The sequence below is a fragment of the Papaver somniferum genome, chromosome 5, assembly GCF_003573695.1.
Source record: "Papaver somniferum cultivar HN1 chromosome 5, ASM357369v1, whole genome shotgun sequence".
NCBI classification, from domain to species: Eukaryota; Viridiplantae; Streptophyta; class Magnoliopsida; order Ranunculales; family Papaveraceae; genus Papaver; species Papaver somniferum.
Genome location: NC_039362.1, coordinates 168,130,652 through 168,202,740, shown reverse-complemented (window position 1 = coordinate 168,202,740; position 72,089 = coordinate 168,130,652). Strand labels below are relative to the sequence as shown.

Genomic DNA, 72,089 nt, shown 5'->3' with positions numbered 1-72,089 from the left:
TAGATGAATATGGCTAAGGTTTAAGAGTTAATATGGCTAACTGATAGGTGTTGTAAACACCTTAATTATTATCTATTGTTTATGCTTTTTTTGCGAGTTTTTTTGTAAAATATGTATCTTATGTTTGCTTTTGAGCTATTTAGGTGCTTTGGAGTCATTAGGACCGAAAGAAGGAAAAATCATTTATTTGAGCGAAAAGCATAAAAAGGTCAATTCACAGGCGAGTTATATTTGGAGCCAGATAAGGTCGTGCAAGGAAAACGGTGAAGAATGAACTATCAGTTTCCCATAACTGACAGTTGAGCAAGAAAGAGAACATGCAGTCAGTTATCTGGAACTGACAGTAAAGGAAGAGTACTGGATGGCCCATATTGATTTGTTGGGTGCTTACAGTAATTACACTCATTACCTAGCCCTAACATAAAGAGAAATGTTTTTCTCTTTGTATTTTGAGTTCACCTGAAATTGAGAAGAGAGAAATGCGGCTGGCTGGTTGTTGAGACAGGGATATGAAATTCAGAGTGGAATTGAATCAGAAACTGAGCAGTGAAGAAATTGAATACTCTGGTAGTTCTGAGTGCTTTGATACTCATGGAGTTGGTAAGGTTTGAACAAATGTGTTGTTAATTGAATCTTTTAGGGTTCTGAATTCCAATTCCTGAGATGTGCTCGATTGATTCAGAGTTAGGGTTTCATTTGAGAAGAATATTGAAGGGTTTGGAGATGATTTGTGTGTTGGCAGAGTTACAGATGAATTCGAGAACTGGAGGAGTTCAGAAAGGTTTGGTTTGCTTTTTTGATGAGATCTGAGGAGATGAAGAAGAAATCAGAGATGGGTTTCTGTTGGTAAATCGATTGAAGCAATTGGAGATTGAGATGTAGAATTCGGGTTTGAACCGAAATTGAAGTTGGGGTTCTGTTGAGATCGATTTCATTACAGGGAGAAGAAGAACTGTGGAAAGAAGAGAAGATTGTTACTAAGAATGGATGAGAGATTACAGGGCCATGGTTGTTTATGGTAAATTGATGCTGAGATGCAGGTGATGGCTGTGACAGTAAATGGTATGAGGAGATGGAGCTGCTAATGGTTGTGATAATTTCGCATAAGAGGTGATGCTGCAAAGAATAAGCCGTGGATTGTTGTTGTTGTGATGCAGAATTTCAGCTGTAACAGGGAAGAATTGAGATGTTGCAGGATGTGAAGCTGAGATGTTATGCTGGTCAGGGAAAGTTAAGGCTGTAGTCTTGAGATGCAGTTTGAATGAGAAGGAGCTACAACCGTGATGGAATTGGTGTTGGCCTTGAGATATAATGTAGAGATGGTTAGCAAAGAAGATTCAATGTTGTTGCAGGTGATGATGCAATGGCTAGGCAATTGTAGTTAGTGGTGGTATTAAGCTGGTGATTGGTATTGCAGGAGCTGTTATTGTTGATTGCAGAACAAGGGAAGTGAAGTTGTTGTTTTAGATGAAGATGGAATTGCAGTTGGAATTGGTGCCATGTTGGTTACAGTGAAGTACAAGGGAGAGAAGAGGTTACAGCTAGGATTTAAGCAAAGTTGGATGAATTTTGAAGCAACCAAGAAGGGGGGTTTTGCAAGTGGATATGGAACTGGTGGTAACAATGGCTTGTGGGAAGTTGGTGTTTGTGTTGCGGTGCAACTCAGGAAATGTCTTTGGTGGCGCAGTGGTCATTGTTACAGCAGGGAAGGAATTGAGATGTTGCTGCTTGAACTGAAATGGTACTGGTGATGTTGTTGGTCGTGCGAAACAAGGGACTGAAATGAGTTTGATGTTGGCAGTGCTTTCTGCTGAGATATGGGGACTGGAGCTGATTGTGTGTGTCGGTGTCGCAGCGAGAAGGAGAAATTCAAGGACTGGAATTGCAGTTGGAGCTGCAGAGTTACTACAGGTGCAATGACTTGAGCTGGTTGTGCTGATTGATAAAGCTACAGATGGTTGATAGACACATTTTTGTGTCTATGTTGTCCTTAATTTCATGTATTGTTGGTACTCGATTTTTTGTACTTATTATGGTATTTTATGTGTTTTTAGGTATTTTTGGAAATAAACATTCTTGGAAAAATCGGCTTGAAAAGTCGTCTAAAGCACTGGAAGGAACGTGTTATTCAGACTCTCACTTGTGGATAAGGGGCGCCCAAATGATAAGGGGTATCCAAAAGATATTTGCACCCAAGCAGCTGATCAGAGACACCCTCATGGCATCTATTCGCACCCCAGTACCGGATAGGGGGCACCCATCTACTTCTTCACGGGAAAGATATTTGGCGGGAAAAGAAATCTCAACTGTGTGAGATTCTGGTCATGATATTATGGGGATATCTGTGTCTTTAAGACATGATTATCTTCTTACTATGACAGTAAGATTTTGTACGTGTCTTGAATGGAAGGAAATCGTATACTTTTGGATATTTTCGAAAACAGGGAAGGAATTATTCACGGAATTAATTGAAGATATCCTCTTCATTATTTGGCTCAATTAAATGAGGAGATTTGGATATACCATACAACTCAGAAGACGTGTGAAAATGGTGAGGAAATATTCCCGTGAAATACTTTCATTAACTGCAAAGATGTTTTGGAGTAATTGAGATGACTGTCGACCTAAGATTGGCTTCACAGTATAAATAAGAGTGTCTTGGGTATCAGCGAGGAGATGGAGAGTTTGGGGATCGTTTAGAGCAAACCCGGTTTAATCATTATTTTCTCCCATTTCATCACTTGTAAACACTTTTGAGCAATGCAAAATTATTCTGAGTGTGTTTCCAATATGCGGAGCTAAACCCAATCTTGCGGGGCGATGGAGGAAGCCATTCTTCCAAAAGTTATGTGGTAAAATTTATTTGAATTTATTTATGCAATTCTTTTATGATTATTTGCACCGAATGAAAATTGAGTAATGATTTTTATCTATTAGTTGTGTTTTCTCTTGATGAAGTATGCTTAGTTCAGGGATTTTGGTACTTCATGCTTGCGATTAACAATTGATGTTTTGAAAATCTAATTTAGGCAATGATTAGAATCACAATTTCTTTTGATTGGAGTTATATTGTCTAGAATTGCATGATAAAAATTAACATTAAATTACATGAATTTTGGTGAATGGTGAAATCCTGAACCCCGGTCTCTCTAATATAATCAGTTTTAATTTGCTTTATTTTCTTTAGTTTTAAAATTTAAATCTAAAAGCACAACCTTCACAAGTCTTTAACGAACTCTATTTATTACTACAACAACTTTGAAAACCCATCAAATTTTTGGCGCCGCTGCCGAGGACTTGTCTTTAGGCTAGAGTTTTTAGATTTTTCTTTTAGGTTTTTATTTTATTTGTTCTTCTTTACGTTTTTGGGTTTTTGTCTTTTTCTTACAGAATTCGGAATTTGGAGCGAAAGAAAAATTTGCCAAAGCTTTTGGTGAATACTTAAAGACTTCAAGTGAAAGGCAAAGCGAAAGGAGCGAAAGAAGAAGATTCTTTTTTTATAAAAAAAAAGAGAGACATTTTGATATTTGTAGATTTTTATTTTTTTTTAGACTTTCTCTTTCTTTTGCACTTTATATTTTTGGACTTTGGACTTTAAATTTTGGGACATTATTTTTAAATCCTACGGAAGGGTAGTTTAAATATAAACTGTTTGCAGAGAAGGACGGTGATTACGATATCACCTCGGCCCCTCGGTTTCGTACATGACATAGGAGTCGTGGACCGAGTCGACTACAAAGGTTCATCCCCCGTCTGGTACGGGAGGTAAGTTTGTCGAAACACTCGTGAATCCCCTGTCAGCGAGTTACTGTCTTCCTTCGTATGCATATATGTTGAGGACTTGAAAATGGCTGCTTTAATTTCCTAGTAAAGGGCAAGGACTGGCCATACAAGATAAGGGTTCGGATTTCATCACCGTTCTCTTCTTTCCCGCCTTAGGAAAACGACACCAAACGCGAACCTAAGCTTAAAATTTTGACTAGAACGAGACCGATAGGATAACGAGCTTAACAGGAAAGTCATTCGAAAAATATTGGTTACTCTTTTAAGCATACTTCGAAGTTCTTGACGGTTTCTGTAAGTTGAATGCGTGACTGCGCCGCCTTGTAATACCGGTGAGGCCTTGGGTATCAAAGCTCCACCGAGCTTCCCTCGCCTCTATTCAACTTACTTTACTCGGATTGATTCCAGAGGGGTTTGCTTAAATTGTAACGAATTCCCGTTCGAAGGATTAGAAGCTGGTCTAGAAACAATCTAAGTGGAGCCATCATGCTTTTTGTTTGCTAGAAATCAGTAGGTTTGCTGTGGTGGAGTCAGCCTTGTTTGTGTTTGCATAGAACATCCCTTCCGTTTTAGGACTTTTCTTTTTGATTTTGTTTTTCTAGTGTATGCCCGAAGTTTTTAAACGGGCTTGGAAAAGAAACACTCTAGGTCGTTTGATTAGTGAAAAACCTAGTAGTTCTTCTTGTGAAGACGGGGAGCTCGAAGACTCTTCTTTTGAGAGCCCCGTTTTTGGAAACTTCAGTTTTGAGAATCTGTCTCTTTGTGAGGAAAGTACCCCTAGTACTCCTAGTCCTTTGGTAGTGCCAGAAATGGCAACTTTGAAAGCTTTGCTAAACCCAACTAGGACCTCTCGTCCGTCTTGTATCAAGTTAGCTGAAACCGAGGCAAATTATGAACTGAAACCTGGGACTTTACAGATGCTCCCAATGTTTTTAGGGAAGGAGAATGAGAACCCCTATTTTCATGTTAGGGAATTTGAGGAAGTTTGTAGTACTCTGAAAATTAAAAACCTAAGTGATGATGCGTTGAAACTTAGGTTATTCCCCTTTTCCTTAAAAGATAAAGCCAAATCTTGGCTGTATAGTTTGGACTCTGAGTCAATTGAAACCTATGACCAACTTACTTCTGCCTTTATACATAAGTTTTTCCCAAGGCATAAAACATCGTCTATTAGGACACAAATATGTACTTTTCCCAACAAGAGGGAGAATCTTTATATAGGTACTTAGAAAGGTTCAATGACTTGATATCTCAATGTCCTCATCATGGTTTGGAGAAGGTTAGGTTAGTTCAGATCCTCTACGAGGGTTTAGATTATTCAACAACAACCATGGTTGAGTCCTTATGCACAGGTGGGTTTGAGAATAAAACTGTTGATGAAGCGATGACATTTTTGAATGAAATCGCCGATAAGACCCAACAATGGGAAAATAGTAGGGAACCCCAGAAAAAATTCTTCTAAGTAGAGGAAATGTTAATAGGGTAGAAGGATCTTATGAGTCAGATGCCAAAATAGCAGCTATAGCCAAAAGGTTAGAAGCCTTAGAATTAGGTCATTCTAGTGGTAGTAGTGGAAGAAATGAGCCTTTTTGGGAAGGCCATGTTGTTGAAGAGAAAGCCAATGCTCTTTATAACAACACTAGGTTTGATAACCAACAGAAGTTTGACCCATATTCAGAAACCTATAACCCTGGCTGGAGAAACCATCCAAACCTTTCTTGGTCCAAGGGCCAGAATCAAGGTCAGTCTAGTAATGCTCAGGTTCCCCCAGGTTTTGGCTATACTAAGAATCCTTCAGCTCCGACACAGTTTCAGAACCCTTCGGATAAGAAGATTATGAGTTTAGAAGAGTCTCTTGCTTTGTTAACTCGTAACACTGTGCAGTTTCAGCAATCTGTTGCTCAAGGTTTAGAAGAAAATAAGAAATAGGTCAGGCTAACTCTCAGGCTATTTCCGAGTTGAAAACCCAGGTTAGTCAGATAAATGAGACATTGAGAGAAAAAGGAAAGTTTCCTAGTCAACCACAACCCAACCCTAGGGGAGTCCATCAAATATCTTTAGCTGGTGAGAAATCATCAAACCATGTGAACTCGATAACAACCCTTAGGAGTGGTAAAACGGTAGACAATAAGGTAGCCATGCCTAGTGGACATACTGTAGTTCCACCTTCTACTTCCCAAGAGGAGCCCGTAGACGAGGAAACTGAAACAGTCTCTAAGGATTCCCAAGAAATTCCTGATAGGTCTACCTTTGTGCCTAGAGCCCCATATCCACATTTGTTAGCCCCAACAAAGAAGGAGTCGACTTTCAACGAGATAATGGAAACATTTAAGCAGGTGAACATCAACATTCCGCTATTAGAAGCAATTAGGCAGATGCCTGCTTATGCCAAGTTCCTTAAAGATCTTTGTACACGAAAGCGTAAGCTTAATGTCCATAAGAAAGCTTTTTTAGCTGGTCAGGTAAGTTCCATTCTTCTGAACCAAACACCCCCTAAGTATAAGGATCCTGGATGCCCCACCATATGTGCGATTGGTAATCACATGGTCGATAAAGCTTTACTTGACTTAGGAGCTAGTGTTAACTTACTCCCGTATCATGTATACACCCAGCTAGGTCTTGGTAAGTTGAAACCGACTAAAATGACACTACAATTAGCTGATAGGTCTGTCAAAGTCCCTCGTGGTGTCATAGAGGATGTTCTGATTGAGGTTGATAAGTTTATTTATCCTGTGGATTTCGTTGTTCTAGACACCCAGCCTGTTCAGGACCCAAGTCGTCAAATCCCAGTGATTTTAGGTCGCCCATTTTTAGCCACAGCTAACGCTGTCATCAACTGTAGGACTGGGCTTATGAACATATCCTTTGGTAATATGACCACTGAACTAAATGTCTTTAATGTTACTAGACAACCTTCTGAGATGATTTAGAAGAAGTGAATATGATTAGCACTTTAGTTCAGGATTTGGTTCAGGATAATTGGCTTGACACTTTACTGGTAGATTCTTTAGATGATTTTGAGGAAACCATTCTCTTAGATCAGATATGTGATCAATCTTTAGAAGAAGCTCTTGAGTATTTTAAAGATTCTATGGACCCAGAAATTCAGGCAATAGTTTTAGGTTTTTTGAGAATAATGATGACCCTAAGTTTGGGGGTAGAGAACTAGAAGAATCTCTTGAGTATTTTAAGGACTCTGAAGATCCGGAAATTCAAGAAATAGTTAGAGGTTTGTCTGTGAACCCTAAGTTCGGGGGTAGTGATGGTTCTTGTGATTGTATCGTATCCCTAATTAGAGTCCCTAACTTGGGACTCGAGCCTTGTACATCTGAGATATTACTTGAGTCTTTTCAGACTCCGCAACCCGATCCTCCTGATACTGTCCAGGAGGTAACCCAGGTATTAGAGACCCGTTTTTCGGATGAATCTATTTATCGAGACACACATATGAAGTTCAATTACGCGCCGCAGATAAACCCAATTGTCTTGACAGAAACCTTAGATGAGGACGTGCTCCTTCTTTTTATTTTTCTGAATCAGTGCAGTTGTCTCATACTGGTGTCAGCTCTATTTGGTCTTATGGACCCACAATTGTTTCGACTATTGATATATGACTTTGGAAGGTGACAATCCTTTTTGAGGTATTTGATGTCTAGCTAAAGACTTTAAATTTAGCATTTCCTGGGAGGTACTCATGCTTACGGTAATATCCTTCCTTATTTCTTTTTCCATCCATCAAGTGGTAACAGTTTCTTATTGTTCATGCTTTTAATTTCATCTTTAGAACATTGAGGACAATGTTAGATTTAAGTTTGGGGGTGGGGAAGAAACTTTTTGTTAGCTCTTAGCTGCAACAAATAAACTCCAGAGCCTAGAAATTTATGCTTATTAAGGTTGGCACTAACCAATCTAAGTGGATGGGAACATCTTGGTTGTAGGAGTTGAGGAACCAATCTGATTAGATGGAAACATCTAAAGAGTCTATTCATAAAAGCACAGAGCTCAGGTGTTAGAATTAAAAAAAACATGGTAGTTTCGCCATATCTCGTTGAATCCTAATCCTTCTGTTTTTATTTTTTAAGTGATTTGGTGGGGCACACGATTCAAGTTGTTACCTTTGCTGGCTAGGAATAGAGTGATTGAGATACCAAAAAAAAAAAAAAAAGAGACCAGACCATTAGACCAACCGGAATAAATTCAATAAAGTCGACCACTGGTGCCCTTGTATATGCCAGTTGTGTTGACCTAGAGTTAGGTTTATCGACCACTGGTCCCCTTGTATATGCCAGATATGTTGATATTAGTCAGACCGGTATCTCAGTCCATTAGGATAAGTTCACCTTGGCAGAGGCCTTCAGACAGATATGGGAAACACCGTTCACTTTTAACCATCTCTTTATCCATCTTCTTAATCTTTCCATGTGATTGGTTGACTCCGGTTATGATGTACAGAAACTATCTGAGTAGAGCTCTGTCACTTATATATGAATTTTAGTATGCTGAGTGCAAACTCGTGTACAACAATTAGAATTTCGCATCAGGGTACTTCCTCCTATAGTCAATGATTGTATGCCAACCAAGGAGATTCTTTAGTGCCTTCCAAGGTTTTGCGTAGATAGCAGGGTCTGGAGTAAAGGTTTTGTGGGTACACCTCTGGTAAACCCTCCGGAGACAACACTCCGCCACTAGGGCCACCTAGCGGTTTAACGGCTTGCTGCACGTGCTAAGTGTAGTCATTTTTATTTTCTAGATTTGCTCGAGGACTAACAAATAATAAGTTTGGGGATATTTGATAGACACATTTTTGTGTCTACGTTGTCCTTAATTTCATGTATTGTTGGTACTCGATTTTTTGTACTTATTATGGTATTTTATGTGTTTTTAGGTATTTTTGGAAATAAACATTCTTGGAAAAATCGGCTCGAAAAGTCGTCTAAAGCACCGGAAGGAACGTGTTATTCAGACTCTTACTTGTGGATAAGGGGCGCCCAAATGATAAGGGGTACCCAAAGGATATTTGCACCCAAGCAGCTGATCAGAGACACCCCTCATGGCATCTGCTATTCGCACCCCAGGACCGGATAGGGGGCACCCATCTTCTTCTTCACGGGAAAGATATTTGGCGGGAAAAGAAATCTCAACTGTGTGAGATTCTGGTCATGATATTATGGGGATATTTGTGTCTTTAAGACATGATTATCTTCTTACTATGACAGTAAGATTTTGTACGTGTCTTGAATGGAAGGAAATCGTATACTTTTGGATATTTTCGAAAACAGGGAAGGAATTATTCACGGAATTAATTGAAGATATTCTCTTCATTATTTGGCTCAATTAAATGAGAAGATATGGATATACCATACAACTCAGAAGACGTGTGAAAATGGAGAGGAAATCTTCTCGTGAAATACTTTCATTAACTGCAAGGATCTTTTGGAGTAATTGAGATGATTGTCGACCTAAGATTGGCTTCACAGTATAAATAAGAGTGTCTTGGGTATCAGTGAGGAGATGGAGAGTTTGGGGATCGTTTAGAGCAAATCCGGTTTAATCATTATTTTCTCCCATTTCATCACTTGTAAATACTTTTGAGCAATGAAAAATTATTCTGAGTGTGTTTCCAATATGCGGAGCTAAACCCAATCTCCCGGGGCAATGGAGGAAGCCATTCTTCCAAAAGTTATGTGGTAAAATTTATTTGAATTTATTTATGCAATTCTTTTATGATTATTTGCACCGAATGAAAATTGAGTAATGATTTTTATTAATTAGTTGTGTTTTCTCTTGATGAAGTATGCTTAGTTTAGGGCTTTTGATACTTCATGCTTGCGATTAACAATTGATGTTTTGAAAATCTAATTTAGGAAATGATTAGAATCACAATTTATTTTGATTAGAGTTATATTGTCTAGAATTGCATAATAAAAATTAACATTAAATTACATGAATTTTGGTGAATGGTGAAATCCTGAACCCCGGTCTCTTTAATATAATCAGTTTTAATTTGCTTTATTTTCTTTAGTTTTAAAATTTAAATCTAAAATCACAACCTTCACAAGTCTTGAACGAACTCTATTTATTACTACAACAACTTTGAAAACCCATCAATGGTGCAGTTTGGTTGCAGCTGCAGGATCAACTGGAAGAGGGGTAATGGCCATAGTTGTGTTGTGAATAGGCATAAGTGGCTTGATATAACAAGACATGGAATGTGTGGTGTGTCGTGAATGAACTGGAGCGACTAGATGAATGTTAGGAATTGCAGGGAGGTAACAGAGTGCCTGAACAAAACTGCAGCAACAATGCGAAAAGTGAGCGAGAATGATGAGCCGGTGGTACTAGTTCCGGTTACCGGATTTTGGAATCGAGAGTGGGTATTGTAAAGCTTCAGTCAATCATGAACAGGGTACGAGTTGGATGCAAGAGTTGGCCGCAGGAAGTATGAGCCACGAGTTGCGCTTTTGGGCGCGTTTTCGCAAGAATCCAAGAGATGGTTCACTTGGGATGTATGGATCTGAATTATGTGTGTATGAACTATAGAGAAGTAGGGATGAGTTGCTGGAACTACATATTTGCCTGGTGACAATTTCAGACATCTCAGGTGGCCAGAGTAGTTTTCCGATGGCCGTATTCTGGCGCCGGTAACCGAATTCTGGTGATGACATCATCAATCCGGCAATACACTTTTGGACCCAGAAAATCCAGAAAAGATGTTTTGGCACATGGGCTTAGATGGACCCCTGAGACATACACTTTGGGCTAGAATGAAGACTTGACCTAAATGGGAAGAGTTATATCCTTTTGGGAGAAACATATAAAAGAGGAGAGTTATCTCTTTCTCAGGGGGGATGTTGATAATATATCTTCTATCTTTTCACTGCTACTTTTTGTTATAGGGTTTAAAAACATGAAACTTCCTTTTATTCTTGTGATGAACTCCTTTAACATGAGTACTTAATTTTATTTTGGTTAAGGAATAAGTTGGATTTCCAAACATGGGTTGTGTTCAATAATTTAGTTTTGTCTCCATACTTATCGTTTATGATTCACTGATGATATTGTTACATGATTTGAATACTTGTTTGGTTGAGTCTAGAATCAATTGAGTGTATTTTCATATCTATTGCTAGATTAGGATTTATTATACGCAAAAGTGATATATTCCTGATTACAAGTAGCATAATTGTAATTATTGCTTGTAGTGATACATCCTAGTAGTCACAAGTGAGTCATAACCTTTGTTAAATCGGATTAGTGCTTTTACACGTTCGATTGCTTTGATTGGCCTGATTTCATAGAACTTAATGCATCTAGGGAATTAAACTTGATCAGTGCTTTTACACGTTAGGTTGTTCTCTAAGATAGAATTCATATTCGCATCTTTTAATGTGTTTGTTGATTGCAAGAGGAGATTTGCGGGATATAATTGCGATCAAGGTATCCTAGGGCCTTTGATAAAAGAGAGATTAAATATCAATTCTAGTTATTGTTAAAAAGCATGTTTGTGAATGAAGATGAATCCTTAACCAATATCTCTTATATTTGATTTGCTTATTTATATCTTTATTTGCTTTTCTTTTATTTTTACTTTACAAAATTCAGAAAAATCCCCCCATTGTTTTATGTAGGAAACCGAAACAATTTGACAACCTAAGACCTCTCTGTGGGAACGAACTCTTTCTTACCACACACTTCATTTAAATTTAGTTGAGTGAGAAAGTGAAATTATTTTTGACGCATACGACAGTGATCACTAACTTCGGTTAACTATTATTGAGCCAACAAAATATACACGTTTGGGTACGGTTCACCTAAATATAGGTATATTTCATTAGTGTGTATCAAGCTAATACCATCCTACAGTGGAGATTAATTGCGTAGTTTCTAGGCAGACTTAGCTTGAATCTTAAATGATGAGTTCATCTAACGGTGAATATTGAATGCTTGTTACTAATCTATCTTAGCTTTGATTGTAAACAACCTTGATTTGAAAGACTATATAAGGGAGAACTCTAGCATCTTGAAAACCTAATCCCGACACTTCTATATGTCCTAGTTGCAAACTAGAAATGCAAACTTAGGTATTTATAGACCAAGGATGTTTGAACAGCAAGGACTTTCCAAAACCTAAAATTTTCTCAAGATATGCAATGAATAACAAAATTCGGTTTTCCTAATTCCAATAAATGCTTGTCCAAATGTACTTCCTTTAAACAATTGTACAAAGTGCTTATACAATAACCAATTCACGAACAGAATGCCACGGTTTGTAAAACTAGTTCATATACCTTAATAATTAAAGTTCCGGGGATTTTAGTTCACAAACTGAGTTCGCAAACGAACCTGATTTCATGAGTATGAAAATCACACTTTACCTATTTTAGAACTTGACCACTGTGTTCGCAAACTGACTACGCGAACAACAGTTCCGTACTTTGGCTTTGTCCTGTTGTTCGCAAACAGGGTATGTGAACAACAGTTCCGGATTTGGCCTTATAGTTGTTCACAAACAAGGTACGCGAACAATAGTTCCGAACCTTTTCACAAGTAAACCAGTTCGCAAACAATAGGTTCGGACCTGTACTAGACTTGCACATTCATTATACAAGGTATACATTATACATTATATCCAGACATAGTAGTCGTTATAAAACTCTCATTTAATCCTTGAAACATCATCGGAAGACAACAATGGTAATCTTACACATACCACTACCTTCAAATAACTTTTAAGTGATTAATCGATCAATACGAAACTTCCCAAGTTGACATCAAATGATTGTCTCTCACAAATCATATAAGATGCTCAAGGTAATTTTCACATGATCATTTTTGACTTAATATTTAGTTTCCAACAAATAAATTATCTCCAAGTAAACTCGTCAAGTATACGATGAACTTAGCTAAAGCTAAAAGCTTCCAACACATATTTAGAGAAATAGATAAACGAGATTGGACTTTAACAAATCACGTCCAAAGAAATCCTTCTTTCCTTGTAAAAGTAAGGTCGCTCATGTTGTTCTCTTGGGAATGACATCATATGGGGGAGAGTTTTTAAATGAACCTGTGCTTTATCCCATATCTTTGTATGGAGAGCGGTTGTGGAATTTTGAAGGGGTTAACTTGTATCTTTATGAACACCTTGATGAATACACTAAGTTTCGACTATGTGAAATTATCAAAACAAAGTTGATATGTTCTCTTTTAGACATGAATTATATTTTTGAGAATTTCATTATGACTCCGTAGTTTTCGCACCTTTGCCAATTTATATTGAAAAAAGGGGTGGGTGGGTGGGGGGAGAATTATTTGGTAGTTCACACTACATACATATGGTTTACGGATTATTATGTAAGGGGGAGTGGTTTTCATTATGAGATGGAAGTATTGACTAAAGGGAGTGATACATATCACCATAATATTATTTCAAAGTTGTGATGCAATTGTACTTTGATTCGATATAATAGTACTATGACATTGTATAAAAATGTTTGAGAACTTTCGTTTTCATATTGTTATGGCTACGAATATTCAACAACAATGATGCTGAGTTGAAAAAATTCAGAATCGATAAAGAACTTGAAGTAACGAAGAATTCAAGGAAGTTGAAGATCCAAGGAGATCAAGCATGATGGATCAGAAGCTACAAAGTTTATTCATTTTGTAATCCAAATGTATTGATAGTTTTGTCACTAAAATTGATAAATGGGGGGATTGTTAGAGCACTGCTCGGTCGAACTCGCAATCGTTGTTATCTCGAGCTTGTTTGTCAAATTTAGTTGATCAAAACTATATACTTGATTTCTAGTCTACTTATAGCTGTGTCTCGGATTAGGATAGAAGTAGGTAGTTGAGCTTTAGAATTTACGGCGTTCACCAATTGAATAAGAAAATCTACTGAAGAGCTTGGAGGAACTTCCTCAACAAAAGGTATGTGGAGACTAAAACTTATCTCTCACTCATAAGTCTATTCTATTATATCTTCTAATGAGACTAAGTCGTATAGCTATATAGACTTTTACATTATATAAATTTGATATTTCGAGCCGAGTTTATCTCGCTTATCTATTTCTCGAAATATGTGTTGCAAGCTTTTAGCTTTAGCTAAGTTCATTGTATTCTTGACGAGTTTAGTTGGAGATAATTTATTTGTTGGAAACTAAATGTTAAGTAAAACGATGATCATGTGAAAATTACCTTGAAACATCTTATAGGATTATTTTATGAGACAATTTGATGTCGACTTGGGAAGTTTCGTATTGATCGATTAATCACTTGAAAATTACTTGAAGCTAGTGGTGTGTGAGATCACCATTGTTGTCTTCCAAGGATGTTTAAATGATTAAATGAGAGGTTTAGAAAAATACCATGTTTGGATATAATACAAGTTGTATACTTTGTATACTAATTGTGCAAGTCTAGTTCAGGTCCGGAACTATTGTTCGCGAACTCTGTTTGCGAACTGGTTTCTAAAACCATTATTAGGTTAATGACTTGAAGACTTCATTTGGGATTCGTGAAACCAGATCCAACTATTTTCTCTGTAGTTGCATATTCTAATCTTACTTGTTCTATTTTATTTTGATTTTTATCTTCTTTAGGATTTACTCAAGATTCATCTCCGATATGGAAGATATAAAAAGTAATCACAATAGTTCTTTGTCTCAGATTCTTGTGGTTCCGCAAAAACTTATTTTGTTAATCAGTCAGGTTATTGTGAGGTGACTAATATTTCTAGGTTGCTCTTCGGGAGTATAAGACCAGATTATTAGTTGATTCTTGTTCACCTTGATCTTTGTATCAAAAGACGGAATAAAGAGAATAAAGGATAGACATATCTGTGGGAGACAGGTTTGTTTATAAGTATTCGACTTTGGGTCATAGCAACTGTTAGTTGTGGGTGAGATCAGTTAAGGGAATCAAGTGCGCATAATCCGGCGTGGTTCTAGAGTCGTAAGGAACGCGAATGTACCTTAATCGGTGTGAGACTTGCTTAGGGATCAACTATATTCCAGTCCGAAGTTAACTTGTAGTAGGCTAGAGTCTGTAGCGGCTTAATACAATACAATTTTCAAATCTGGACTAGGTCCCGGGGTTTTTCTACATTTTCGGTTTCCTCGTTAACAAAATTTCTGGTGTCTGTGTTATTTATTTTCCGCACTATATTTGTTTATATAATTGAAATATCACATATTGTGCATAGATCAATCACAGTTGATAAATACGACGTTGTTTGTTGGATATAACTTGATTGACACTTGAGCATTTGTCTTTGGTACCGTCCAAGTTATTCCTCATATCAATCAGGCTCACGGATTTCTATCTGTTCAGTTTGCTGATTGTATTGAGAAAGAGATAAAGCTCTTTGGTATATTTCTTGATTGAGTCTCACTTTTAAGTTGGTGCTTTCGGAATTATATTGGATTTTGTTCTATACAGATTGCCGAACGAATTATTGGGTGTGGTTGTTATACCCCCGCTTTTTCATTATGTAATGAGGGACGAAACTTTTAAAACCCGTGGTAATTGGGGTAATTTGTTAATTATTTAACAAATAAGATAAAAATGTCAAATTCACACTCCTTACAGAAGTTTCCACAAAGATGGATCCTAAGTAAAGGTTGTACTTTCACATACCAATTGACATTCTCCAAGGAATCTGAAGAGACAGAAACACATAAATGCTAAGAATTGATGGAATTTAGTACCAAATATCGTTTTGCATTTATGATATTAATATCTCATTATGATTAAGAAGATCTGAATGGTATAAATGAATAAGATATTTTATAATAAAGAATCATACACAAAAGAAAATCAGACATTAAATAAATGAATACGATCATGCCAAAGGAAAACATACACATTTATATAATCTTATGATCAATATTCTCCATCAACTATATTGCATTCATGTATTTTATTGCTTAATATATCGAAATTTACCGAATTCACATATTGGATTCTCATATTAACAATATCCAATAACGAAGGATTAACTGAAGGAAGAACGACTACGAATGAACTAAAACATTTATATAATATAAGGAATGCAATATTTGCGAACCGTGGCTTAATGTTCATGAATTGGTTCGAGTGAATCAAAATCGATTTTGCTTAGATTGTGTCTTGTATACTTCTATGAGATCTAAGCAATTAAACAACTTTCTAACTAGTTCATTTGAGTCATTTTAACTAGTTATAGTAAAGATGAATAAGGTTGATATGAAAGTGATCATATGGCTAACCATTGGTTAGCTATTGTTGAACTGACTAAGTGTACACGTTTAGGTACGGTTACTCAAACCTAAATGAAGGTACGTTTGATTTGTGTATAACAAGCTAAGTTCGATCTAATGGTTGAAAGATATTAGCTTGAATATAATCAGGTTTTCATCTAATGGTGAATATTGAATGCTTTGTTACCAAGGTAATTACTTAGATTGAAAACCCTGATTTTAAATCTACATAAAGGAGAACTCTAGCAAATGGGAAACCTAATCCCCACACCTCCTGTGTGATACTAGTTGTATAAGATAGAGTCAATTCTCCTTTACCCTTAGGTTTTTCACGAAATCCTGTAAGTTAACGACTTAGAGACTTCATTGGGATTGTGAAGCCAGACCCAACTATTTTCTATGTAGATGCGTGATCTGATCTTGTTGTTTTCTATCGTGATTGAGTAGAATCATAAGATTGACTTGGGATTTATATCTCCAATAGGCAAGATAGAAAAGTAGTCACAAACACCTTCGTCTCATCGTTTGTGATTCCACAATATCTTGTTTCGTTAATCAATTAAGATTATTGTGAGGTGATTGATAATACTAGGTTGTTCTTCAGAAATATAAGTCCAGGTTATCAATTGGTTCTTGTTCACCTTGATTTATCAAAAGACGGAACAAAAATTCGTAGGTATATCTGTGGGAGACAAATTTATCTATTCAATAGACTTCTCTATGTGATACAGATTTGTTTATCAAGTCTTCGACTTTGGATTTGTGGGTGAGATTAGCAAAGGGAATCAAGTGCGTGCTATCATGCTTGGATAAAATCAGTGTGAGATTGATTAGGGCTCAACTACATTCCAGACCTAAATTAGCTTTGTAGTAGGCTAGTGTTTGTAGCGGCTTAATACAGTGTGGCATTCAAATCTGGACCAGGTCACGAGGGTTTTCTGCATTTGCGGTTTCCTCGTTAACAAAACTTCTGGTGTCTGTGTTATTTCTTTTCCGCATTATATTTTGTTATGTAATTGAAATATCACAGGTTGTGCATTTGGATCGATCAATTGGTAAATCCAACCTTTGGTTGTTGATTGAAATTGATTTATCCTTGAACATTGGTCTTTGGCACCGTTCAAGTTATTTATCTTGTATTCAATCAGGCTTGCAAATTCTTATTTGTTTGATTGCGGATTGAATTGAGAAACTGAGATAAAACTCTTTGATGTACTTTTCTTAAGATTGAGTCTAATTGTATAGTTGATTTTCTTGAAAATATATTGGCGTTAGTCCACACATATTGCTAAGCGAAATATTGGGTGAGGTTGTTAGACCCCCGTTTTTTCACTTGCAATACGAGTTTTGATAAAAGATGTTGTCGAAAAAATCCTCACGACAATAGAGTTTTCATGGTTAAAACCTTTTAGGACAGGTACTGAAAATGGCAATACTTGGGTTTTGAAAAGTCTTCTTTTTGTGGTTGCCTTCCCTATTTGAATGGGTTGAGTACCCATATGTTCAAAAAATAACACCTGAGATGGAGACACCATTTTTGTATCAAAACAAAATCGTTTTTTTTTTTCTTTTATGAAAGGTAGAAGTTGCCAAGAACGTTTTATGCTTCACACCTTACAGAGAATGGATTTCCTTTAAAGATAACCTTTTGAAAAAACAGACACTAGAAAACAGGAGACTTTACAGAGCCGTTACTACCGTAAAGAAGGAATGAAAAAGAGAATTTACTTCTGAGTAATATAAGATAAGAAAAAAAAAATAGGCTATTGGCTTGACGCATTTTTTCCTCTTTATCCGCAAACTCGGTGATTTTCTCATGTGTCGTTTCTGGATCACAAAATAATGAATGGATTTGTCACCGTTAAGATGAGGGAGAGTGCATCGAGACACACAATAACCAAGTCAATGGTATCTTTTTCTCCTTTAAGTAGCTTAATAAATCCAGGTGGTACAGGGATCAGTATGTTCATTGTCACAGATCTATTGCCATCTGGAAACTGCAACTCTATCGGTGCGAGCCTGAGAAATATATCTGTAATCTTGGAATACAAAAACTATGGAGTCATTAATGATTCCAACAAAAATATCATAACACAAGAAACAATTAAGGCTAAGTCCTATGGTTGCTAATGTAGCAGCCAGATTAGTAGTCCACGTCAGCTAGGACAACCTCCTAAGTTCTATGGGAGTGATAATTTAGCATCTAAATTAGCAGCCCAGGTCAGCTGGGACCACCATCCAGCGATGTTTGGTTCAGCGCAACCAATTTCAGCCGTCAGATCAAATTTTGAGATTTTTCTGATTTTTGTGAGCGCTGAACCATTCAGCATAAGGTGATTTTGTGGCGCTGAACCATTCATCGCATCAATCTCACTGCTACTTCACCTGCGAACACATGCTAGGAGAGAGAACTAGGATTAACAAACAGACCACACTTTTTTTTTTGAACTGCAACACTTTTCTTCTAATCTAGCAGCTCAATCTAGCCCATAAGATTTAGCCTTAATGACTTCTTCCTATTCATCAAACAATTAATCATAACACAGGAAACTAGTCGATAGCTAAAGTGTCATTATTATATTACCATTGATTATACTTTCATCGTTGTTTAACTCGCGGGCTCCACCTACTGATACAAACAGTAATACTACTATACCTAAAAAAAATTACCCCAATTATCTTCATTCTAGGAAAATCAACACGACTTTGCTAATGGTGATGATGATAGAACTGAGAAGTGAGTAATACTTTGCTAATGGTGATGATGATAGAACTGAGAATTGTAATCATAGGGTTAGTTACACTGAAATCCAAGTTACTAATAAGTTAGCTAGAAATATTAGGTAATCACACTGAAAAAATGAGTTGGTGGTCAAAGCATAAGGCTAATTACCACTTACCTACCCGTCTCACATGAATTAGGTTAATTATCATGCCTTGATCGCTGTCATATGCGTTAGAAATAATATTACTTTATCACTACTCAAAATATTAAATATAACAAGTGTAAGAAAGGATCGTTCCCATAAAGAGGTCTTAGATTGTCGTTTGTATTGGTTTCCTGTAAGTAACAAGGGGGGATTTTCTGATTTTTATGTAACTAAAATAAAATAAAAGCACACAAATCAAGATATGAAGGTATTGGTTAAGGATTTCGTTTTCATTCACTAACATGTTCTTGTCTTAATAACTAGAATTGATATTTAATATCTCATTATCAAAAGCCCTAGAATACCTTGTCGAAAGGATATCCCGTTAATTTCCTATTTTCATCAACAAACACATTAAAATATGTGAATATGAATTCTACCAAAAGAATAACCTAATGCCTTGCGCTAATCAAGTTCAATTCCCATGGGGCATTAATATTTATGAAATAAGGCTAATCAATGCAATCGAAATACATTGCGCAAACAATTTAACAAAGATCCTGGTTCACATATAATTACAAGGATGTATCACTACAAGGTATAACCATATTTATGCTACTTGTGTTCAAGGATTATCGCTCGATGATTAACCCTAAACTAGCAATAGATGTGAATATTAGTTCTACCAATTTGCAACTTGACAAAACAAATACTCAATCATGTTATAATACGTCAATCATTTAACTATATTTCCAGAGAATCATGAACGATAAATATGAGACAAAACTAATATATTCGATCAAAGAACCATGTCATGTGAAATCAACTTAATCATTAACCAATAATAAAACTCTAGTTCATGTTCATGGAGTTCGTAACAAGAAGAAAAAGAAAAACCTTCATGTTTCTAACCCTGGAACAAAAAGTAGAGAGGAAGATACAGAATAGCCGTGTATTTCTCCCTTTTATACTCTCTTTCCTTTGCGAATTTTAGGCGCAGGCCCAAAAAAATTTATTTTCTTACCGTCAGGCCCATAATTAACTTTGGATATGCTCGCACCCAAAGTTTTTTATAAATATGTTTTTACTCTATTACCCTCGGCAGTTTCGAACTAAAGCGGTTTTTCTTTTCTCCTGAGAAGTTATTACCCTAAGCGGTTTAAAAACTTTCAGCAGTTTCTTTTCTCCTCCACCAAAAACTCTGTAACTGATTTGAGGAGTTAATTTCTTCTCTATTTAAACCCTAAAAAATCAATTTCATACTCTATAAAACCAACCTAGAAACTAGTTAAGTTGAAATTACAAACCCTAGAAAGAACATTTCGACAAAAATGAACGAAACAGAAGCACAATCAGGTTAACAACATCATTTTATTTTAATTTCTTCTCCATTTATCACTTTCTTTTTCTTTGATTTTAACATCATTTTTACTTGTTGATGTTGAATTTGAAAATGGAGAAACAGATAGTGAAAGACCACTGATTGAGTTTACAATGAAGGCAAAGGAAGATTCTGTGAAAGAGAAAAAGGAATTGTCTGGTATGCATCTATAATAAGTCATTTGTTTTACTTTTAAATAACATATGTTACGCAGGAAACATAATGTGCATAACTTGTTATGCAGTAAAAATAACTATGCATAACTGCGTAGCTTATTATGCATAACTGGTTATGCAGTAAAAGCAACTATGCATAACTGCGTAGCTTATTATGCATAACTGCTTATGCAGTAAAATCAAACATGCTGAACTGCGTAGCTTATTATGCATAACTGCTTATGCAGTAAAATCAAACATGCTGAACTGCATAGCTTATTTACATAACTTGTTATGCAGAAAAAGCAACTATGCATAACTGCGTAACTTATTATGCATAACTTGTTATGCAGTAAAAACAACTATGTTGAACTGCATAACTTGTTCTGCAGTAAAAACAACTATGTTGAACTGCATAACTTGTTATGCAGTAAAAGCAAACATGCTGAACTGCGTAGCTTAGTATGCATAACTGGTTATCCAGTAAAAACAACTATGTGCATAACTAGTCATGCAGGTACATAACTTGCATGATGCATAAGGCATGATGATTTAACCCCTTTCTTACTTTTAAGTACTTATTATATTGTATCTTTTGTGTTGAATTTGTCTGTTTCAGTCAAGCAAGTTGTTGATAATAGGAAGAAAAGAAAAAGACGTGAACCCCAACAAACAGAAAAACTTAAAAAGAAGAAGAACCAAGGTGAAAATGAAGAAGAAGAAGAACCTGCCCCCTTATGCATCAATTATTATAAAGAAGGTGCGTTAACCTGGCAATCATTAATAACATGTTATCCCCATATAATTTCTTATGTTCAAAAAATAAATGCATAACAGGTTATATACTATGCATAATAGGTTATGCACACAACTGTATGTTTAACAAATCTGCATAACAGTTTATGCATAAGCCTGGATAAAAGGCATATGAGGTTATGCAGTGAAAGTAGCAATTCTAACTTAGTAAAATACTTTATTATTTTGTTATTTTGTTTTTGCAGTTAAATCTAAGACCAAGCCTGCAACTCAAGGAGGTACTTATAGAGAAGGTTTTCCAAGGATACTTGCATTGTTCAATAGGATAAGGGAAAGAGGTGGTTTTAGTCCGTTGCAGGCTAATATGATCAATGTGTCTCCATTTGGGAAAGTCTATAACTGGTTAAATGCTGCGAACATTTTCATACTTGGATGGTAAGAGCAACCAGCTTATGGATGAGGTCCTTCTATCATATGACCATGATGATTTGAGTCAGCATTCATTCAAGGTGTCAGAAAACAAGTTTATACAGTCAACGGCTAGTGAGCTTGCTGTTATTTTTCAGATGCCAAGAGTTAAAGGAAACAAAGGAAGAGATATTCTGACCTCAAAAGAAGAGATAGGGATGACTCAGTCACTTGCCCTCGTCAAGCAATTCCCATGCAAAACAAGAGAAGGTGCTGTGAATAAAACTCCCAAATCACAAGTAACAAAGGTGTGGATAGATGATATTGAAAGGTTGTTGATGGAAAAACTTGATCAGAAAGGTCATGAAGAGGAAGTTGTTTCCCTTGCATGCCTTTACATGCTAGTGGTTCTTTTTTTTTGTCGATCAATGGGAGACTCACTGGACGTCTCGTATGTTGGTTTGGTGAAGGATTTGGAAACCATGGATTCTGTATCTTTTCCTGATCTAATTCACCAACACCTGATGGATGGCATCAAGACTGTCAAAAGAGACAATCTTCTTATCAGGAATTGCGGTGGTTGCACTGTATATTCTCTTGTGAGTTCTTTTTTTTCTTTTTTAAACTTTCTTAAAAAATATCTGCATAAAAATTCTGCATAACTAGATATGCAGTACCATAAAAATCTGCATAACTAGTTATGCAGTATAATTTTTATACTGCATAACTAGCTATGCAGTATAAATAAAATGTGCATAACAAGTTATGCAGTACAAAAACAAGTTATGCAGTACAAAATGTGCATAACAAAATATGCATTACAAATAAAATAAATGTACATAATATCTTCTTTTTTTTCGACTTTGGTTGGCTGAGCACTCTAACATAGCTGAGATATCATCATCAGACATTGTCAAGGTCAATCCCAATGCTACACCAAGAGCTGCAAGGCGGGACTTTGCAGCAATGAAGAAAGCTATGCTCAAGAATCATATTTCAAGCTTATAGGTACTTGTTTATGAACCTTAAGAATGAAAGTATATTTCAAGCATATGAAAGCAAACATGCAGAACTGCATAACTTATTATGCATAACTTGTTTAACTGCATAAAATACGAACATTGTTTAACTGCATAACATCTTATGCAGATTCAAAAATAACTGCATGACCTGTTATGCATTGTTTAGAATATCTGCATAACTTGTTATGCATATAAGAAGTGTTATTGTTTTTGTTAAGCATTCCCTACGTCACTTATTGTTTTAATGCATAACATCTTATGCAGATCCAACATTGACAGCGTGACAAGTTATGCATTGTTTAGGTTATCTGCATAAGTAGTTATGCATATAAAAGGGTTTTTACGCCTTCCCTGCGTCACTTATTGTTTAACTGCATAACATCTTATGCAGATCCAACATTGACAGCATGGAAAGTTATGCATTGTTTAGGTTATCTGCATAAGTAGTTATGCATATAAAAAAAAATTTACGCCTTCCCTGCGTCACTTATTGTTTAACTGCATAACATCTTATGCAGATCCAACATTGACAGCATGACCTGTTATGCATTGTTTAGGTTATCTGCATAAGTAGTTATGCATATAAAAGGTTTTTTACGCCTTCAATGCGTCACTTATTGTTTAACTGCATAACATCTTATGCAGATCCAAAATTAACTGAATGACATGTTATGCATTGTTTAGGTTATCTGCATAAGTAGTTATGCGTATAAAAATTTATGCATTTGCTGATGGTTGTTATTAAATCATGTTGCAGTTTCAAGAGAACTTTAGAGATGAGTACAGTGCAATGGAGTTGGAACTCTGTGAACCAAGAGAACCAAGAAAAAGGTCAGCTATATTGGAACTCGTTGCAATGAATCTTGAAGAGAACATGAACAAGTATGAAGAAGCATTTCAAGATGCGTTACAAATCATTGAAGAAGAGAAGTGTCCTGATAGTATTGAAGCAAGGTTTAAGATTATTCAAGCAAAGCTGAAAGACATGAAGAAGACTCAGGAGACATATAGACGGACTGGAGGAGACTTCAATTCTCAGATGTATGAATATGTGAAGATTTTGCTCATTGATTCAGGCATAAATGAGGTGCAGGAAGAGTCGTCAGGTGGCCCTAGCTTAAATCCATCATCAGCTGATACTATTGTCCCACTTTATGAAAATTTTCCAAGGAATCAGACACATGTTGAAGTAGTATCTTCAACTGAACCACCTACTCAAGAAGCATTTCCAGAAGTTACCAGACTTGATAGCCAAGAGCAAACTGCTAGTCAAGGACTCCAGTCTTCACCTTTCAAGTTCATGGACATGGAAAAAGCTGTTGATCTCTCCAGCTACAAGGAAATTGACACACCAGAGGAATTGGAGACAACACCAAATCTTGCAACAACTCAGGAAAGAATTGAAACGCAAGAGAAAGATTTTTTGGATGGTGATGATGATGATGACATTCTTTCAGAAACTGAGAAGAAAGCTGAAGAAAATGAACAACCCACATTTGATCTCCATATTTCACAAGGAGATGATGCTGGTGGACAACAACAGCAAGATGTTGAGATGCCAGAAGAGACAGTCGCAGAAAAGCCGGAACAACTCGCTGTTGAGATGCCAGAAGAGCAATCCACAAAAAAGCCGGAACAACCAGCTGTTGAGATGGCCATTGATGAGGGAACATGTGATAAAGATCTAGAAGAAATTATGGAACCTGCACTGAAGTACTTAGAAGACCTGGAAGAAGAATTTGTTTCTGGAACAGAATTTGGGAAGAAGGAAACTATGAAGAAATACTCGAGAAAAAAGGATGGGGACCATGAACATAAAGAAGGAACAAACCAACAAGGAAGCAAGGTAAGGAGAATCAAGGAAAGGACATTGAGTAAAGAAAGGACAGCCAGTATACTACTCAAAGATTGTGAACTAGGGAAGCAGCAGAAGAACAAAAACAAGCTTGTACGTCTGTTGGCAGGCCATTCAGTAAATTACCTCCGCTGGAAACAATGACATGTTTCAAAGATTACAAAGATACAATAGAATCACCCATGATGAAAGTACTGCAGACATACTTTGAGCATGCCAACAGCCTGTAAGTATATATAAACTACCTTTATGCTTGTTTAAATAATAAATGCATTACAAGTTATGCTTCAAAACAACCCATGCATAATAAAAGAACCCATGCCACTAATTGTGTCTTCTACAGAAATACTGTTTGGAGTATCAGAGACGGAGAAGACCCGTACTTATGGGATATTCGGATTCACGGAGATGTAATAACGCAGCTAATGAACAATGAATACCTAGAAGAACAAGTTATACGCTATTACAGTTACATGTTCAAGAAGCAGAAAAATGAAGAGAATAATGTGAGTTTTCAACAGCAGTATGCGGAGTGTTCATTCATGAGGTCAGATGCTTGGGTAAGTCATCTCCCAACACTTTAACTTTTAAAACTATTTTGCTACATCTAAATTTGAACTGCATAACTAGTTATGCAGTTAAATTTGAACTGCATAACAAGTTATTCAGCATATTCTTACTTCTGCATAACAAGTTATGCAGCTAATTTTAACTGCATAACAAGTTATTCAGCTTTTTTTTACTTCTGCATAATATGTTATAACCTAAAGTTATCTGCATAAGTTATGCAGTTAAATTTGAACTGCATAACAAGTTATTCTGCATAACTAGTTATGCAGTTAAATTTGAACTGCATAACATGTTATTCAGCATATTCATACTTCTGCATAACTTTTTATGCAGATAAATTTAACTGCATAACTACTTATGTCATATTGTTTCCTACACCTGTTGTGCACCCTTTCAATGACAACCTCGAACCTTTTTTTTTTGCAGTATTTTGTTAAAACTAGGGTCAATGATGGGATTGCCAAATTTGTTGAAGAATTCATCTTGAATATATCCCTATCTCAGTTGAGAAAATGTTCATTCCAATGAACTATATAACAAAGGAAAATCCTGCTGGTACACATTGGACATTGTTAGAGTATGACTTTTCAGAGGGTGAGTGGAACTTCTATAACAGTGTTTCAAGCTTTAAAGTTAAATGCAAGAATCAAGCTCTGATAATGGCAAAGGCTTGTATGCCTTATTTGATCAAAAGACATGACCAAATAAAGATATCTCCAGAAATTGTGGATATAAAGAGGGTACCTCTTATTTACAAGGATATTATTTGCAAGAATGTTCCTGAACAAGGTCATCACCCAGACTGCCTCATATTTGTATGCTACTATATGAAGATGAGTATGAAATGTCAAGTCAGAGAGAAATGGCTGAAGTTGAAAAAGAAAGATGCAATAAAAAAAGCCAACAAGAAAAGAATAAGTCTGGTATTGAAAATGCTGAAAGATCCAGTTAACAGTTGGAAGATAGATGCAAATGAAGACATCTGGGATGCAATTGCTCAGCAATATGATTAAGCTGTGTAATGTTATGCATAATGTGTTGGTATGAAGCATGTCTAAACAATTTATATCTTGTTAACTTTCGATTTTTTTATATATTTATATATCAATGCTTTTTCCAGTGCTTCTTATATATATTTGCTACAATCTTATTTCACAAAAATTAGAAAAACTGTACTATCATAATGGATAATAAGTTATGCATCTTCATAAAATAATGCATAACAAGTTATGCATCTTCAAAAATAATGCATTTTCTATTATGCATTTAAGAATAAAAATGAATAACGTTATCTTATAAAAATGATGCATAACCCGTTATGCATCTTCATAAAAATAATGCATAACTTACTATGCATCTTCAAGAAATAATACATAATAAGTTATGCATTAGATGCATCTTAAAAAATAAATGCATAACTTACTATGCATCTTCAAGAAATAATACATAATAAGTTATGCATTAGATGCATCTTCAAAAATAATGCATAACTTACTATGCAATAACATTATCTGATATAAGCAGAAAAGAACAGTGAAAAAAGAATTATTTTTTTTCATAAAAACCAATACAAAATGAAAAAGTACTTCTTCATAAAATCCCATACAGAAATTAAAATAAAGAAAAATGAATTAGGTTCAAACGTAAAACTAAGCTTGAAGAAACCAACAAGTTAAATTCTCTCCCTTAACTTACCTTAGGCTGCTTCAGCGGCTTCTTGTAGCAGGTAGGCTTTGTGCAAGTTTGCTTGTTGTGATGACCAATCTCAAAACAATTACCACATCGAATAGATCTCCTTGGCGGCTTCTCGTAACTGCTCAAATGTCTATTAGCTGGTGGTCTCCCAGGCGGCCTCCTAACATCAGGCACATCGATAATCTGATTACCTTCATAAACTTCGGGCCTGTTGTAGTTTGGAATAGGATGAATGGCATGGTTGTAGGTATTATTGAAGTATGAAGTAGTGAAATAAGGTTCAACAAAATCATATGGATTAGAACCATACATTGTTATCGAAGCAAAAGCATGCACACATGGAAACCCATAGACGCGCCACCTCTGACAGGTACATGTCTTTAGATCAAGGTTAACACAATGAGAACTCTCCCCTCCCTCCACTTCATAAACATGAGTATCAGACTGTATAACCAGCCATGTTAAACCCTCATCAATAAGAGCCTTCATCTTTACTTCATTCTTCGGTGTGAGAACTGTTATGAAACTTTTATCGGTATTTCTCCTTTCTGACATCATCCTCATCACATCCTTCCTTATCTGATCCAGAAGAGCATTAGCAGAGAGCTTCTTATGTACCTTCATCCAACTATTGAAGGATTCAGCAAGAGTAGAAGATGTCCTTCCATACCTACAACCCTGAAAAAAGGCATTTGACCATCTTTCGGGAGGTATATCTTCAATATAGTTTGCAACCCAACCACAACCAAGACCCCTAATCGTAGCAATGGCATTTTGGAAGCCTTCAGGACTAAGAGCATATACAGAAGCATGAAATGCATCAATAACGACACCATACCTTTCGTCAGAAGCATTAATAGGTAAGTTCATCTTAAGATGATAATAGCAGAAACTATTGAAGGATCCAGGGAAAATAACTGGAATCGATCTCTTTAATCCTTATGCACGATCGGATAAAAATGTGATTGGCCTTTCATCATGATCAACAACATTACTCAAATTCCTCATGAACCATTCCCAGTTATCATTATCTTCAGCAGGTACTAGGGCCATGGCTAGTGGAAAGAACCCTGTACAGCAAGAAAACATGGTTCAGGACTTAAAAAATTATAAAATCAAGCCAACGTATACATAAAGTATGTGCATCTAAATAAAATGATGCATAATGTCTTATGCATCTAAATAAGATGATGCACAATGTCTTATGCATCTAAAAAAATGATGCATAATGTCTTATGCATTATGCACGTGCATAAATTCCATAACAGAAAAGTGGAAATAGTAATGCATAAGGCATTATGCAGCTATAAAAAAAATGCATAATGTCTTATGTATCTAAACAAAGCTGATGCATAACCAGAAAAGTGAAAAGAGTAATGCATAAGATATTATGCATAAAACACTATGAAGCCAAAATAAATAATGCATGAAACATTATGCTCATATATAAAAAGGATACATTATCAGAAAACTAACCATTTTCAGCATTGATACCGGTTGCAGCCATGAGGCATCCTCTAAATCTCCCTGTAAGAAAGGTAGCATCGACATAAATCATGGGACGAAGGTAACGGTAACCACTGATGCATGCCTCGAAAGCAATAAAAAGACGCACAAACTTATTTGAAGGTGCTTCAACTTCTAAATCAGTTAAAATATCCTTGTTCGATTCAGTTTCATCCCTTTGAACTTGAAAATCAATACAACTCCCAGGATTTGTGCTGCGAATGGCATCTACATACCATACCAGATGCGAATACGAAATGGCATCATCACCAAATATATCCTCATACATTTTCTCTCTTCCATTGTAAGCTTGGTAGTATTTCATATTGATACCGTATGTTTAAAAAACTTTTTCAAATCAGAAGCTTTGATACTCGGATCACTTCTGATTTCTTCCTTGATAAGACTAGAAACAAATTTACTGCTGAGCCTGTGGAAAAGCCTTTGACATCCCACACCACAGTGATGACTGCTATAATATTTCTTAACCTTAAGCATCCTGTTTTCAACATCAACAACACAAACCTTATACTCCCAAGGGCAATTTTATTTAGAGCATTTTGCATAGAACCTGCTAGGTTCATTCTTAGTATATACAAGAACATACCCAGACTTTAACTCGTATTTCTTCACTGCAATACGTACCTCTGCTACACCTCCAAAAAAAACTTTACTAACTTCACCAAGTAATTTACCCAACCCTCAGTCCTAAGAACCTTGTTAACAGGGACAGAACCATCTTCAAGGAAATTCACCATAGCTTGTTCTGGTTCAGGTTTTATTAAATGCATACTTGATGAAGTTCTATTACGACTGCTGGAACAATTGAAAGAATTGGAGACAACTTCAACAAGTAAATCAAAGCTCTTCTGACCTTTATAGTGGCAACGAGATACAAAACACTGAAACAGAAAATCAGAATCAACTCGCAAAAACTTGCTTCCATCATTAAAAGAAAAACTGACATGATGAGGTAGTAAACGAGTCCACTTCAGGCAAACGGCTGTCTTCAAATTCTCCAGAGTTGAATTGACATCAACGTGATGTGCTAAGAATTCACTGAAGTAGTGAATCACAGCTAGTGCACTAATAACAGGCATTTCACCCTGCAAAACACAAAAAGAGAAAAAAATCAAACATATCTATCCTGCATGTTGCTTCAGAAAAAAAATTCTTACTCAAAAATTAAAATATCAAATCAACAACAGCAAAGATCAAATTTAAAAAATCAAATCATATCTATCCTGCATAACATCTTAGGCAGATCCAAAATTAACTGCATGACCTGTTATGCATTGTTTAGAGTATCTGCATAACTGGTTATGCAGTAAAAACAGCTATGCATAACGTTATGCATAACCGCGTAACTTGTTATGCATAACTGGTTATGCAGTAAAAGCAACTATGCATAACTGCGTAGCTTATTATGCATAACTGCTTATGCAGTAAAAGCAACTATGTTGAACTGCGTAGCTTATTATGCATAACTGGTTATGCAGTAAAAGCAAACATGGTGAACTGCATAACTTATTATGCATAACTGCTTATGCAGTTAAAATACAAACATTGTTTAACTGCATAACATCTTATGCAGATCCAAAAATAACTGCATGACCCTTTATGCATTATTTAGAGTATCAGCATAACTTGTTATGCATATAAAAAGCCTTATTATATTGGTTAAGCATACCCTGCATCACGCATTGTTTAACTGCATAACATCTTATGCAGATCCAACATTGACTGCATGACAAGTTATGCATTGTTTAGAGTATCTGCATAACCTGTTATGCATATAAAGTTATGCCTTTCCTGATGAGTGTTATTAAATCATGTTGCAGTTTTAGGAGAACTTTAGAGATGAGTACAGTGCAATGGAGTTGGAACTCTGTGAAATCGAAACTAAAAGATTGAATCGAAAAGATCTGCATTGATCGTAAATTCAAAAACAAGCTTAAAATATCTGAAAATCCATTCGAAAACCTAAATTAAACTCTGTAACTTAAAATAATAGATCATAATCTTAAAGAAACTAAAACCTAGAATCGAATCAAGATTAAACAAGATCAGAATTAAAGTTAAACAAGATCAGAATCAAAGATAAAACGAACGAACCTGAGCTTGAATTTCAGATTATCTTTGCTGAGTAAATTGAATCTCTCAATCAGCTCCTTCGCAACTCTCGATAATTCAATACTTCAGCTCTCGCTCCGGCTCTATCTCAATCTCTCAGAACAAAATCTCAAAACATAAAGTGAGGTTAAACTTGGAAATAAAAAAAAAAAACTGAATTTTGAAAATTTTGGGTTTCGGCAGAATTTATACGCCGATTTTGGGTGCACGTGTGAACTTTTACACGCGTGGGTTTGACAGTGGTGGAAGGTGAGAAAATGGGTGTGGCTGTAGTTTTCACCTTTCCTTTTCCATACCGGATGAGCTAACTGTTGCCTCTGAAATAAGTCGAGCCCAAATCTCAGAGCCCAAGTCCATTTGTGTGAATCAGTGAGTCAACTCGGCTGACCCCGATTCCGCTAGAGTTCTGTCTGTTCTGGCATGTTCCAGGCCATATTTCAGCTTCCCTGCACCAATCATCCTAGCATGGATCTATCATTCATCCGTAGCATTCATTCAATCCACCATTCACTTCATTTCAGTCCCTTGCTCTCTCACAGCAATTCGGACCTGCTCATACATTCAGCTTCTCGATCCTGCAAACTTGACAGCAACACTTGTTTCTTGTTTAACCAACTCAGTTGCAGTCACTTTCAATTCCATATCATCAGCTAGTTTATGTCCAACTCCACACGACAACAGCACAATCTACAATTCCCATTTCCTGTAGCTTCACATAGACAACATCAACCAATTTCACGCGGACACTCAGCACATTATACTTCATTACCACCAGTTCCTTCTTCTTGCAATTCAGCTTCTTACACTGCAATTATCACAACTGCATTTCTGCCTCCACTACCAGCTAAGCATCTCTTTCTGCCAAATGCTAATCCATCTCTCAGCTGCAACATTACCAACTACTCAGCTGCCGCTTCTTCCTATCTGTGGCAACACCAACACACCACCAATTCCATCTTGAACTTGACTGAACCCAAATAGCTACATCAGCACCACCATCTTCTCATGTCAGCGCCATGAACCAACCACTGCATACAACTTGAACTGCATCTCAATCTCTCTTAATAAATCGAACCCATTACTGCCAATGCAATAATACCTCCATCTGCTCAGGCCACCACCAATGCCTTTGCTGTCATTTTCCTGTTCACTGCAGCTGCAACTTCCAGTTCGAACAACAGACTCGACCACTGCACCCATCAACCCACGGAAACAGCAACGAGTATAGACCTCTTCTTCCCTGTTTAATAACAACAGCAACATCATCAAACTCAATTCCAAGTCTATTTTCTTAACAACATCATCTGAGCAACACCGCTTACTTCAGTTTAGCTACACAGATCACCAATCTCCAGCCCATAATCTTGCCTGCAATCTCTTATCATCTTCTAGCCATTTCATCTGCCAGACAACAACCTCAACAACAGAATCATCCATCTCCTCAGGCCAAGACATAACCTACACCCATCTGTGATAATTGCTGCACCTAAACATACATCTATCCTGCAATACTGAGTTCTCGGACTCAGACCATACTAACTACAGAATCATTCCACCAACAACTTGAACTGCGTCTCCATTACCACCTCAGCATCACCAGACTTCAACCTTGTACCACAAACTTGTGGCACAACTCCATTATAGTGACCAGCAAGAACACCATCTGACTTGCAATCATAACCTGTGGCTTCAACACTTCTTCCATTCTCAACAGCACCAGCCATCTGTAACTCAGTTCTCAATCCTTAATCTCAGCCTTGGAACTCATCCAAACCTCATTCTTCTCACCTGAATTTCAACTTCTCTAGTTCGAACTCTAACCCATATGAAAATCTCACTCAAACCCATTTTATCTCAATCGATTTGCAGCAGCACACCCATCAACTCCATCGATCTCAGAAACATGTCCTTCTCTTAATCTCCACAAACCCCAATCTCTGAAATCCGTCAAAATCATCACCAGATTCTTCAATCGATTTTACTGAAATGCAAACCCTAACTTCTTCTCGATCTCTGTCATCAACTGAGCGACAACAACTCAATTTCTTCCTCAATTACTTGTATTTCATCACCAGTTCCAGCTTCTGTCGATTCCTCTCTTCTCTTCTCTAATTTTGCGTAACAGCAGCAGCCATTTCCACTTCTCTTTATTTCAGGTAAAGCTCAAATGATAACTTTTCTGAATTTTAGGTATGGTTTTGGAAATGTAAGTGGATATAGCCACTCGGGTGAAATAGATAAGGGGGTACCCAAGATGATTCTAAGCACCCACTCATTAGATAAGGGCCAACAAAGATGTCAGCCCCTCGCTTCTCTAGACTAAGCTGCAGTAGTTGTCTCCTATCGCTGGCTTGACTCGGCTCCGCTAAGCTCCCATTAGCAATTGCACATGAGAATTGACGCTTTTGCTCTTCTTCGAATCCTTCCACCAACATCAGCCGCCTCTTGCATCTCAGACCCACTTCTTCTCTACAATTTCTCTTCATCACTAAAGCAGTCGTGCTTTTTAGACATATATTTGCATCACTAAAGCCGACATGCTTTTCAGACAGAAAATAAGAAATAGAAGCAAATAATGAGAAATAGTTCGTCTCCAACAGCATTTGCACTTTTTTGCCTTTTAAGCGACGTTTCTTCTTCTTTTGTTACAAATGACTCCAAAGTACCTAAACACTCAAAACCAAACATAAGATTTACAAGAAAACTTAGCAAAGAAAGTATAAACAATAGATAAATATTAAGGTGTTTTAGACATCTATCAAATTCCGCCACACTTAGACTTTGCTAGTCCTCGAGCAAATCAAACAAAATAATTCTAAAACATATATATAACTCCGTCTCGTCGAGGCTACTGTCACTTTTAGCATAAATAACAAGCCTTTGAACCCCTAGGTATCCCTAGTTGACGAGTTTTAGTCTCGTGAAGGCTTACAAGAGGTGTACCTACAAAACCTTTTACTCCAAATTCCAACTACCTGTGAAGAGTCTATGAACGAATCCAAAATGACTACAGGAGGAGGTACCCTGATGCAAATCCAATTCATATATAAGTAAATAAATCTCTACTTAGAAAGTTGAACAAACTACAATACACGGAATCTAACTAACCACAATCACATATGAATAGATTAACAAGATGGATATAGAGGTAGATGTTTGCGAATGTTGACTAAAGTGATCGGTATATCCCATATCTGTCTGAAGATCACCGCCAAGATGAACCTATGACCTAATGGATTGAGATACTGGTCTGAATTCTAATATCAACTCAGATGGCATATATAAGGGAACCAGCAGTCGACAATCTTAATTCTAGATCAACTCAACTGGCATATACAAGGGAACCAGCAGTCGATTTTATTGAACAATTATAATATTTTTTTCTTTTTCACTTTTTTTTTTTTTGATTTGACAACATGATTAGATCTTTTAGATCCAAGCACATGCTTCTTGTCAGCAGATTACATGGTAATTCCCGTGGATCCTGCGTTCCACGCTTGCTTAGGCGATGGAGACAGGGAGAATACACATATATTTCTATCCAAGTGTCATTTTTCTTTTTTTTCATTTTTTTATATACACCGGTTGGTCTAATTGGTCTGGTCTTTTTTTTAGTAACTCAATCACTCTATTTCATCCTAACAGTAATAACAATTCGATGTTAGTGACCCACCAAATCACTTAGAGAAACAAAAAGTTTGCAAAAATAAAAACAGAAAGTGATATGGTGACATTCCGAGATATGGTAACAACTATCATATTATTTCTAACACTTGAATAATTCTGTCCTTTTAGTTAATGAGTTCCTCAACTCCTGCATCCAAGATGGTTCCATCCATTTAGATTGATAGTGTCATCCTAAAGGCACATGTTTCTAGGTTTCAGAGTGTATAAAGCAATTTTGTTTTTTCTATTTTTCTATTTTTTTAATTTTTTTTTAACTAAAGGTATCAAACTCTACAAACATATAAATGCTCCTCCACACTTAAACTTTGCATTGTCCTCAATGTAAAATTTAGTCATTCAAAGTAAAGTTCAAGGTGGGAAATTCCGCGAATGATATGCAAAAACAAAGACTAAAAAAAAAAAAAAAAAATTTAAAAAAAAGAAGATAAAGATACAAAACCGGTAGGTTGCCTCCCATTTAGCGCTTGGTTTAAAGTCATCAGCCCGACTTGCAAGACGAATTCCCCATACACCAATAATCTGAAAAGTTGGGGATCCACCCATAGTACATGTTTTGCAAACACTAGATTCACACAAATATTAGTAGTATAAAACAGAAACGAAACTATTGACCGATAAAAGTTTCCGCCACACTTTTTCTTGTCCACACTTGGAAATGGGTAAAGAATATAGAATTCAGGAACTTCCACGGTTTTTTGTTCCAAAACCTGCATAGTATGAGAATCAAGCATCTCTAATGGAGGATATCGAGAAATAAAATCATTCAACAATACTCTCGAAGCACATACATTCAATCCAATAAGAGGTAAAGAAGAAGAATCAATACGCAAAGGGTTATACAAACCTTGCACAATCTCTTGTATCACGGAATCCTCTTCATCCTTGAAAAACTCAAGTGAATTATTCACCTCTTGTATATCATGGTCCTCTATCAAACTTTGCAAACATTCCTCGTCCGTTTCTGTCTCAACTATAGTCTCGACATCAACATCATCATTACAATTCATTGCAAGCTCAATTGGGTCTTCCGCAATACTGGTCATAACGGTCACATTCTCAACACATTCTTCTTCATTAGACTCAAACCTTGTTCCAAGGAAGTTCTATAAAACACTAGGTTCATCATACTCATGTACCTTTTGAATAGGTGCTTGATCATTATAAAGATCAAGAGTTAAAGTCAACTACACCAACGTCATCAAATATGTCCAAAGGTTGGTCCTTTTCAACACAATCTTCATTTTCAGACTCACCGTAATAAGAATTTTCATCGGTTTCCAAACCTTTATCACGACATTGGTTAAGTTCCATACGAATGGTCCTACTAATTTCATCGACAAGCTCTTCCGAGGCTCCATCATTGTATAATTTCTGTGCAAGTTTCCTAACGTTCACACGCTTACCACCATTAAATACAATAGGTTCTCTTTACTATGACTCTTCCGTTTAAATGGGTGAATGATCATAACTACGATCCGGAGTCGGGTAAGAAAAAGTGTTGCATAAATTGTTTTGTGCGACGTTCTCTCTATCACAGTCAAGTTGGTCTAGTCTTTGATGCATATCTTGCAATCCATTCAGAATCTGCATACAACTCGAATGAAGCCAATTAGAAGTAGAATTATCCCACCGTGGTGCTTGACTTACATACCCACTACAAGGTTGTTGTTGGTATGTATGAAAATCACCGTAAGGTTGTCTAGGATATGCATTATAGCCAATAAATTGGTTTTGATTGTATCCCATAGATGGTGGGAAATTGTCATAGTGTTGAGGTTGTTGAAAACCGTATCCATTGTTCCAACATGCTCCTTCCATAATAAGTACCTGAAACAAGAGTTCTCAAAATTATGTCAAAAACCTGAAAATAAGAAAAATAAAAACAAAACTAATAACAAAAAATAAGAAACCAAAAACAAGTGACAACCGTTGCCTCCCCGACAGCGGCGCCAAAAATAATATTACTTTCTCACTACTCAAAATATTAAATATAACAAGAGTAAGAAAGGATCGTTCTCACAGAGAGGTCTTAGTTTGTCGTTTGTATTGGTTTCCTGTAAGTAACAAGGGGGGATTTTCTGATTTTTATGTAACTAAAATAAAATAAAAGCAAACAAATAAATAAATAAAGCACACAAATCAATATGTGAAGGTATTGGTTAAGGATTTCGTTTTCATTCACTAACATATTCTTGTCTTAATAACTAGAATTGATATTTAATCTCTCATTATTAAAAGCTCTAGAATACCTTGTCGAAAGGATATCCCGTTAATTTCATAATTTCATCAACAAACACATTAAAAGATGTGAATATGAATTCTACCAAAAGAATAACCTAACGCCTTGCGCTAATCAAGTTCAATTCCCATGGGGCATTAAGATTCATGAAATAAGGATAATCAATGCAATCGAAATACATTGCATAAACAATTTAACAAAAGTCATGGTTCACATATGATTACAAGGATGTATCACTACAAACTATAACCATATTTATGCTACTTGTATTCAAGGATTATCGCTTGATGATTAACCCTAAACTAGCAATAGATGTGAATATGAGTTCCACTAATTTGCAACTTGACAAAACAAATACTCAATCATGTTATAATACGTCAATCATATAACTATATTTCCAGAGAATCATGAACGATAAATATGAGACAAAACTAATATATTCGATCAAAGAACCATGTTATGTGAAATCAACTTAATCATCAACCAATGATAAGCCTCTATCTCATGTTCATGGAGTTCATAACAAGAAGAAAAAGAAAAACTTTCATGTTTCTAACCCTAGAACAAAAAGTAGAGAAGAAGATATAGAATAGCTGTGTATTTCCCCCTTTTACACTCTCTTTCCTTTTCCATACCGGATGAGCTAACTGTTGCCTCTGAAATAAGTCGAGCCCAAATCTCAGAGCCCAAGTCCATTTGTGTGAATCAGTTAGTCAACTCGGCCGATCCCGATTCAGCTAGAGTTTTGTCTGTCCTGGCATGTTCCATGCCATATTTCAGCTTCCCTGCACCAATCATCCTAGCATGCATCTATTATTCATCTGTAGCATTCATTTAATCCATCATTCACTTCATTTCAGTCCCTTGCTCTCTCACAGCAATCTGGACCTGCTCATACATTCAGCTTCTCGATCATGCAAACTTGACAACAACACTTGTTTCTTGTTTAACCAACTCAGTTGCAGTCACTTTCCATTCCATAGCATCAGGCTAGTTCATGGCCAACTCCACACGACAACAGCACAATCTACAATTCCCATTTCCTGTAGATTCACATAGAAAACATCAACCAATTTCACTCGGATACTCAGCACATTATACTTCATTACCACCAGTTCCTTCTTCTTGCAATTCAGCTTCTTACACTGCAATTATCACAATTGCATTTCTGCCTCCACTACCAGCTAAGCATCTCTTCCTGCCAAATGATAATCCATCTCCCAGCTGCAACATTACCAACTACTCAGCTGCCGCTTCTTCCTATCTGTGGCAACACCAACACACCACCAATTCCATCTTGAACTTGACTGAACCCAAATAGCTACATCCGCACCACCATCTTCTCATGTCAGCGCCATGAACCAACCACTGCATACAACTTGAACTGCATCTTAATCTCTCTTCATAAATCGAACCCATTACCGCCAATACAATAATACATCCATCTGCTCACGCCACCACCAATGCCTTTGCTTCCATTTTCCTGTTCACTGCAGCTGCAACTTCTAGTTCGAACAACAGACTCGACCACTGCACCCATTAACCCACGGCAACAACAATGAGTATAGACCTCTTCTTCCCTGTTTAATGACAACAGCAACATCATCAAACTCAATTCCAAGTCTATTTTCTCAACAACATCATCTGAGCAACACCGCTTGCTTCAGTTTAGCTACACAGATCACCAATCTCCAGCCCGTAATCTTGCCTGCAATCTCCTATCATCTTCTAGCCATTTCAGCTGTAAGACAACAACCTCAACAACAGAATCATCCATATCCTCAGGCCAAGACATAACCTACATCCATCTGTGACAATTGCTGCACCTAAACATACATCTATCCTGCAATACTGAGTTCTCAGACTCAGACCATACTAACTACAGAATCATTCCACCAACAAATTGAACTGCTTCTCCATTACCACCTCAGCATCACTAGAATTCAACCTTGTACCACAAACTTGTGGCACAACTCCATTATAGTCACCAGCAAGAACACCATCTGACTTGCAATCTGTGACACTTCTTCCATTCTCAACAGCACCAGCCATCTGTAACTCAGTTCTCAATCCTTAATCTCATCCTTGGAACTTATCCAAACCTCATTCTTCTCACCTGAATTTCAAATTCTCTAGTTCGAACTCTAACCCATCTGAAATCTCACTCAAACCCATTTTATCTCAATCGATTTGCAGCAGCACACCCATCAACTCCATCGATCTTAGAAACATGTCCTTCTCTTAATCTCCACACACCCCCAATCTTTGAAATCCGTCAAAATCATCACCAGATTCTTCAATCGATTTTACTGAAATGCAAAACCTAACTTCTTCTCGATCTCTGTCATCAACTGAGCGACAACAACTCAATTTCTTCCTCAATTGCTTGTATTTAATCACCAGTTCCATATTCCGTCGATTCCTCTCTTCTCTTCTCTAATTTTACCTAACATCAGTAGCCATTTCCACTTCTCTTTATTTTAGGTAAAGCTCAAATGATAACTTCTCTGAATTTTAGGTTTGGTTGTAGGAAATGTAAGTGGATATAGCCACTCAAGTGAAATAGATAAGGGATGTATATGGGGGAAAACGAGCCACTGGTTTTTTGGAAAAGTGAAGAGTCGAGCGTGCTGTCGAGACTCCTCAGCCGGAAAAAATGTTAATCCTCACACAGATGCACCGCTGCAAAGGGGGTGCTTATATTCGGGAAATCAATTTGTATGACTCCGGCTTAAACCAAGATAATGGCCGTTCCAGAGTCAATTCGGTCGCAAAGAGGGAGATGGGCTGATCTGTAGGAGGGAAGCTGAGAGTTGTGTGGGATCAGTGATGATCAAGGATTGTGAGTGTGTTGAAGGTTTCTGCAATATTGCTGAACTGCTGAAGTTGAGTTCTGTGAATTAGTTTATATCGAGTTGTTGACGGATAATGATGATAATCGATGATTGATGATATCCTGATGTCCTCGATTTAGACTTATTTATATTGCAAGAATGATGTACCACTGATCCCTGTAAGTGTGACGGTTTCTTGAGTGAAAGAGTGGGAAAGTGGGAGATCGTGGTAAAGTCAGTTCCATGTCGTGCGGAGACTTGACTGATCGTGCACCCACTACTTTGCTAACTCCTTCAATCACTTGCACGACTTACGCACATTTCTCGTTGTGGATGAATCCACGTGTTGTAGACCGCCAGACCAAAACCCTAAGTGATATCCCCCCATTTGTGACGTGATTGATATTTCACGAATCGTGGAGTCTGCAAGACAGACGTGTATTAGTTGGTCAGTTGTTGACTGATTTAGATTGTGAGTCTAGTTTTGTTGAATCGAGCGTAAGTGGTGAATGCTCAGCGATTCATGGATTGAACATGTAGTTCTCTGAGATGTCAAATGAATTACTGACTAGAGCGACTGAGCAAGTATTGCTCAACTCGAAGAATTGCGGAATATTGAGAGTTTGTCGAGCAACTAAGCAAGTATTGCTCAATTCGACGAATTGCCGAATATCGAGAGTTTGTCGAGCAACTGAGCAAGTATTGCTCAATTCGACGAATTCAATAATTTTGGTGTGCAACTGAGCAAGTGTTGCTCAATTCAACAAAATACTGAATATTGGTAATTTGACGTGAATTACCGAATATTGATGGTTGGATCAATATTCGAGCAACTGAGCAAGTATTGCTCAATTCAAAGAATTATTTACTGGTGTCGTGACCCAATAAAATATTAATCAAAAATATTAGTGAATTACCGAATATTATTAATTTGGATGTTGATTGTTGAATCAACATAATTTTGTGTTTGAACTTGCTTAGAATGGTGATTCGTGGAGCGTTTGTTCGAAACCCTATTTTTTGATCAATTCTTCAACAATTGGTGAATTGCTGAAAATTGGTCATGAGTGAAGAGGGACCGACCACATGGGATGATGAGCATCCATGTGATGCCCAGTGCTCGAGTGAGCACGCACCAGGGTTCTCAGTTTGAGAGTTGGTGAAAGAACGATGATTAAATGCAGGTTTCATCATTTATTGAAATATTGTTGGATTCAGCATTAGGTGACAAAACCTAGGTATGGGAGATGAGGACCGACCAAGAGAGCATGGGACCGGCTCTTGGTGGTCACGGGACCAGTTATTGGTCATTTGGAGAATCCCCCAGTGGGTTGGAGAGAGTTCGGGCCCAGTATGAGCAATTGAGCAAATTAGGTCAGAATTATGAAAACGTGTGGGACCGGCCTTGTGAAATCCCTAGGAATGACCCTGGTCGGTCATGAAGGCGTGCACGTGTTTCCGTGGTGTCCGTGTTTCCATACTGAGGGTTTTAGTATTTTCTGATGCGCGTTCGAGCAATATCGTGAATTTTCAGAAGAGTTTCATCTTGACTGAGAATTCTCGATTTTTGTTGGAATGAGCATGTATGCTCAATTCATCAATATTTTGAAAATATTAAAATAAAAGTGTTTTAATATTTAAAATTGCCGTGAGAGGCTAGCCAGTCGTGTGACTATGTTGGCTTTTGGTTTTTCGTGATTTGACCAATATTTGAGAAAATATGGAGAAATCGTGAATTTTGCTCAAACCCAGGAGTTTCATGAATTGAGGAAAATAATAATTATGCAAGATTATGGATTGCAAGGTGTGGGACCTACCATGGCTAGGGCATGGCCGGCCGGCTAGGTTGTCCGGTCCCGCACATCTTTCCTTATTTTATTATTTTTCATGAACCCTTGAGGTTATGGAGAATCCTTGAAGTTATGGAGAATTCACGTGTTTTTGTTGAAACGGAGGAGTTTCGTGAGATTAGGGAATAATAATTATAAAAATCCAAGGATTGTGAGGTGTGGGACCCGCCACGGCTTAGGCATGGCCGGCCGGTTAGGTTACCCGGTCCCGCACACCTCTCCTTATTTTATAATATTATTTCGTGAATCCACGAAGTTATGGAGAATTCACGGGTTTTGCAAAAACAAGGAAAGTTGCTAAAACCAAGGAGTTTTCGTGAGTTCACGAAATAACAAAAAATAAGGAAAATAATGGGAGAGGCACGGACCGACCATGGCTAGGGCACGGCCGGCCTTGGGCGCGCTCTTATTATTTTATTAATATTTATTATTTTCTTCTGTTTTGCGAAGGATTCCTCATTATTTCATATTTTTGGACACTCGTTTGTGCATCCGGGTGCTCAGTCGTGCATCATTGTCGAGTACACTCGCACTATTTTGAATAGACATGGTCTAGTTGCAGTAGCAAAATTTTTGTTTATTAGGTTTCATGAAAATCCAAATTTGTTTTTGAAAGCATGAACTTTGCAAATACTTTTAGGAACGTAGGTTTGTTCGTAAAAAGTAATAAATAACGATCCTTAGGGTTAAAGGAATTTCGAAAAGACCTGGAGCTCATGATGAAAATTTGTTTGAGAACTTTTGAAATTTTATTCGGACTTTACAAAATAGGAAAGACCCTCGTTTCATAGGTGAATGCTCGATTGAGCAAAGTTAACTCGCGTAAAAAGTTTTTTTTTTTTATATGCGTACGTGGGACTTTTTTTTCGATAAAATAAAATCAAACAGTGATTTTGAGTAACTGTTGAAGATGAACAATTGTGTTTCATGATTTTATGATATATGTTTTGTGGTATAAAATCATGAGATGTTCACATGAAAAGTTTATGTGAATTGTTCATGGTTTCGTGAAAAGTCAGTATTGACTCTTAAATAATAAGTTTCTCGCTTATTATTAGGTCGTTTATAATTACCTTTTGTGGAGGTTTGATGTTGCAGGTTTGAAAGAGTAAGCGAGTTTGTGGAGTTTTACGTTGCTATCACTAAGTTCGTGAAACGTAAATAGGTAAGAGTTTAGAATTACCGTTTTCGTTGTTGAAACTGATATCATTAGGTCGTTTGTAATTATGTGCTTTTGATTTGATTCCAGATAATGATGGTTTCCACCAGCAGCAGCAGCGATTACTCCTCCATCTCTTCTGATGAGGATTCCAAGTCTTATGCAGCCAAATCGCGAGCTAAAACGAATTATGTTTAGGGAGCTAAAGCTAGCATACCCCTTAACGACCGAAAGATATCTTATGAAGAGCTCATGAAGAGAAAGGCCCAGGATGATGATATGGAGGATCGTCGACGTAGAAAGGATCGAATCCAGCGCAGGATACATGCGGCTGAAGAGAGGCGTCGATTTGTTGATGGTGTACCCTCCGACTCTGACGCTAATGCTTCTGAAGAGGAAACTGTGTGGGTGGTACGGAATTACGAGATTAAGCCAGACCGGCGTACCAGAGAACTTCAAAAGATTTCGAAGCAGGTTGAATCTGAACTTGAAGCTGAGTACGAAGCAGAGGATGACTCGGACTCAGATGATCCTAATATCCACCCAGACTTCATCAATGGTCGTGATAGTGATTCTGATGAAGAACTCGAAGAGGATTCTCTCTGAGGTTATTTATTTTCCCTTGAAGTTGATGTTCTCTGGTTTAATCAGCTTGGATGTAGAGATGTTTCTTTAGAGATTATTATTTTTTGAACCGTAATTCCTTGTAGTATCTCCTTTCTGAATTTTCCTCACATCTCCAGTAGATGGACCAATGTCCATATAGACAATAATTACCCACAAAATGCAATCACATGAGCTGTCTAGAAAACACGTGGCCTATCAGACGATCAATCCGTAGTTGTAATGTTGATTACATCCGAACCGTCAGTCCCCAGCATTGTTACTCTTCTCCCATCTGTCACGCATATGATTCGAGATTTAGGGTTTCAGTAGAAACCGCAACAGACTTGTTTATCCATTAGGGGATAAGCATCCACATTGGACTTAGGGTTTTATTTAAACAGTCGACCATCTGCTGCCTTTGTGTATCATCAAAAGAAATTTTGATCACAATCCTACCTCTCGTCACCATGTCCAGAAGCAGTGTTTCTTCCAGAAGTGAATCTCATGCCGAACATGTTGTGGCAGTATCCGTCTCGGTGAGTTACATTTCTTCTCTTGTCTTTTGCTCAATCAGGATGATTGATCAAAAGAAAAGAATTTATTGCAGGATAATGAAAAGAATCAGCATTCCTCTCGTATCTTGAGACCTAAACGGACGGTTAAAGCTCCTTCCAGTGTAGGTCGGCTCATGTTGATGCCGGAACGTCTGTAAGTAATTTCATAACTTCTCGACTGAGATTTTTACCATGCTCCATCGTCAATACCATTAAATACTCCATCGTTTCATAACAGGTTGATGTTCATGTCGTCGTCGATGCTAAAAAAAGGAAGAACGGGAAATTTGCGGTTGTGATTGATGATAGCAACAACCTTGTCGACGATAAATCCACTGATTATATGGAGACTGAGGTTAGATCTCGTGCTCCTGAGTATCCAACAGATGGACTCCCGTTTGAGGCTCCCATGATCAACAATTGCCCGAATAATGAAGTGGTTGGGGGATTCGTCATTCCCAAGTGTCACGTTCCCCTGTACACCAAAATTTGGAGAAGGTACGAGCTTTCTACCAACCCTCCTAACTACAGTTGCAGGGTTGTTACCGATCATTGAAGAGATGAACCGGACGCATTTGCGAGATGTTAAGAATCATGAACTGCACAAATAAGATGAGATGATTTCAAACTGTGAAACCCTGCAGTTTAACATAGGTTGGCTTCGTCATCGACTCGAGATGATCAAAATTCAAAAGGCGGCGGTCGCTGCTGAAGCAATTTCCACGTCTACTGCCATATTGGAGGAAGAAAAGACACTCGCCTTGGAGTCAGCACGACTTGAGAAGGCAGTTCGGGACTTGAAGGTGAAAACCAAAAATTCCCAGAAGCTGGACAGGGTTTTCTATAGAGATTATACTCTGTTGGATGGTTTGTTCTGAGTGAGAGGAAAATTTTATGTAGGTTTGAGATTTTGTTTTGAATAAATTAGGTGATTGAAAGATTTTTGTGAGATTCATAGGATATTTTGAATTTTGAGTGAATGAGCATATTGCTCTTTTGGATAAAAGAGAAATTACATTCAGAAATTTAATACTTCCAATGATTGTTCAAGCATAATACGCCTTTATCCACTTGTCGTTGATGATGTTTCCTTCAACTCCTCCATTAACAGCTAAGATTTTGTAATATCCGCTGGATAATGCCTTGATGATCACATAAGGTCCTTCCCATTTCGGAGAGAACTTGGGAGCGGACATGTCTTTTTGGATATGATTTGCTGTTTTTCAAAACCAAATATCCTACTTGAAATATTCGAGGTCTTACCAGTTTGTTGTAGGTCTTGGAAACCCTTTGCTTGTAGGTTTCTACATATTTTTCCACCTTGGCTCTTCTTGAATCGAGCATGTTCAATTCAGAAATTCTTGAATCTGAGACTTCTGCTTCATCCCATTATACTCCACTAGATTTTGCGATTCTTGCAGAGGGAACCTTGATTTCGGCTGGGAGAATGACATTGGTGCCATAAACGAGAGAGTATGATGAAGTCCCAATTGAGCTTCTTGGTGCGGTTCGGTAGGCCCACAAAGCCATGGGAAATTCCTCATGCCACGTCCGTGGATTATCATGAACTGTTCTACTGAGAATCCGGATCAAGGTTTTGTTGGTACTCTCCGCCTGTCCGTTTCCTTTGGGATAGTATGGTGTGGAGAAAATCTGTTTGATTCCGTATTCTTCGAGCAATTTTGCAACATGTTTGTTGGCGAAAGGAGTTCCATTATCCGTGATGATATGTTTAGGAACGCGAATCTGCATATGATGAACTCTTTGATGAAAGATGCAATTGTGACTCCAGTGGTGCTTCGAAGAGGAATAGCCTCGACCCATTTGGTGAAATACTCTGTTGTTGTGATGATGTATTCATGCTGATTTGAAGATGCCAGATTGATATTTCCTATGATATCCAGTCCTCATCTATAGAAGGGCCACGGACTGCTCACAGAATGTAATGGAAGACAAGGAGTGTGGATGAGGTTACCATGAACTTGGCATTGATGACATCTCCGAACATAGGAAGCTGCATCATCTTCCATGGTTGGCCAGTAATATTTCTCATGGATTTAGAGAAACAATTTCTTCTTCCCTTGGTGTTCACCTTCATGCATTTCTTTCAAAATTATGGCAATTTCATGCTCGGCCAAGCATCTCAGGAGATTCCCACCAAAGCTTTTGCGATACAAAATCCCTTCCAAGTAGACAAAACGTTTGGCTCTCTGAATGAGTTTGATTGCACCTCTCTTCTCTGACGGAAGATCGTTGTCACGAAGATATTTTATGTAAGGTTCTCTCCAGTCCCCAGTGTGATGAAGTGTTAGAACCTCCAAATGATGAGGTGGTGTCTGACAATTGGGACATGATCCTTGCAGCATCCTCGACTGAGCTTCCATGGAAGGCCAATAGTATCCGAGCCTTTGAAGCCTTCTGTAAAGTGTGACCAGTAGATTTTGCCCGCATACTTCTTCATCTATATATTTGAGTTGTTCACCGGCTTCTTCATCTCCGAGGCATCGACACAGGGATCCATCAGGATTGCGATAATATAACGCTCCGTGCAGCAGGAAAAAGTTTTTCAACTCCTTGAGGCTAATTTTCCCTCCGTAGGAGAATTGCTCAATTCATGAATAATAGGCGCTCGCCAGTCGCTTGACTGAGCATCTTCGACTTGAGTAAGCCAGGTGGATGACACATCGTGTCTTTGCACAGTGATGGATTTCTCAGACCCCTCAAATTGCAGTTTGGATGTTAGGGTCGCTAGACAATCAGCATGTCTATTGTTGGTGCGTCCGGTATGGAAAATTGTTGCATCGGAAAAATGAGCTAATAGTCGTTGTGCCTCAGTCCTGAATGGAGAAAGTGTTATTTCTTTGAGAGAGTATACGCCATTCATTTGATTGACCAACAACTTTGAGTCTCCCCTGATCTCTAGATGTTTGGCTCCTGCTTTCTTGGCCAAAGATAGCCCTAGGAGAAAACCTTCATATTCTGCTGAATTATTGGTGCAATGGAAATCCAGCTTGAATGAATGTGAAAAGACTTCACCGGATGGAGATACCAGCACAATACCCTCCCCACCGGTATCATTGCTCGGAGTGGCGGACCCATCAAAATATATTATCCACGTTTCTTCCTGAATGATTGAAATTTCTGGAAACTCACCGGGCACTTCTTCATGCAACATCGTGATGTCTTCTCCAGGGAAAGCGGCAAGTAAGTCTGCAACTGCTTGTCCTTTGATTTCTTTTGGAGGGACACACGCTATGTCAAATTCTGACATTTGAAGTAGCCATTTCGCTGGTCTTCCGATCAGAGCAGGTTTCGACAGTAAGAACTTTATAGGATCAGCTTTGGCCATCAGCACGACCATGTTTGATAGTAGATAATGTATGAACCTCTGAATTACGTGAACCAACGCTAGACACGCCCTTTCAGCCTTTGGGTACCGGAGTTGAGCATCCCTCATTGTGCGACTGAAGTAATAGATTGGGTGTTCGATACCTTCTTCATCCTCTTGAGCGAGGAGTGCTCCAATAGCTACGTCACTGGAAGATGTGTAAAGTATCAGAGGCCTTCCTTGCACTGGAGATTTCATGATAGCAGGTGATAACAATATCTGTTGTATTTTCTGGAATACTTCTTTTTGAACGGCTGTCCATGCAAAATTTGCTCCTTTCTTCAACAGAGGAGTGAATGAAGCAATGAGTTGAGCGAGTCCAGGAATGAAACGCCGGATGTATTTCCCATGAAACTATGGAGCTCTTTCACAGTTCGTGGAGGCGGCATGGTAGTAATGGCTTTTGTTTTGTCTGGGTCGACCTTGATTCCTTCTGCAGTGACCAAGAATCCAAGAAACTTTCCGAAAGAAACACCAAAAGCACATTTCAGGGGATTCATCTTCAGTTTGTATTCTCTACATCTTTCGAATACTTGTCTCAGAATGTCTAGGTGGGACGCCCGGGTCTTTGATTTCACCACCACATCGTCTACATAGTCTTCTACTTGCTTGTGCATCATGTCATCAAATATTGCAGTCATGGCCCGCTGATAAGTGGCTCCTGCATTCTTTAAGCCGAAAGGCATCACTGTATAGTGGAAGTTTCCAATGGGAGTTCTGAATGCAGTCTTGTTAGCATCATGTTCGTACATCTTGATTTGGTTATATCCATTGTAACCATCCATGAACGAGAACATGTCATAGCCACTGGTCGCATCGACGAGCATATCAATGTTTGGAAATGGAAAGTCATCCTTTGGACAACACTTGTTCAGGTTCCTGAAATCTACACAGCGCCGGATCTGTCCATTTTTCTTCCTGACTGGGACAATATTCACCAGCCATGTTAGATGTTGAATGGGTTTGATGAACCCTACTGTTAGTAGTTTCTGGATCTCCACCTTGATTTGTTACTCAACTTCGTGTTTGAATTTCCTGGGCGGCTGTTTGACGGGTTTGGAACCGGGAGTGATGTGCAGATGATGAGTAACCAATTTGTCGTCCAGGCCAGGCATCTCTTCATACATCCAGGCGAAGATATCTTGATACTCTTTCAACAGGCGTATCAATCCTTCTCGTTCCTCGGGTGAGAGAGCAGAACTGATTAGAATTGGCCTTGGGTTCTCATCCGTTCCAATGTTGATAGTCTCGAGGTCGTCGGTTGTGGAATCTGTGTCATCTTGCAGCTATCGCGGTGCATCTTGAATTTCTTCATCGGGCGATTGCTCACTCTGGCATGATTCTTCAGGGCGGGGAGACTTTTCATCGACCTCCCCTGTTAATTGCTAATCCTTACGACGGAGATAAATGACTCTCCCCTCTGCATAATAATCAGTAATAAAGTTGGACTTTTTCTGAGTCGTACCTTGACCTTGACGACGCTTGAGTGGTGTGGTGGACAACTTGATGGATTTAGCATCTGTTGATGATGGTTTGTCGACCTTCTCAATAGATTTCCAACTTGGGAGTAAAATACTGCAGATCTTTCTTGGAGGTTCGGGAATTCTCTTTGGATGTTCCAAGAACTCAGCATCGTAAACCGGAGCATAAGGAGACACTGAGGCTGGGATACGGACAATTTTGTTGTTGAACAAATATTTCATACATTGATGGTACGTCGAAGGAACAATATTATTGTCGTGAAGCCATGGCCTTCCGAGTATCACGTGATAGTCAGGGTCTTTCTCGATCACGTGAAATTTGACAGTGGATTGAATCGGCCATACTTTCAGATCCACAGAGACATACCCGTATGTGTGACTCTGGCTTCCTTCAAAACCCGTCATTAATATGGGATGATGAACGATCTTGCTTTGTGGAACTTTGGCCTCCTTGAGAGTCTTCATAGTGATGAGATTCGTGGAAGCACCTGTATCGATGAGAACTCTCCTGAATTCAGATTCCTTAATGGAAGCAGTAACGAACAAGGCTCGGTTATGCCCTTCCTCTGCCATACGGTCTTCCTCAATGAAGGTGATGTTGTTGATTGAGAGTTCAGATACCATGGATACTTGTTCAACCACCAGAGATGATGGAACTATTCGCACATCTGATGATATTTTGTTGAGAGCGATAAACGTGTTTGTGCTCTGATCTCTGGAGAAATGCAGAAGTTCACATAGATTCTCGATTAGATGTGTGACCTCTTGTTCCACCAGCTTTTCATAAGTGGTGAAGCTGTTGGCTTGAGGGTTAGCGTCAGTGGTGTCAAGAGATGAGCGTTCCACAACTTGAGCTCCTAAGATTCTTGTCAGGTCCACCATGCAGTTGAAAAAATTATCAATTGCTCTGTTCAATCGACTTATGATCCTTTCCAAAATCTGTTTCCTTCGTGCCAGTTCAGATAGTGACGGAATTTCTCCATCAAATGCACCAATAGATGAAAAGGGAGTAGTAAAGTACGGAAGATGAATGTTATCAGAATCATTCGGGTGAGTTAGAGAAGCGTCACCATTTGAAAGACTCTGACTGGAGTTTTGAGAAAATAAATTAGATCTAAGACCAACTATCTTGCGAAAATGAAATATTGCAACCGAGAGATTAATCTCCCACTGTGATCGCCAATCTGTAGATGGGGAAAAATGAGCCGCCGGTTTTTTTGGGAAAGTGAAGAGTCGAGCGTGCTATCGAGACTCCTCTACCGGACAAAATGTTAATCCTCACACGGATGCACCGCTGCAAAGGGGGTGCTTAGATTCGGGAAATCAATCTGTATGACTCCGGCCTAAACCAAGACAATGGTCGTTCCAGAGTCAATTCGGTCGCAAAGAGGGAGATGGGTTGATCTGTAGGAGGAAAGCTGAGAGTTGTATGTGATCAGTGATGATCAAGGATTGTGGGTGTGTTGAAGGTTTCTGCAATATTGCTGAACTGCTAAAGTTGAGTTCTGTGAATAAGTTTATATCGAGTTGTTGAAGGATACTGATGATAATCGATGATTGATGATATCATGATGTCCTGGATTTAGACTTATTTATATTGCAAGAATGATGTACCGCTGATCCCTGTAAGTGTGACGGTTTTTTGAGTGAAAAAGTGGGAAAGTGGGATATCGTGGTAAAGTCAGTTCCATGTCGTGCGGAGACCTGACTGATCATGCACCCACTACTTTGCTAACTCCTTCAACCGTTTACACGACTTACGCACATTTCTCGTTGTGGATGAATCCACGTGCTGTAGACCGCCAGACCAAAACCCTAAGTGATATCCCCCCATTTGTGACGTGATTGATATTTCACGAATCGTGGAGTCTTCAAGGCAGATGTGTATTAGTTGGTCAGTTGTTGACTGATTTAGACTGTGAGTCTAGTTTTGTTGAATCGAGCATAAGTGGTGAATGCTCAGCGATTCATGGATTGAACATGTAGTTCTCTGAGATGTCAAATGAATAACTGATTAGAGCGACTGAGCAAGTATTTCTCAACTCGAAGAATTTCCGAATATTGAGAGTTTGTCGAGCAACTGAGCAAGTATTGCTCAATTCGAAGAATTCAATAATTTTGGTGTGCAACTGAGCAAGTGTTGTTCAATTCAACAAAATACTGAATATTGGTAATTTGACGTGAATTACCGAATATTGATGGTTGGATCAATATTCGAGCAACTGAGCAAGTATTGCTCAATTCAAAGAATTATTTACTGGTGTCGTGACCCAATAAAATATTAATCAAAAATCTTAGTGAATTACCGAATATTATTAATTTGGATGTTGATTGTTGAATCAACATAATTTTGTGTTTGAACTTGCTTAGAATGGTGATTCGTGGAGCGTTTGTTCGAAACCCTATTTTTTGATCAATTCTTCAACAATTGGTGAATTGCTGAAAATTGGTCATGAGTGAAGAGGGACCGACCACATGGGATGATGAGCGTCCATGTGATGCCCAGTGCTCGAGTGAGCACGCACCAGGGTTCTCAGTTTGAGAGTTGGTGAAAGAACGATGATTAAATGCAGGTTTCATCATTTATTGAAATATTGTTGGATTCAACATTAGGTGACAAAACCTAGGTATGGGAGATGAGGACCGACCAAGAGAGCATGGGACCGGCTCTTGGTGGTCACGGGACCAGTTATTGGTCATTTGGAGAATCCCCCAGTGGGTTGGAGAGAGTTCGGGCCCAGTATGAGCAATTGAGCAAATTAGGTCAGAATTATGAAAACGTGTGGGACCGGCCTTGTGAAATCCCTAGGAATGACCCTGGTCGGTCATGAAGGCGTGCACGTGTTTCCGTGGTGTCCGTGTTTCCATACTGAGGGTTTTAGTATTTTCTGATGCGCGTTCGAGCAATATCGTGAATTTTCAGAAGAGTTTCATCTTGACTGAGAATTCTCGATTTTTGTTGGAATGAGCATGTATGCTCAATTCATCAATATTTTGAAAATATTAAAATAAAAGTGTTTTAATATTTAAAATTGCCATGAGAGGCTAGCCAGTCGTGTGACTATGTTGGCTTTTGGTTTTTCGTGATTTGACCAATATTTGAGAAAATATGGAGAAATCGTGAATTTTGCTCAAACCCATGAGTTTCATGAATTGAGGAAAATAATAATTATGCAAGATTAGGGATTGCAAGGTGTGGGACCGACCATGGCTAGGGCATGGCCGGCCGGCTAGGTTGCCCGGTCCCGCATACCTTTCCCTATTTTATTATTTTTCATGAATCCTTGAGGTTATGGAGAATCCTTGAAGTTATGGAGAATTCACGAGTTTTTGTTGAAACGGAGGAGTTTCGTGATATTAGGGAATAATAATTATAAAAATCCAAGGATTGTGAGGTGTGGGACCGGCCACGGCTTAGGCATGGCCGGCCGGTTAGGTTACCCGGTCCCGCACACCTCTCCTTATTTTATAATATTATTTCGTGAATCCACGAAGTTATGGAGAATTCACGGGTTTTGCAAAAACAAGGAAAGTTGCTAAAACCAAGGAGTTTTCCTGAGTTCACGAAATAACAAAAAATAAGGAAAATAATGGGAGAGGCACGAACCGACCATGGCTAGGGCACGTCCGGCTGGTGGGCCCGGCCTTGGGCGCCTCTTATTATTTTATTAATATTTATTATTTTCTTCTGTTTTGCGAAGGATTCCTCATTATTTCATATTTTTGGACACTCCTTCGTGCATCCGGGTGCTCAGTCGTGCATCATTGTCGAGTACACTCGCACCATTTTTGTGGGGCTTACTCAGTGATGGTCCAGATTCCCGGTTGTTGAGTATTTATTACTAATCTATGAATTCAGTGGAGAATAATTCATGAAACTGATTAATAAAAATGAAAAGTTGTTCATTATTAATTCGCAGGATCAGCTGTGGATTCGACTACGAATTCAGAATAATAAAACAAGCATTACCATCCTATGGGATCGTGGATTCGACCATAGAATCAGAGTAATTAAGATTATCTATTACCATTTCATGAGATCAATGGATTCGATCATGAAATCGGAGTAATGAGATAACACACCATTCTATGAGATCAAGTCGTGGATTCGATCATAGAATCGAAGCAATTGTTATTGCCATTCCATGGGATCGGGCCATGGATTCGACCATGGAATAGGAGAAATTGTTATTACCATTCCACGGGATCAAGCCGCGGATTCGACCATGGAATAGGAGGAATAATAGATTATTCTGGGAATTCAGTGGTGAATGTCGCAGCAGAATTAATTTATTGCAGAAAAGATATTAGCCAGTTAAAGCGTCATGTCTATTCCGAATGGTTCATAGCCAGGGAGTCACGATGTTGTTTAGGACCTGAAGGCATTAGTGCTCTCAATATACGGAGAACCGCCTGAATCTATGCATAGTCTCTCCACATAATCAGGGAACGGTTAGTGTCACCGACGTCCTGAAGGCGTCCGCCGCCCAACTATTCTTCTATGTGGAGGTGGGTCTCTCTCCTGCAGTCAGGGAACAATAAGTATCACCGAAGTCCTGAAGGCGTTAAGCTCTCAATCTACGGAGAACCGCCCAAATACGTTATTCTGCGTAGAGGTCACGACGAAATGCCAGGGATCGAACGCTCAGCTGGTGGAGGCTTTTCGAAAACATATTCATCATGGCTTCGTAAAATATGAATCGTTGCATGCCTGAAAGCCGTGTCAAAAACATGCCTCATGATTTTACGGTTTTGCCTTTTGTTGAAAATCCACTATCTACAAGGGGGTACCCAAGATGATTCTAGGCACCCACTCATTAGATAAGGTCCAACAAAGATGTCCGCCCATCGCTTCTCTAGAGTAAGCTGCAGTAGTTGTCTCCTATCGCTGGCTTGGCTCGGCTCCGCTATGCTCCCAGTATCAATTGCACATGAGAATTGACGCTTTTGCTCTTCTTCGAATCCTTCCACCAACATCATCCGCCTCTTACATCTCAGACCCACTTCTTCTCTACAATTTATCTTCATCACTAAAGCAGTCGTGCTTTTCAGACATATATTTGCATCACTAAAGACGACATGCTTTTCAGACAGAAATTAAGAAATAGAAACAAACAATGAGAAATAGTTCGTCTCCAACAACATTTGCACCTTTTTGCCTTTTAAGCGACGTTTCTTCTTCTTTTGTTCCAAATGACTCCAAAGTACCTAAACACTTAAAACCAAACATAAGATACATAATATACAAGAAACCTTAGCAAAGAAAACATAAACAATATATAAATATTAAGGTGTTTTAGACACCTATCGCTAGTAACTGTTAAAACTACTTTGAATATTTGCTAGTCAAATGCATCTCATTTAAGGGCAAAGCATGGAGAACAGATCAATTAACACATATACAAGACATTCAGCATACGTAGAAACGCTTACAAAAGCAGCTTCCTCCAGATTAGGTATGCACCTATTCAAGAGAAACTTTTCTTACTTCGAGGACCTACTCATGATGGCACGCAGTAACAAAGTCTCAGCTATACATGAGCATTAACGTATATCCATACAAAAAAAAGTTACAAAGTCACGCTAAATAGATTAGAGATAACTATATCATAGGGAATGATTGAAGTAAGTTGAACCCCTTGCCCGAATCCATTAGGCTGACGGTCCACTATGGATCTCCAAGATCCAAGATACAAGGTGGTTCAAGGTGGACTGCTAGCTTTTATGGTTGTTCAAGATACCCAGAGGAAGCGGGTAACCAAATGGCGACGGACGCTAAATGTTAGGGCACTCCACCTAGAGACACTAATGATTAGGCGCTTGACCAGGTCAAAGTGGTCATAGCTCCAAATCGTTAGACGCTCATATGTTTCGCCTAAAAACCACAGAAGCCCAATCTGTTTTCATTTCTCTCTTATCCTTTTTTTTTCCTCCTCCAAAACCGAGTTTTGCATGTTAGATTGTTGTGACCATCTTGAGTTATTGTACATAAATTAGAAGGGGTATTTTGTTGTGGTTGTTCTGGTTCTTTTGAACATGTTTTTCCCAAATTTCATCAACAAACTATAACAAGGTATGAAGAACAACATTGATTTGGTTTGATTTTTATTTTTATGATGTATGATTTGGAATTAGAACAACGTATGTATTGCTTGTGTTTTTTTATATGGTTCTAATTGATATTATTGTTGGAATTTTATAATTGAAATGCATTTGTACATGGAGGTAGTGTTTTATTAGAGTTCCAATTAGATTTTTTAGCAAACGGATTTGAAAGGAAGTTTGACAAAAAGAATTACATCTTAATAACTAGATTAGTTGTGTTCATGGTCATTGTGTTGAAGATGTTGTGTAAATATATTGTTTTGATATGTTTATGATGTTTGTGTTGCAAATGTTAATGATACCTAATTAAATTTTTATTTGTTGAGGTTATTATGATGTTTGGAAACCCTTGGTGCTACTCATATTTTAGGTGAATAATGAAGGCTGTTGTTGAAAAATACACGCAACAAAGAATACAGGGGTTACCTCTTCCAGGTGATGATGATGCAACTGGTCAGAACGTCGCAATCTTATATCAAGTCGTAATGCAAGAGGCTCAAGATTTACATAACCCTGAACCTAAAGTGGCAAAGAACATAAGATCTTTTCACAGACGTCGTGCTGACGCATATGCTAATATAATGCAGGACTATTTTAACCCCGGATGTAGGTATGGGCCAATGACGTTCAAGGGACGGTTCGGTTTGCCTTGAAGCGTATTTATGAATGTACTGGAACAAATTTGTGAGTTTGATAAGGATTTTCTTCAAAGCACAGATGCAACTAACATCCCTGGTCATTTCCCATACATGGAAATGCTAGTCATGATGAGGCACCTAGCCAAAGGTATTCTGGATGATAGCCTAGATGATTACACGCAGATGGGCGCAACCACTATCTATCACTATGCTAAGAAGTTTATGGACACAGTTATTTGGGTTTTTAACGACAGATATATGCGTCGTCCTACAACTGAAGACACCAGAAGGCTATTAGAAGAAAATGAAGCTCGTGGGTTTCCTGTAATGCTTGGTAGTGTTGACTATTTTCACTGGGAGTGGAGATGTTGTCCAACTGATGCAGCGGGACAACACGTAAGCCATCACAACAAACCAACCAATATGTTATAGCCGGTTGCTTACTATGATAGATGGTTGTGGCATTGTTATTTTTGTCAGGGCGGCTCCAACAACGAAATTAACATTTTGCAACATTCAAGATTGTTTGATAGAGAGTTGGGTGGTGTAGCACCTACTTGTGTTAATCGCATCAACGGTCGTGACTACGACCTATGGGTACTACTTGGTTGATGGAATCTATCCACCTTGGTCAACCTTTGTGGAAGGATTCTAGGTCCTAAAGGAGAATCTTCCACCACGGGAGTCATCCAAGAGGAAGGATATTGAGCGTGCATTTGGTGGCCTTAAATCGAAATGGGCCGTGACATGGAGTAAAGCTGATGTAAAGACAATGATTAGAGCATGCTATAATGCATAACATGTGTATGGAGTATGAGTATCGTGATGAAGACTGTTTCGTAAACGATCCAACACCACGAACGCGGCCAAACCAGACTCGCTGCAACAACTCTTCACATCCCTCGTTTGTGGAGGCTTCTCTGTGAATACCTATTTAAGCACATCTGGGTACCTCATGGTCAGGGACTTAAAGATAGGTAACGTCAAGCACTTGTGATCGATGATGCCTTACTCATTATTGGTGAAGGAACTACTGATGTGGATACGGATCTGGATGTTTATGACACGGAGTCATAGGATTCCTTTTATGAAAATGGACAGTAGAGTTATGTTTATTTTTCCCGTGACTGGGGATTGTTTTATTCCAATACACTATTTTTAATTTGAAAAAAACTTTGTTTCATCTTTATGCATGAACTTTGTTTTAGATGCATATTTGGATATTTGAAGCAGACTAATAGATTAATTTTAAGTATTGAACAACTAAACAACTTACGATCAAACTACTGCATAGCTCATTAAACAATTACATTTCGACGTAATTATATGTTAGATTCGATTTCCCAATATGTCGTCGACGGTGGAGTACATAAAATGAGCATGTTGGTTTTCTTGATATAGAACAAGAGTCAATGCACGATCACCATTTGCCAGAACAAGAAATTTTCTGAACAACCTATATTTCTTCTTGATAATCGAAATACGACACATGATGTCATTCTTTGATCTCTGGTCAATATTGCCATTAACATGAACAAACTGATCATAAACATGGTTCGAGAACGCTGTTTCGTATTGAACCCTTCCTTTGTAGCTAACTTCATCATAAACTCTACAATAACTACTAACAAGATCAATATCTTCCTGAACAGAATAGTGAGGCATTGGATACACAGAGCATAGATTAAAAATTGATGTTTACGAGTTTGGTATAAAAATTTTGGGTGCCAAAATTGGGTTTAAATAGGTGTTTGAATGATTAATCCGCCACTCTTTTTGGACCATCAGATGGAGAGATCCGTTGAGTATATAGTGGTTGAAATGCCACTCTTTTTGGACCATCATATGGAGAAATACGTTGAGGAACTAGTAGTTGAAATGCCACTTTGTTTGGACCATCAGATGGAGAGATCCGTTGAGGATCTAGTGGTTGAAATGAAGGCTCAAAATCGTTTGGCGCTCACAGTGGGTAACGATTAGGCGCTCGTGTTCTTATTCGTAGGATCACGAATGATTTGTTGATCTAACGGTGTATTAACAATTTACATTTGAATTATAACGGTCAGATTTTGTCAAATTCACTATAAATAGAGTTTCAAAAATCATATACCACCCACACCTAAAACATATAATTTCCCTCTTCTACATTTGTTTCATCTATTTTGAGTATTTCGTTTGTGTAAAAAGAATGGCAAAATTCTCAGTTTCTGAAGATAACGCACTAATCAATGCTTACATTTAGATTACATGTGATCCGGTTGTGGGAAAAGATTAACAAGCTAGAGATTTTTGGACGTGCATTCAAGACAAGTACACGGCAACATGGTTTAGTAATCCCGTGAGAAGCAAAAAGTCCCTGCAGACAAGAGTCAGCACTTTGAAAAAGGAAATGAAGAGATATGTTGGTCACGTTAGAAGCTATTTTAGGAATATGCCTAGCGAATTCACACCTGCAACTGCGGTGAGTTTATTTTATTTCAAAACTTTAACCCTTTGTTATTTGGAGTTGCGCGTTCACGGTATTAATGATTTTTATTTATTTTTTGCAACAGTACGCAAGAGGAAAAATTGATTATGAGGAAAATCCAAAATATGGAAAGACATAGAGACATGAGGAAGTATTCCAGATTTTTAAGCTTCACTTTGAGGAATTCAATCCGGAGATTGTTGATCGTGAAAGAACAACACAACCAAGCCAACTGGATGATGATGATGATGATGAGAAACCCATTATTTTGTCTGAAGATCAACAGTCTACCCCTGGTGACTCTTCCGACGGGTCACGAAGAAGAAGGTTTTATGATGATAACTATGGTAGGGGTCCAGGAAGAGACAAGTCTAAACGAAACATACTTGAGGCCAGAGCGCAAAGTGATGGTTTGGATAAGGTGTTGGGATTTCTGCAGAAACAAAATGATGAAAGGGTCCAGTGGAAAAAGGAAAAAGAGCAAGCAATGATGGATGCCACGAAGGAAGATAGAGAGCATCTCATGATGTTAGCAATAGGTACTAACGTAATAGCAGCTAACAAACAATGTGAAATAGACTTGAAGATACTCCAAATGAATACAAATATGATGTCTGATATTATGATTCGTACTTACCGTTATGTCTAGATTTGCTTAAGAGTTATGTACCTCTTAGTAGTTTAAGTTATTTGCATCTTAGAATCTAGAGTTATTTCAAGTTTTTAAATTATTCTACCCCTTGTTTAATTTTAATTCGTAGGCGGTTAGATTCTAGTGTTCTGTTTATTTTAATTGTTGTACCACTTGTTTTATTAAATCGAGTAATATTCATCACTCACATAAAGAGATAAATTATTATCTGCAAGCAGTGATACGTATAGTCGAGTTTTCAAAACACACGTACCAATACGACCAGTGATACGTCTAAGAAAAAGTTGAATTTTTAAAACACACACATCAATGCGAGCAGTGATACATCTTCATTAAAGTCGAGTTTTCAAAACACATACACCAATGCGAGCAGTGATACGTCTTCATTAAAGTCGAGTTTTCAAAACACACACACCAATACGACCAATGATACGTCTTTATTAAAGTCGAGTTTGCAAACACACACAGCAATGCATCTCATACTTCTTTTCTTCTATAAAATCTAGTCCCCTCGACCACAAATACATAATTAAATTCTCAACATTTATATTCGTATTTATAAATTGTTATTAGTTTTGCAAAGATGGTGTCCAGATTCACAAAAGAGGAAGATACTTCCATGATCAGAAGTTGGCTAAATGTTATCAGGTAGGGAATATATTTCTCCTACACAGTTGTGGGACGAAGTTTTTCGCCAATTTATAGCTACCCACGGAAATCCCAACCAAATAACTAGGATTTCTATACGAAATAGGGTTTTATCGATAAGGAGAGTAGTGGGGCTATATGTTAATATGATTGTGCCACTATGGAGAAACCTCTGTTCCAGCCAGACATATACTGATGTTGTAAGTAAATTTCAGTTAGATACATGTCTTTAGGACACTACTTTTATGAAATAATAATTTTTTTAATCTATGTTTCATATAGGAAAACAATGCGAAAGCGGACTATTATGAGGCGTTTGTACATCAATTCAGGTTTTTCGAATGTTACTTACTTTTGAAGGACAACCATGACGAATGCAATCCGATAGAAATAGTACGACAAGGGGGGGAGGTGTAGATTAACGAAGCCGAACCAATGTAAATGATTTTGTGGGTATATCGTTATGTAAACCCTCACGAGACCACACTCGTCCGTTAGGGTCACTTAGAGGTTTACAGGCTTGTTGCACATACTAAGTGCAATCGTGATACCTACGACAGTGAGTTAGTATTTGATTTGAGTATTTTATTTAAGTTTGGGTAATGTAAATGGTTCAAGTTTTGAAATTAACAAATTCAGTATTTTAATTTCTACTCAAAAAGGTTTGCATTGTCAGTAAATGATTATATATTATTCAAAAAAAAATCATCTAAAAAAATATTTGTTAGACATAGAGTTCGAATAATATGACCGTTGCTCAACTTACTATATATACCCCCAATCCAGTTTCTGGACATTCATATAAATCTTTACATCTACCATATCTAGCCGAAAAAAAATCTCTTTATCCAAACTCTTCTGAAATATGCTTTCACCTTATATTAATCCCGCGGAGTATACGTTGGAAGAAGATTTATTTCTATGTCAGGGTTTGGTACTTTACTATCCGAAAAGGGGTCACGAACGCATGATGAATGGTTGTCCTATTCAAAGTCATTGGACTAGAATACAAGAGCATTTCAGCAGAGAAACTGGTAACCCAAACAACCGCACTTCAATTGACATGTTTTATCGACATGTTTCCATTGCTAACGCAATACACAAATTCAATCATTTATTATGGTATGTCAACCAATATCGACTCAGGGGTGCAACTGATGATGAAGTTATAGCAACAGATTTGAAGGAATAGTGTAGATGGAAAGGTTCAAATTTGTGGTATGAGGCTCATTTCAGCATCCTTAAGGTGATTGATAGATTCAAGCCTTTTGTAAGACCAGTTGATGTACCAGATCTCCGAAATCGTGTCGGAAAATATTCAACTAACCTCGCCCCTCGTAGATGACTACAAATAATATAATGAAATTTATTTTGTGGGTATATCTATCTGTATAAACCCTCACAAGACTAAACTCGTCCACCAGGAAAGCCTGGTGGTTTGGCTTGTTGCTCAGGATATAAGTGTAACCGTATTTTAAGGGAAAATGAATTAAGAATAACTTATTTAATATTGTAGCCATATTTCTCTTATTTTCAATTTATAAGGTTCAAAATTAATCTATTACATTTGTCTGAGATCCACGAAGTTGAATATCTGGATATCCCTGACAGAACATGCAATATCTATGAACAGTTTGAGTTAAGTCTTCTGAGTGTAAATATGGTGTAGGTTTAAAAAGGTCAAACAAATATTTAAACGGAGCGACTAACCATTTGGCGCTCCCAGCCAGCGCCAAATCATTAGACGCTTAGGGCGCCCAATCATAAGGCGCCAATAATATTCTCGGAGAATATGCTCCAGAGCGCCTAGTGGTTAGTTGCTAAATAAAAATTTCGAGCGCCTAATGGTTAGGCGCTCCTGTCCTGGTTCAAGCATTAGCTTGGATCTCAACTTGATTCAAGGAAATTGCAACACTTATGTAATACCCTATAGCTTGGATCTTGGATGACCACAGTGGTCAGCCTTATGCAATAAAATGAAACAGTTTCAGTTTGCTGAATTCCGCCATGGGTCAAAGATAATTGGGAGGTCTCAGTGAAGCATTAGTATTACGTCATTAATGGAAGAAAAAAATGTAATTGTCATGCAAATTAAGCATTTATGTTATCAATATGATCAACATCTAACAATGAGTAGATTTTTGCAAAACAAAGAATAAAAATCAACAAAAAAAAATGAATCTAAAGTGAACGAAATTACCATATGATTTCTTGTCACTGTTTGCCCCAAGTACATAATCACCACTATTAAATAACTCAGTTATATCATCAAAAGTACCCTGATAAACAACCAATCTAGGATTCCTATGAGCTACTCGGTTGCTACTGCTTGATGTAGCAGTAGAAGAAGGAATAATTTCATCTTCCCTCTCATCCTCTTTCAAATCAAAATCGGGGTTATCAAGAATATCAGGGTTCAGTTGAGCTAACTTATACTTTCTATAAGACAAAAATTCTACTATACTAGTCACAGGAACCCCTTTGTTTTTCTTCTGAATTTTACTACCAAATTCAATGGAGTGCACAATTTTTCTCCTTTCTTTCTTAGTAATATTGATTTCATCTTGTACTTCTCTCCAATTATCTGGTACCGAAGTTTCTTCCTTAACTGGTGTTTTTGATACAATTTTACTGTTAGGTTTTTCAGAACCAAAATCATTTTTTTCAAGAAATGTGTCTTCAAAAATTCCTTCTTCAAAGACAACACAATCACCAATTACATCATATTCTTCTTCATCTACTGAGTACGGACTTTGGTTTTGTGAGTAAGAAGATGAGTATGAATTTGTGGAAACTGAGAGAGAGAATGAGTTGGGTTTTCTAAGAACTGTAAGGGTTTGAGATGAGATTTGGGAATCAGGGTTAGAGAGAGAGAATGGATTGGGAAACAAAGAGAAGATTTGTGAGGTTTGGGGTGTAAGCAGAGTTGATGATGGCGGCATTTTTGAAGTACAAAGTTGAATTTTTCTCTCTTCTGTGGTAAGACTGGTACTAATACTTCAACCTAGAGTGTTTGGACGGAGGCCAAAGAATAACCCGAAACCCAGATTAATGTTTGAAGTAAGACGACAGCATGCCTCGGTTAAATTTTGCATTAATTCAATTGATGAATTTGCGCTAAAATTGATCTATGAATAGCTCTATACTAGCATGCAATATGTCTAGGAGCATTATGCTTATTCGAGAATAGAGGTATGAGATGGTTGAAGCATCATACTCGTTTTGGATATTTATTCTGTATAGTCAGTGAACATTACGACATCTTGAAAACGTTAACGTTTTATACTAGCATGCAACATGTCTAGGATCCGTCCAATCACTATCGATTCTATATAGAAGTGATGATGAAAATATGCGAAATATTGAGAGCTCAGCTAGAAGGCTCTAATGATCACATGTTCATGCATATGCTCCGAGAAGGTTGTACCCTCAGTCAGAAATTGTGACATGAGCTTTCACGTTTGAATCCAAAAAAATGAATTTCACATACGTATCTGAAACTAGGTCAGAAATATGCAAAATTATGATTTTACGATTTAAGCCTTTGTCGAAAACCCACCATCAACATTAAGTCCACTGCTTAGTGAAGGACAGTCATATTCCGAAGTAAGCATTGAATAGTGATTTTCTCAATTATAAACAAAATAAATAGTTGAACTTAGTCATAAGAGATACTACCAGAATTATTAATTTTCTCCAATAATGTCATGTACGAGCAATAGCTTGAATGAAGGTCCTGGTAGTATGATAGATCGTCGTCCAGCAAGCGTGGAATGATGAGGCACTGCTGATTTGGGTGATGGAACTTCCAGTAAACTAATCTATACATATTTGATTCGCACTGGACTAAAAAATATTTTTGGACAGATTTTTGGGCTAAACCGTATTTTCGTCATTCTCAAAGCACTCATAAAGGAGAAAGCGTGACCTTTTTTCTCATATTCGCAAAACGCCAAATATTTTCATGTCAAAAAGTTAGTGATGGTTACCACGAAACCTCTACTGGCAATAATTGTTATAATCGCTGATGAAAAAGGTCGTCCAACAACCATTACAAATCTAACGGCTCAAATAGTTGCGCGTTAGAGTATAGTTGAATTAATAAAAGGAAGCTGAATTAATAAAAAGATAGTTGAATTAATAAAAAGAAGGATTTACAAAGTTATAAGATGAAATGGGGAGTTACACTACCCCACTCACCTGTTACATCATACCTTTTACTAAATTTGACAACTTTATCTGCCAGACTATTAAACTCTCTAGTAACATGAGAGAAAACATAAAAAAAAGTTCATAACAGATAAACAATCATCTAAAATTGTGGAGCTAGACCATCTAATCTGGTCAGCGCTTTTATTAAGATAAGATATTAAATTATTTGCATCCCCTTTGATAAAAATCTTTTATTGATTAATCGTCTTGAGCTATTTGAGAGCTTCCAATATTTCCAAACTTTCCGCTTCCTCTGGATCACTGGCTAGCCCTACAATGGTTTTGCATCCCTGGTAGTTGCCTGTTGCGTCTGTCAAGATGGAAGCATCCACAAACACTATGACTAAATCAGATGGAAGGTCATCTGCACTAATAGAAGAATCTCTAGAATCTACAACTTGTTGTTGCTCAGGAAAATTATCAGCAGATAATAAATTCAACGTTTCCTCTTCTAATTTGCTTGTCAATCTTGAAACACAATAAGGGTTAACTTGCTTTCCTTCAAAGACATTACAACACTTCTCTTTCCAGATACTCCATGCAGTTGTGAAAACATGTTTAAGCATAAAGAATGTTTCCTCTTCTAGTGCTGATTTAGTGTTGTAAGAACATGGTAATACTAGAGTTATGGTATATTTCAGTATATGGTTTTCACATAATCATGTTTAAGCATAAAGAATGTTGATTATGAAGCTGAAATTCCAACATTCTGCTTCTATTTCTCCTAGATATTTCATGTTCTTCACCTAGGTATATTCAAAATTCTGTTTTGAAAGATACTTATCGAGATTGTTGCTGATAGCATGAATTGTTGATAACATAAGAATTTTGTACTGTTTATGATCTTAATGTTTGTAGTCTTTATGTGGGTACATAGTATAATTGTTTAATTGGTCTGAATCTTTCAATTATGAGTATGCTAGACTACAATGGTAGTATCCATGTTAAGTTTCGTGTTCTTCCTCAAAAGGATAATGAAGAGTTAAACTCGGTCATTAATGTTTTAAGACTGACCAAGTATGGATGCTAGGTGGTTTTTTATTTAGTAGTTTCTGTCGACTATGGAAAACAATCAGGTATGTTTCATCATCAGGTTGATGGTTTTGAATCTGTGTGCTTCATGTTATGGGATTTTTCCTTCATTTCAGCATGCTTGACTGAGCTTAAGCTTGGATTCTGTTAACTACTATGGAAAATCGATGCTAGATACTCTGTTTACTTCAGACTTACATCTGGAATCACTTCAAATAATAACATTCGTGAATGCATTAAATTGTATGTTCAATAACTAGACATCATGTAGTTGTAAATTATTGAAGTTATGAATGTCTATATTTTTAGACTATGTGGCAGTGGGGCAGTCTAGTGGCCACGATTTAATGTGTATATGCATGAACATACATATCTAAGCCATGTGCGATTTCATACGGACTACAGATTTACTCGTTTGAATTGATGTTTTCAAATGACTGCTGATCATTATTGGCTCACTCTTAGATGATTGGTTGTTCCTTGCTTGTGAGCCAAATGTTTTCTAGATGCATATTTGGATGTGTTGTTCCACTAACATGTATTACTGATAGTTGTTCGGATACCACGCTTAAGTCAGTTACCAGACAAGCTTGTATTGTTGCTGCATCTATCCTTCGTAAGGATACTTGGGAATCAAAAGGAGTTATAACTACTATTGTTTCTGCAAGGAAGTGTGTAGCATTTTTGGGTACTGATACTAGTGGGAAAGTTAGACAACCAGTGTTTTCATGTGCTTGTTTTTCAAAGAAAATCAAGTCAAGTTCAAGTCTCAAAGAACTGTCTGCATGAAGGGAGGATAACAGAATGCATAAGGTAGTTACTGCTTCAATGCTTTCTTTAAGAAAGTTTCTCCTGAAAGGTAGAGGTTTTTCTCTTTTTGTGTTCCACTTATCAAAACAGTGGGAGGCAGTTTAAATGGAAATTTCTTGGCTGTTGAAAGTACTGTTTTCTGGTATCATCGAATGTTTCGAACCAAAAGTTTTCATCATCATCGGAATTGTTTAAGTCACCAAGGATTCACTTGTACTACAAAAGGTTCAAGCTTCCAGGGGACAACAACCATGATTGTTGTTGGTGCTGAACATACAGTTGTAGTTACAAGTGATGGTGAAATGTTTGGATGTGGATGGGGTCAATGTGAAGCTTAGTTTTTGGTGACCAAGATAATCAACTAGTTCCTCAGAAGTTTTCTGTTATCTATGAACAATAGACGGTTCTGATTGCATATGGAAAATGCCATTCGATCTGTCTATACGTCGGGGAATTTATATACTCACGGTGAAGTATGTACAGTTAATTAGGTTGAAGGGTGGTGATGAGGACCAGTTACAGATGTCAGGGGAGCTGCGGAAGTCATCGGTGACAGACTGCGTGAGGGTTGCGGTAGATATTGCGTGGAGTCTGATTACACGTCAGAATCATTCACCGTGCTTATGATTATGAATGCATTTGATTATTTGTAGGAGGCTGAGTATTCTTGAGGACAAGTAAGCTGGTAGTTGAGTGTCAATGCAATTCTCAAAGAGATGAGGATTGATTAAAACCTAGTGTTACGATGGAGTTGGACTTGGTGGTTTACAACTCTATAGTTGTTTTACTGGAGGTTTGACTGGTGCTTGAGATAATTTGTTTTTTAACTTGTCTACTAGACCCAAAGGTTTAATAGTCAAGTTAAAGACATGTCGTTTTCTTTACAATACAGATTTGAACTAAGGTATGTCCTTCCATTTCCAGTTTTGAAAGTTGAGATTATGGATGTTATGTACCTTCCATTGCTCGATTAAGTATTTCCAAAGTGATACTTTGAGAGTAATGAAAGTGTTCTAATGAAAATGAAGTTTTGTGGTTCAGTAATTTTGGAGAATTTCCACAGAAAATCAATGCTTAAAGTGTTTTCAACGAGAATGAAGTTTTTTTAGTGGTTTAGATGTTTGGGAAGTCACTACAGAAAACCAATCTCAAAGGCGTTGCGATATAAGGTTCTGATTGGATGTGGCTAAGTGATAAGAGAGAGATGAAGATGCTTGTGGTTTAGACCATAAAGACCAGAAAGTGTCAAAGATTCTTCATCAGTTTCGGTTAAAGCAAGGTTTGCTTGTAATTTATTTTGGATGTTGCAAGTGTGAACCTGCCCAAAGGTGATTCACACTAGTAATATTTGAAATGAACCATGTTTTATACTTGGTTTAGTTTTCCCTCTGTCTATTAAACCCAAAGGTTTGATAGTCAAGTTCTAGGTATTCATTTTATTTAAAATACAGATTGAACTCAAGGTATAATCATTTGATTCCAGTTTTTTTTAAAAGTTGTGATTAAAAATTCTATACCTTTCATTGCTCGACTAAGTGTTGTCAAAGCGATACTTTGAAAGTGAGAAAGGGTGTTTTAATTAGAATAAAGTTTCTCCTGTGGTTCAGCAGTTTGGGAGGATTAGAGCAGAAAACCAGTGTTGAAAGCTTTGCACCACAAGGTACTAGATGTGTATGGCTAAACTAGATAAAGTAATGAAGGGGCTGGTACAGACCATAAAAACCAGAAAGTAGCAATCAAGTTCTTCATTAGTTTCTGGTAAAAGAAAGGTTTGTATATGATTTTTCTGAATGTTACGAGTATGAGTTTTTCCCAAAGGTAATTCATATTTATGATATTTGGAATGAATCATGTTTCCTACTTATTGGATATTGTGCTCTATTGGACCCAAAGGTTTATAGAGTTGTTATTTCAATGCATGAAAATTTAATCTTAAACTTGTTAGGATTTGACTCATGTATGTCGCAATTCTCCCAAAGGTGTTTTGCGATGATACTGAGTTTTATATTTTAAGTTTAAGATGTTTATATGTGCTTATTAATATGCTATCATTTTTGTTAGTATGCATAGTTATTTAAAGTGATAATAAGCATTTGTGCTGTGAAATAAAGTTTTGAAACTTGGAAATAATGATCCTTGTACACCATGGTTTACCCAAAGGTGCACCTCATGGTAATGAATCTATTCTAATGTTTCATTTGTGTATAGTAAAAGTGTTTACAGCATTGCATATGGAAGAGTTATGAAGAACAGTGGGAGTTTGATAACATTGTTTTGTTTATCATCTTAAATGAGTACTTGTTCTTGCTGTTTAACTTGTTTTGCTGTCTATGTTGTTGAAGGAACGCAAAATCAGTGGGTGTTCAGTACAGAAAGTCCCTTTCGAGACAGCTTGTAATGAGCACGGAATAAATCTTTTTGGAGATCAAGGTCTTTTTTGAGACACAGAATAAACATTTCAGAGATTAATCCAATAAAGAGATGAATAAAGGGTCTCGACGGAGACACGTTTCATTTTTGAAACAAAGATTTTCTCTTCGGAGATATATCTCTTATTGGGCAGGTCTGTATACCAGTCTCGACGGAGACGTTACTCATAATTGAGCCAGATGACAGACATACCTTAATTGAGTCAGATGAATCTCTTCGGAGATGTTAATTGTCTTGACTGACATACCTCAATTGAGCCAGATGAGTCTCTTTGGAGATGTTAATCATCTCGACAGATTACCTCAATTAAGTCAGATGAATCTCTACGGAGATGTCTCTTCGGAGATGTTTAATGTCATGTCGGGCATATCTCAATTGAGTCAGATGTATACTTGTTATGTGTTTCGACGGAAACATGCCTCTTAATTGAGCCAGTTGTATACTTGTCTCGACGGAGACAAATCTCAATATTATCAAGGAAATCCTATAATATTGCAGTAAGAGCATATAAAGTTGTAGTGAGAGCTTATAAAGATTGATTCAAGTTTATGTTTTCTGGTTTGAAAAGAAAGTTTAAAGTGCAGATTATCTTGGCATAAGGTTAAGCCATTTAAAGTGTATGCATAAAGTTTAAAGTACATTTTACTTGAGTATAAAATGGCCCGTCTAGTTTTCTAATTATAGAAATGGCGTATGCATCTCTTAAATGGTGTATGGGTCTCTATGGTCGAATCCTAGCGTACCTTTTAGACTCGCATGCAGTTTTAGTAGAGAATTTCTTTGTTGCTAACCAAAGTGGGAGAATGTTAGACTTAATGTTGGTTTAGCAACAAATCATGTTTAGCTTAAGATAATCCAGTTTAGTATAGTGCAGATTATGGTATGATTATTGTTTTAATCATTTATATAATCCTGTTTAGTATGAACTAATCTAGCTTGAGATGTCCTGTGAGCTGTCTATTGTAGCCATGAGTTGTCACTCGAACTCATGATGGAAAGGTTGGAGAGACATGTGGCAAGCATGACTAGGACTCTCTTCTAGCTTCACTTGTTTTAAAAGGAAAATTAGTTTTCATCCATCAATCTAAGGTGAGGAAATAGAAGTAGATCAGAAGTCATGAAACCTCAAAGCTATTGCTTTCTATTTCCTTATTGTGAATTTGTTTTGTGTATATGGTGTATGTAGGTGTTCTAAGTTGCTTAGTGCTGATTTAGTGTTGTAAGAACATGGTAATACTAGAGTTATGGTATATTTCAGTATATCGTTTTCACATAATCATGTTTAAGCATAAAGAATGTTGATTATGAAGCTGAAATTCCAACACCACTATCCTAATCTCATAATCTTTCTTCATGTTAAACTGATTTATCTTTTTCTTCTTTAGATCTCTTCTATTCTCCTTTAGTTTTATTTTCTTTTGTTTAATTTCCGACTAAATAATAGCACTAAACAATAGTGCTGGGTTCTCAGATTTGTTTTAGAAATCCTTCGAATTAGATTCAGTTTTTGGTTTACTTCCTCAAGATATCTTAAATGTTCTTCCTCTATTTTATGTTGCCTATCTCAAATCTAGGATTTTTAGTTTTTATACCTAATTTCTTGATGTCTAATTTCCTTAAAAAAATCGACTAACGATTCTGCCATTATACGAGTACTTCGCGTAGCTGATTCATTCATCATATTTATCTATAACTGGAAAAAAAACAAAACACCTAAGAGGGAGTGTATAAATTTTGGTTACAATCTGCGAGCTCTGCAAGAACCAAAAGACAGATAAGTATGAAAGTTACAATCCCTAACAACAAAATTTATTTGATCTACTCTGAGGTAATCCAGAAACACAAACTTTTAATTTTCAAATGTCTCTCTGCTACTTTGATAGATGATATGCTAAGAAACATTATTGATTTTACAATCGATGGTATGAAATACTCTACTAGTAGCTTTATCCATAATGCTTGTTGTAAGAATACTATGATAAAATCTTTTTATATGATTTTTAAAGATTCACGTTGATAAGAACTTGACCAAGCATGATAACAACTGTTTAGATTATGCTAGATACAACACCCCCATTCATGAAAGAAATAACTTAGTAGAATCTTCATATCCACAGGTGTCTTACTTTTGGAAATTCTTCAAGACTATCTCTTGGAATTGTCAGGGTCTAGGAAGCCCAAACAAACCAGAAACTTACTCGAGTTTAGATGATCTTCTTATCATGAAAATCCTGATATAATTTTTATATCAGAAACTAAACAACAAACTAAAATTATGGAGATGATTCTTAGGAAACATAAACTTCATAACCATCTTATAGTACCTCCTAGAGGTACTGCAGGAGGGCTTATGCTAGCCTGGAAACAAAATGTGAATCTGACAATTCTGAATTATGAACATAACCAAATAAATGCCAGAATTTTTGACCACGCCATAAATTCTCACTGGATCATCTCTTGCTTCTCTGGTAGTCCTTACAGGCATCTCAAGTATGATTCATGGAAAATGATCCGAGAGATGGCTAATAGAATCAATGAACCGTGGATCCTAATTGGGGATTGTAATATAGTTCTACATGATTCTGGGAAACAAAGTAGATGTAGCTCCCCCAAATCTAGCAGCTGACTAATCGAAGAGATTAACTAATAGAGAGACACTAAAAATCTAAATCCTTTACTTAAACATTCAATTAAGAAATCTGCTACAAAACTTAACCCAAAATTAGCCCCGCCCAGAAATATATATACAAGAACTCCTCTCAAATAATACATATACAATAGTCATTTGGTTTGCAAATAAAATAAACAACATAATAAACATAGCAATATTTAACTAATTAACGGAGTCAACTCCTCGAAGCTTTTGTTGTGCAACTCTGATCTGTCTTTGAAACTGAAAGTGGAAAAGGGCGAGCACAGAGTGCCCAGTAGGAATAACATTTAACTTTAAAGAAATCATGAGCAAGATTTGGAAAACAATTAATGTTTTCCCAAACATCAGTGACTAAGTCACTAGAATGCACAAACATGTATACGGACAAACTCCTTCGTCAAACATTGTATAATATGGTTGTGCAATTCCGAACTCGAAAATTCACACTTAATCGTACATATGGATGTTGACAATTCCGAACTCGCAAACTGTCGACCGATATAAGCATAAAAGCTGAATTCATGTAGATATAAATGTGAAGGAGCGTACCCTATATACCACATGTGGAAATTCTCATTTCCCATAACAATTCATGATGACATACCTTACAAGTCCTTTCCATTTCATGGAAAGATTCAAAAAATCGACAGAAATATCATAATGCAGTTTATATAAAGCATGGAATGCATGACAGACAATGTATGAGTTGATAAACATAAACTTTTGTAAAAGAAAACAACAATTGTTTCAAAAGAGTTAAAGTATTCCCACCTCTTTTGATGACAAGCCACGCCTACCACGAGATCCGCGATCCACTAGTTCATCCTTTGAATCGATCGTTGTTAATTTAGACTAATTGTTAATCATACAAAAACTCTAAGAATCTAGCCAAGATGGCTCACACAAGAATCATACAATTCTATATAATGATTCTAGGTCAATTTAAGGTTCTACATCTTTTATTTATCTATCTTTAGCATAGCTAAGGTTTATTAATTGAATTGGGTTGGTTCTATAGTCCATTAGATAAGTTTTGTGAATATCTAAAACTTAGTAGAAGAAGCCAAAGGTTTATTCGGACCATAAGGGGTCCAAACATCTAATTAAGAAACACTTATTCTAAACCTAAGTTCACTACTCCAACCCATTAACCTAAGGCATGGTCCATATGAGTCAACTAACGGTCAAAGGGTCCACTAACGGTCAATGCCACTCAGGGTCAAGTCAAGTCTACGGTCAACAGAGTCAAGATCAGGTCAACGGTCCAGTGTTAAAGTCTAACTCGGTCACACTGAGTCAGCTACAGTTTGTCTAGGTCTAGTCAACTGAGTCAAGGTATGATCCGACTCAGTCAGATATCTAAGTCAGCTAAGAACATAATCAGTCAGATAATCTGACTGGGATGAGTAGAAAGCCTAAATTCAAGAAGCAGAAATTTAAACAATCAATATACATTTCATTCATTCAAATAGAATTCAAAAACTCAAAACAACTGTAATTTAAGCCTACCTGCAATAGCAGTTCCAAGCTTTCCCTTAAAGACTTACTTAACACCTTCATCTAACCCTCATTCCCAACTTCAAATCAATCTCAACATATACAACTCAGCTCAGCCTACACAAGCACAACTTCAGTTAAACACCATTACCTGCAACAGAACAATTCCCGGTTCTTCTCAACACATATAACCACTACTTGTACCACTAACTGTAATACAACCATACACAGTTCAATTCCATTACCTCCAAGTTCAGTTCAACTTCATCACTATCTAGTTGAACAACTCCATTGCAACTCAATCTCTTTTCCCCTAGATTTAGCATGCTCAACATTAACATTAATTCCATAAACTCAATTGTACAAACAGTTCATCATTATTTCAATTCTTCTCTGCAATGTCAACATTTAATCAGATTAACACATAACACCTACCTTTTCATATCCAACCACAACACAACATTTTAAGTCTCAACTTCCTTATCAATCACACAATCACATATATGAAACTGAACTTTACCAAAATAAATAGGAAATAACAATTACCTCACTTAGTTTCAGTTTTGCAATTGAATTAGATTCTTCTTCTTGTTTGAATCGATTCTTCAATTCTTCTTGAGACCACAACATCCCACCAGTTCAGTTCATCCAACACCAACAACAGCTCTAACACCTTCTTTCTAACAGAATCAAGCCCTAGCCTTCAACTCATAATCTTCATCTCTATCATTTAATATTAATCCTCTTTAGAAACCTAACTCACTGATCTTCCAA

The 72,089-nt window shown here is 37.3% G+C and overlaps 2 protein-coding genes across 2 annotated transcripts; both read right to left on the bottom strand.

Moving 5' to 3' along the window:
* Positions 1-27,216: 27,216 nt before the first annotated feature.
* LOC113278099 lies at positions 27,217-28,885 on the bottom strand. Its single transcript, XM_026527028.1, has 2 exons — positions 28,211-28,885; positions 27,217-27,804 (listed from the first exon to the last, which is right to left on the bottom strand). The coding sequence occupies exons 1-2, from the start codon at positions 28,563-28,565 to the stop codon at positions 27,674-27,676; spliced, it is 486 nt and encodes a 161-aa protein (XP_026382813.1). The 5' UTR covers positions 28,566-28,885; the 3' UTR covers positions 27,217-27,673.
* Positions 28,886-60,234: 31,349 nt separating this feature from the next.
* On the bottom strand, positions 60,235-61,623 carry LOC113280012 (ankyrin repeat domain-containing protein, chloroplastic-like). Its single transcript, XM_026528646.1, has 2 exons — positions 60,882-61,623; positions 60,235-60,329 (listed from the first exon to the last, which is right to left on the bottom strand). Exons 1-2 carry the CDS (start codon positions 61,621-61,623, stop codon positions 60,235-60,237), a joined length of 837 nt encoding a protein of 278 aa, XP_026384431.1.
* Positions 61,624-72,089: the final 10,466 nt, after the last annotated feature.

Bases quoted from the DNA above. Each gene is read 5' to 3' on its own strand.
- LOC113278099 (XM_026527028.1), bottom strand. From the start codon at position 28,565: ATGAAATACTACCAAGCTTACAATGGAAGAGAGAAAATGTATGAGGAT. The intron at 27,805-28,210 runs GTTAGTTTTCTG...CTTGCTGTACAG, and splicing joins CGGTATCAATGCTGAAAATG to GGTTCTTTCCACTAGCCATG.
- LOC113280012 (XM_026528646.1), bottom strand. From the start codon at position 61,623: ATGCCGCCATCATCAACTCTGCTTACACCCCAAACCTCACAAATCTTC. The intron at 60,330-60,881 runs GTAATTTCGTTC...ATTTACACTCAG, and splicing joins CAGTGACAAGAAATCATATG to AAGACTTAACTCAAACTGTT.